At 47.9% G+C, this 71,895-nt stretch overlaps 3 protein-coding genes across 3 annotated transcripts; 2 read left to right on the top strand and 1 right to left on the bottom strand.

Moving 5' to 3' along the window:
• Window positions 1-42,533: 42,533 nt before the first annotated feature.
• On the top strand, window positions 42,534-45,701 carry LOC125529362 (putative F-box protein At1g32420). The gene is made up of 2 exons (XM_048693774.2): window positions 42,534-43,020; window positions 44,183-45,701. The coding sequence occupies exon 2, from the start codon at window positions 44,218-44,220 to the stop codon at window positions 45,409-45,411; it is 1,194 nt and encodes a 397-aa protein (XP_048549731.1). The 5' UTR covers window positions 42,534-43,020; window positions 44,183-44,217; the 3' UTR covers window positions 45,412-45,701.
• A 920-nt stretch (window positions 45,702-46,621) lies between these two features.
• On the bottom strand, window positions 46,622-48,281 carry LOC147964579 (uncharacterized). The gene has a single exon (XM_087527222.1). It carries the CDS (start codon window positions 48,178-48,180, stop codon window positions 46,858-46,860), a length of 1,323 nt encoding a protein of 440 aa, XP_087383348.1. The 5' UTR covers window positions 48,181-48,281; the 3' UTR covers window positions 46,622-46,857.
• A 3,413-nt stretch (window positions 48,282-51,694) lies between these two features.
• LOC147964578 (uncharacterized) lies at window positions 51,695-67,322 on the top strand. Its single transcript, XM_087530042.1, has 5 exons — window positions 51,695-51,829; window positions 51,905-51,972; window positions 63,403-63,514; window positions 63,592-63,832; window positions 66,949-67,322. Exons 1-5 carry the CDS (start codon window positions 51,695-51,697, stop codon window positions 67,320-67,322), a joined length of 930 nt encoding a protein of 309 aa, XP_087386168.1.
• The last annotated feature ends 4,573 nt before the right edge of the window (window positions 67,323-71,895 follow it).

Below are 71,895 nucleotides of genomic sequence, written 5' to 3'. Positions count from 1 at the left end.
GGTTGCTGATACATCTCCAACGTATCTATAATTTATGAAGTGTTCATGCCATGTTTACAATAGTTTTATATGATTTTGCTATGATTTGATTAGAACTAACCTGGACTGACGTTGTTTTCAGCAAAACTATCATGGTGTTGTTTTTGTGCAGAAATAGAAGTTCTCGGAATGCGATGAAAATCAACGGAGGATTTTTCTGGAAAATATAAAAAATACTGGAACAAAAATCTACCGGAGGGAAGTCCCGTGGGCCCCATGAGGGTGGTGGCACGCCCACCCCCCCTGGGCGCGCCCCTGTGCCTCGTGGACTACCCATGGGGCCCCATGACTTGTTCTCGACGCTAACCTCTCCTATAAATACCCAAACCTCCAGAAATTAACCTAGATTGGAAGTTCCGCCACTGCAAGCCTCTATAGCCACGAGAAATCAATCTAGGCCCTCTCTGGCACCCTGCCGGAGGGGGCCATCATCACCAAAGGCTATGGAGAGGATCCCGGAGGGGCCATCATCACCATGAAGGCCAAGATCCAGAGGGAGAACCTCTCCCCGTCTAGGGGGCATGGAGGAGGAAGCACAAGGGGGAGAACCTCTCCTCCTCTCTCTCGGTGGCACCAGAGTGCCATTGGGAGGGGAATCATCGCCGCGGTGATCGTCTTCATCAACATCACCATCCTCATCTCTTCTACGCGGTTCACTCTCCCGCACCCCGTTGTAATCCCTACTTGAACACGGTGCTTTATGCCACATATTTTGATCCAATGATGTGTTGACATCCTATGATGTTTTGAGTAGATATCCTTTGTCTTTGGGTTGACTGATGATCTAGATTGGTATGAGTTGTATGTTTTATTTTGGTGCTGTCCTATTGTGCCCTCTGTGTCGCGCAAGCGTGAGGGATTCCCGCTGTAGGGTGTTGCAATATGTTCATGATTCGCTTATAGTGGGTTGCTTGAGTGACAGAAGCATAAACCCGAGTAAGGGGGTTGTTTCATATGGGATAAAGGGGACTTAATGCTTTAATGATATGGTTGGGTTTTGCCTTAATGATCTTTAGTAGTTGCGGATGCTTGCTAGAGTTCCAATCATAAGTGCATATGATCCAAGAAGAGAAAGTATGTTAGCTTATGACTCTCCCTCATATGAAATTGCAATGACGACTATCGGTCTTGTTAACAATTTCCTAAGACAATTCCGCACACCGATCCATCATTATTCCACACTCGCTATTTATAATATTTACTAATATATTCTAAATTTATGATAACAACACCTACTTTTATATTTTATCTCTCCGATACCATGCAATGTTATCCTCTTCATACCCACAACGTAGTTTTATTTCTCGTTTCTAGTTGGAAGCAAACGTTCGGTGTAAGTAGAGTCGTATCAGTGGTAGATAGGACTTGAGAGAATATTGATCTTACCTTTAGCTCCTTGTGGGTTCGACACTCCATACTTATCACTTCCACCATTGGGAATTGCTACGATGATTCCTCGCACTTGGGGATTATCAGCTCTGCGCTCTCATTATCATGGTTTGGCAATAAACTTTCTATACGGTATATTATGAACCTATCGTTTGCCAGCTCTCCTTACATCTGGGGCCCCCAACGGGGAGCTTATTTTTTGTGTAGTTGTGCCAGATTATATTAATCTACTCACCATATTACAGCACACATGGGCTCTCTCATCAGAATCCAGTGATAGCACACAAGGGTTGACAGGGAGTCTCTATTATATTACAATATCCTCTGCATTACAAAGATAATCTCACTACTATTTGTGTTTTCATGCTTTACAGATATTGTACGTAATCACAATGAATATAAGAATGCGCACATCAGAAGAATATTGCAGAACAGTTCAATGGGTAACAAACTTGGTATCAAGGGACTGAGGTCCATTGTGGATGCAATGAAACCCACATGTTCCCGACCTATAGATTCGTATTCAGAATATGATCCTAATGACTATTCTGAGCTCAAGGAGTCAAAGGCAGATGGCCTATCATGTTCACCCAATAAGGTGCCTGTTCTAATTTGGCAATGTTTTATTGGTTGCACATATCTTGCATAAGGTGTCTTGCATTTCTTTTGCTTCGTTGCACTGCCATCTGCTTAGTTTACTCATGATATATGTGAAGATGCCATGCCCATCCATTATCAACACCTATTCCATTTGTCGTCATACCATGTTTTTCCATTCAAATGTTGTTCTTGTGTTTCAGACATCCAAAAGGAAAAGGGTGATTGCAGAAACTGAAGGAGTACAAGCAAAGTCCTTGAAAAATGTGGTGCTACCAAAGAAATTACATAGCACCCGACATATATTGGCGATCGAACCAGCGCCATAAAACCTAGGATATCGCAACTATGCTAGTCGCTGCTTTGCTCTTGTGAGTACCTATTGTCATATCGTTGTCCTTACATTCATACCTGGTGGATTATGTGACATCATTGTGCATTATAGCTTGCTTATCCATTGTTAGCTCCAAATTATCAGATCTATATTAATGCTTAAATTAATGTAGAATAAACCCAATGCCTATGAAGAAATTTAGTTCTGCATTGTTCTTGTAAGTATTTGTTGTCCTTCATCACTGTACTTATATTTGTCAGCTAGTTCTTCATGTACACTTTGCAGCTTATTTTCCCTTGTCCTCCATTTTTCTACACATTAGATCTACATTTACTCTTGCCAAAATATTGAATAAAACCAATGTTACTGAAGAATTTTAGCTCCGCATTGCTCTTGTCAGTGCCTTCCGCCTGTTTGTTGTATTCACATTTGTACTCTGCATCTTAAGTTAAATAATCGCCATTTGTTCCTATAGTTTCACATCTATATTTACTCTTGACAAAATGTAGAGTAAAGGCAATACTCTTGAAGAAGAGTGTGCGGTAAACTTCTTGAATTGCCCCCCCCCATCAATATGGACAAGGCCTTTATAGAGCCTATCTTCACTACTAATGTAAGTTTTTCCTCCTCGAGCCTTCAAACTTTGCTGTTTATATTTGGATAGCAATGAGTGCAAATTATGTTTATTTTTGTCGTCTGCATCAAATTGCTTGTTCAAAGTTTATAAAGTAGAAGTACATAAACATAAGTTTGTCCTTCTCAATTTCATTCTTTAGTTGTACAATCTAGTTCCTTATTCGTACCATGTAAATTAAACTATATAGCAAGTTATCTTCTTTAGCACTATGTGTATGCTTGTGTTCTTGATTTGCAATCCAGTGGTGTGGTGAGACTACCAACAACAACACAATGTCATATCCTGCTATGTCTCAACTATGAACAATGCCATATTATATTAATGTTATTTAAATCGTGTCTCTTTATTTACCAATCTGAAATGGTATAAATTGACAGTGCACTCACCATTCATGCTTATACGTTGTTTAGAACTACATCTATGATTGCGTTCTTGATCTGTAATCCAGTGGTCTGGTGAAGCTGGCCGCTCCTGCACAATGCCATTTCCTGCCATCTTAACTATGAACAATGCCTATTATATTAATGCTATTTTAAACCGTGTCTCTTTATTTCTGACAAAGAAATGAGATGAATTGACAGTGCTGATGCTTATACGTGCAAAACCTGTTATCTACCTACTTGTTTCTCTTTCAGGGTGACAACACTGCTGCTAGGAAGAACTGCCACAATGATAGTGAGACGAACCCATTGTTTGTCCCTCTAACACATATTCCAGAGGAGAAGGCAACACATATTGAGGGTAGGCATACAACCACAAAGTCACATCTTGATGTAGTGTCAAACTTACTCAGTGACACAAGCTCGATGAAGTCCCCGCCTAGATCTGTTCAACTTCTTCAGTCTGAAATTCAAGCAGAAATACATGCTTCCGCTCAAATACGACTGGAACTCCAATCTCTATCCAAGATTAACCGTAAGTACAGGACGTTTATTGATGCTATGCAGCTTAAGTTGGTGGACATGATGAAAGGGCATTTCCCTACTTTATGTTTTGGATGATGATGACAACCCTTTGTTGGTCTAATCCCGTGCTAAATGTTTCAGGTTCTTGACGCTTAGGTCTACATCAGAAAGCTACTCTCTCTTGTAGGAAAAGATCGAAGACGTGTCCCCTATGCTTTTTTATCTCTTTGGTCGTAGGGAACCCGTACTATCAAGAGGGAATCCTCATTAGAAAGAACTGGGGGAATCTTTTCACGTACACCTTCTTCACCCCTCCTTTGTCTTTCTCAGGTGTGTGAGAGAGAGAGTTTTCCTTGTCTCTCTTCCCTTATCTATTCCTGCTCACTGTTTCTGCCCAGCGGTTGTACTGCTCCCTGGAGTGGTTGTACCGCTGGGTCTTGTCGCTCATCAGCTTTGCTCGAGCGGTTATACCGCCACCATGCTCTGCAACAGCTAGGGCGGTGGTTCTGGCCATGCACCGTTCAAGTACCGCTCGAGCTTCTGTTTTGATGCGGTTCTTGGGTGGTAGTGGCCCGGTTGGTCCGGTCGTTCCTCGATGACCGGTACCACCGGTGATCTGAGCGGTTCTTCCGCTCGGAACTTAGCCGCCCAAGAGCTCAAGGCCATGCGGTTGTTCCGGCCAGGCACCGCCCAAGTACCGGTCAAGCTCCTATTTTGATGCGGTGGTTGTGTGGTGGCTAGGCGGTTAGTCCGGTTATTTTTCTTAGCCGGTACTACCGCCTGCAGGTCCGGTTGTACCGCTTGGTAGGGTTCTGCAGATACACCGTGAGTCCCGGTTGTACCGCTGCAGTGCAATAAACGCAGTAACGGCTGGAATTTAGGGTTGCTATATAAGGGAGCTTCTCCCACCTACCACTCTTACCTCTTTGCTCTCTTACTCCACCATTAATGCACTTCAAGCTCTCTTGCCCGATCTCTCTCCCTAGCCACTCAAACTTGTTGATTTGCTAGGGATTGAAGGAGGAGACCTAGATCTACACTTCCACCAAAGGATATTTGCTTCCCCCATACTTTCTTGTGTGGATTTTGTTACTCTTGGGTGTTTGAGCACCCTAGACGGTTGAGGTCACCTCGGAGCCATATTCCATTGTGGTGAAGCTTCGTGGTTTCGTTGGGAGCCTCCAATTAAGTTGTGGAGAGAGCCCCAACCTTGTTTGTAAAGGTTCGGTCGCCGCCTTCAAGGGCACCAATAGTGGAATCACGGCATCTCGCATTGTGTGAGGGCGTGAGGAGAATACGGTGGCCTTAGTGGCTTCTTGGGGAGCTTTGTGCCTCCATACCGCTCTAACGGAGACGTACTTCCCCTCAAAAGGAAGGAACTTCGGTAACACATCCTCGTCTTCACCGGCTCCACTTTTGGTCTTCTCGTCCCTTTACTTTTGCAAGCTTACTTGTGTTACTTTCCTTGCTTGCTTGTGTGCTTGTATGTGTTGCATCATATAGGTTGCTCACCTAGTTGCACATCTAGACAACCTACTTTGATGCAAAGTTTAATTTGGTAAAGAGAAGTTAAAAATTGATACCGTAGACGGTGTGGAGGAACACTCCGGTGTGAATCCGACCTCGTCTACGGGCGATGGAGGAACCTCGGTCTCTCGTGATGAGTTCCATGTGGCCTTGGAGACATTGAAAACCTCCATGATGACCGAGGTTAAAAGCATGTTTACTAAATTCCTTGAGGGGCTTAAACTATCCACCGCACTGTTGAAAGTGGGTGATCCCACCGACAAGGTGACGGATGCTATCTCCGACAAGGGGGAAGCTAGTAGTGAAAAGGCTCCTTCTTCTAGTGGTAAAAATGGCACCGGCATCTTTGCTCATGTGGAACCACCACTTGTTTATGGTGGACCGGTTCCTTCCACGCATTTGAATCATGCCGGTCCTCCCCCTGAGATTGTGAAAAATGAGGACTTTGATTCTTGGGTTTACCGCTTTAAACGTCATTTAAATCATGTGAACACTAATCTTTGGAGAATCATTAAAGAAGGTTTCCACCCGCATGATCCAAGCAACTTCACTCCTCGAGAAGCCGCGGGTAACCAATTCAATGAGAATGCTCTCTTCATCATTCCAGATGCAATTCCACCCGAAGATCTACCTCATCTTCGGCCCTTCGCCTTGGCCAAAGACGCATGGCTTTGTGTTGTCTCGCTCTACCAGGGAAGCGCAAGCGTTCAACGCTCCAACTATGAAGTGGTGCAAGATGAGGCCGATGAGTTTGCAATGAAAGAAGATGAAGAACCTCATGAGCTTTATCGGAGAGTAACCAAACTCGCGGTCTCGCTCTGAGATCACGGGAGCAAGGACACGGATGACAATTGGATCAAGCGCAAATTCCTCAAGGCAATGATGCCCTACCACAAGGCCATGTCCTCCGTCATTCGTCAGAGGCCGGACTTCCACACTTTGACCTCAAGCGAAGTGTTGGATGAGTTTGTGGCCATGAACATTTTGGACAAGACCGCCGACAATGCGGTGCTTCATTCTCAAAGGGCAAAGAAGCCCAACCTTGCATTGAAGGCCAAGCTCTGCGTTGAAGAAGAAGAATAAGAGGAAGAAGAGGAGAGCAACCCCGAAGATACAAAGTATGCATATCACGAACACATGGCAATCACTTCAAGGCAATTTTGGAGCAAGAAAAACTCAAGGCCAAACTTTAACAAGAACAACTCAAGCGGCACGAAGAGCAAGCAACGTGTAAGGACTTGCTACAATTGTGGCAACGTGAGTCATTTTGTTGCGGAGTGCCCGTATGAGAAGAGGGAAGACAATGGTCGCAAGCTCATCCGAAAGGACAAGGCCAAGTTGTTCCCCAACAAGAGCAACTTCACCAAGAAGACTCCTCCCAAGGCATTGGTGGTACAAGAAGAGTACAATGAGGATGATGACGATGATGAAGATGATGAGTCGGTTGCCATGGCCTCCGTTGCCATTGCGACGACTCCACGGGTGTCTCTCTTCGACTCACCCAATGAGAGCATCACCGCCAAGTGCCTCATGGCTAAAGCCACCAACAAGGTAACCCCCAACATCAAAACTACCATCATTAATCATCCTTCTTCGACGGATAGCATTGATGAACATGAGGGAGCTAATGTGGAGGTGAATGAGTTTGAGGCCTTTATGGGCAAACTTAAGGGTAAATACAAGAAGCACTTTGTTGCTCTCTTGGAACAACTTGGTGAAGCCAATGACATGATCGAGGCTCACGAAGATACCATCACTAAGATGGAAGGGCATAGTCGTGACTATGCCGATGAGATTTCGGATCTTTCCAATGATCTTGAGGAAGAGCATGGTCTTCGTTTGGCTCTTGAGGAGTCACACAATGTTGATCATGCTAAGTTAAAGAAAGATTATGATCGTGTTCTCATTGTTTCTCATGTGCTAAACTCCGAGAAGGCCGAACTTGAGGTTGATCTTGCTAGACTCAAAGAGGAGTTTGATCTACTTGACAAGGCTCACAAGATCTTGAAGGGTACTCATGCTAGCCTCAAAGAGTCTCATGATCAACTTCAAGTAAAGCTAACCAAGGAAAAAGTCACTTTTCCTCGTATGATGCTAATTGATAATGCAAATGCTACTAACCCGTGTTGTGACCATGTGCATCTTGTTGAGAAGAACGCTAAGCTAAAGGTGGAACTTGAGAGAGGTCTTGCGACTTGCATACAAGACAAGAAGAACCTCAACGACCTCTTGATCAACCAAAAGGGAGTCGTGGCCAAGGAAGGGATTGGGTACGTGCCCGAGTCCAAGAACAAGAAGAAGAATGACAAGACCAAACGACCCCCTCCTCTCATGCAAACCTTTGTGAAGGAGGGAGAGAGTGCTTCCAAGGAGAAGAAGAACAATGCAAAGGGTGGCGGTGTTAAAAAGGGCAATGCCACTCCTCCCATCAAAGCCGGCGACTTTAATCCTTCTTATATGTTATGTCGTGCTAGTGATGGGCATGTCTATGCCAAATTCGTTGGTTCTCCTCATGAGTACATTGAATGGTCTATTTGGGTTCCAAAGACCCTTGTTACTAACATCAAAGGACCCATTTCAAAATGGTACCTAAAACCAAGCATTGATCTCTTGTAGGTGTTTGCTTCCGGTGGGGGATCATGGTTGCTCGATAGCGGAGCTACAAATCATATGACCGAAAGCAAGGACTTGGTGGTGGACATGCACAAGATTCCATCTATGCCCACCAATGTCGAGTGGGGTGACGCCTCATCTTCTAAGGTATTGGGACTTGGCAAGGTAGTCATCTCTCATGATCTCACGATCGAGAAGGTCATGCTTGTTGAGTCCCTTGCATACAATTTACTTTCTGTTTGTCAACTTGCAATCATGGGCTTTGCCACTTTCTTTGATATTGATATCGTGGCCCTCTTGTGGAGCAAGACTCTTAAAGTAGCCTTTGTTGGGCATGTCGAGAACGGTCTATATGTGATTAACTTTTCGGAGTGACCCACTACGACCGCGACATGCCTAATGGCTAAAGTTGATGTGGGATGGCTTTGGCATCGCCATTTAGCCCATGTCAATATGAGATCCTTGCAAAGTCTTCTCAAGGGGGACCATGTCCGTGGACTAACGAATGTTAGCTTTTCTAAAGATCGTGCTTGTAGTGCTTGTATCAAAGGAAAGCTACATGAGAAGGCTCACCCTCCCACGACTATCATTTACTCAAAGAGGCCTTTGGAGCTCCTTCACTTGGATCTTTTTGGGCCTCCATCCTTTGATAGTCTTGGGGGTAGGAAGTATTGCTTGGTGATTGCGGATGACTACTCAAGATACACTTGGGTGTATTTCTTCAAGAGGAAGAGCGAGACCCAACAAACCGTCATTGACTTTGCAAATGAAGCACAACGTCAACACAATGCAAAGATCTTGACAATAAGAAGTGACAACGGCACCGAGTTCAAGAACTACACCTTGGATGAGTTTCTTAGTGATGAGGGAATCAAGCATCAATATTCCGCACCTTACACCCCTCAACAAAATGGTGTTGCGGAGAGGAAGAACCGGACGTTGATGGATGCGGCAAGGACCATGATGGCGGAGTTCAAGTCTCCATACAACTTTTGGGCCGAAGCCATCAACACCGTGTGCCATGCGTCCAATCGGCTCTACCTCCTCAAGGGCTTGAACAAGACTCCATATGATATTCTCACCGGTAACAAGCCCAACCTCAAGTACTTCTGGGTGTTCGGGTGTAAGTGTTTCATTCTCAAGAAAGGTGTTCGGTTGTCTAAATTTGAGGCTAGAGCTTATGAGGGCATATTTGTTGGTTATGCTACAAACTCTCATGCTTACCGTGTCCTCAATAAATCCACGGGACTTATTGAGGAGACGTGTAACGTAGAGTTTGATGAGAATAACGGCTCCCAAGTGGAGCAAAGTGGCACTTGTGATGTAGGTGATGAAATTCCTCCTCAAGCCATAAGAAGAATGGGTGTTGGTTTTATCCTACCCATTGAGGAACCCCTTGTGGCCGAAGGAGAAGGACAATGCTCCACTCAAGTGGAGCCATCATCAACCCAAGGCCCACACGCTTCCGAAGAACAACATGAAAGCCCTCATCCTCAAGAACAAGACCAAGGGCAAGATCATGCTCAAGACGGTGTTGACACACCTTGTGATGCCCAAGGTCAAGTTCTCTCCTCCGAGCAAGTTCAAGAGCGAGAACAAGCTCAAGATGATGCTCAAGATGATCAAGTGACCACTCCTCATCTCACCCCCGAGGAGGAATTGGAGCGTCGTGCCGCCAAGGTTGCTTCCAAGCTCTCCACCAAGGATCATCTCATGACGAATGTGCTTGGAAGCTTAAGAAAGGGGGTAGGCACTCGTAGACAATTAGCAAATTATTGTGAACATCACGTGTTTGTCTCTTGTGTCGAACCCCACAAGGTCTATGAGGCGCTCGAAGATCCGGATTGGCTCAATGCCATGCATGAAGAACTCAACAACTTCGAGTGTAACAAAGTGTGGAGATTGGTGCCAAGACCGACGGGGAACCACAATGTCATTGGAACCAAGTGTATATTTAAGAACAAGCAAGATGCCCATGGGGTTATCATTCTCAACAAGGCCCGTTTGGTAGCACAAGGCTACTCCCAAGTCGAGGGTATCGACTACGGTGAAACCTTTGCTCCCGTTGCTCGTCCTGAATCCATTCGCATGTTGATTGCATATGCTTCTCATCATAACTTTAAGTTACAACAAATGGATGTGAAGAGTGCTTTTATTAATGGTCCTATTAATGAATTGGTTTATGTCAAGCAACCCCCCGGGTTCGAGGATCCCTACTTTCCCGATCATGTGTATCAACTCGATAAGGCACTCTATGGCCTTAAACAAGCCCCACGTGCGTGGTATGACCACCTTACCGAGTTGTTACAAGACCGTGGTTTTGAAGTTGGGCTAATCGACCCCACTCTTTTTACTAAGAAGGTCAAAGGGGAGTTGTTTGTGTGCCAATTATATGTTGATGATATTATCTTTGGTTCCCCTAACAAAGCATTCAATGAGGAATTTGCCGCTCTCATGACCTCAAAGTTTGAGATGTCGTCCATGGGAGAGTCGAAGTTCTTTCTAGGGTTCGAAGTGAAGCAAAGAAGAGAAGGAACCTTCATCAACCAAGCCAAATACACTCAAGACATGCTCAAGAGATTCAAGCTAAGTGATGTCAAGCCGGCTTCCACTCCAATGCCCACCAAGTGCCAACTTGACATAGATCCCAATGGTAAAGCGGTGGATCAAAAGGTATATCGCTCCATGATAGGCTCCTTGCTTTACCTTTGTGCATCTAGACCGGATATCATGTTGAGTGTGGGAATTTGTGCGCAGTTTCAAGCCGCACCTAAGGAAAGTCACTATGTGGCGGTCAAACGAATCTTTCGATATTTGGCTCATACCCCAAACTTTGGCTTATGGTACCCAAGAGGAGCAAACTTCAAGCTTGTAGGGTATTCGGATTCCGATTGGGCGGGAGACAAAGTGGATAGGAAGTCCACTTCCGGAGGGTGCCAATTCCTTGGTTGCTCTTTGGTAAGTTGGTCTTCCAAAAAGCAAAGTTGTGTGTCTCTCTCGTCCACCGAAGCGGAATATGTTGCGGCCGGTAGTTGTTGTGCACAACTCTTATGGATGAGGCAAACTTTAAATTATGGTGTCATTTGTGACAAAGTGCCTCTTTGGTGTGACAATGAAAGTACCATCAAGATCTCTCTCAAACCGGTGCAACACTTCAAGACGAAGCATATTGAGATCCGGCATCACTTCATTCGGGATCACATTAGGCGAGGAGAGATCGAGCTCAACTATGTCAAAACTCATGATAACCTTGCAGATATTTTCATGAAGCCCTTGGATGAAGCAAGATTTCGCGAGTTAAGGCATGAGCTAAATATCATTGATTCGAGCAATGCTACTTGAACCCTTGCACACCCCACCATACTCAACTTGTTATCTCGTTTAGATGCAGGCATGGACATAGGGGGAGTGTTGTTCTCTTGATGAACTCTCCCTCCCCCCATTATGCATAAATTGAACAACTCTTTCACATTAGCCATTTGTGATGGTAATTGTGCTTCAAAGACGAGTTTTGGTCATGGGCCCAAGGATAATTCTTCGCGGTGCCATACCAATTGACTCATACATAGGGGGCTACGGCCTCTGCCCCCCTTGTTCGTGTTGTGCCTTGTGTTAGTTCTTATTGTTCGTGCCTTAGTTTGTTTTCTTAGGTGCTAGGTGTTGGGGTCTCATTGCACACTCTTGTCCTTGGCTTTGGTGATGGCGTCCGGGCGGTACAACCGGAGTCATAGGCGGTTCAACTGCTGGTGCTCTTCAAGCGGTCTCCCAGCGGTGGCTGAGTGGTTCCACCACTCAACCACTGGGGTGCCCGTCTGACCGGTTCTACCGGCTGTTTACGGCGGTACTACCGCTGTCTCTTGGCGCCGAAAGTACCATCTATAACCAGGCAGCGGTACAACCACTCCCTTGAGCGGTACAACCGCCGTGCGGCTTTGGGTCTATATATATCCCTCGGGGCTGGTGGGGGTTTCTTTTCTTCCTTCCTCAGCCCTTCCCATCTTGTGCCCTAGCCGCCGGCCGCCATTGCCTCTGCCCCGAAGTGCTTCTCGCGCTTCGGATCCATGGGGTCTCCGTGGATCCTCTCCAAGGAGGCCTCCTCCTTCCCGATCTCTTCCCATGGATGCCGGTAATGCCCCTTGTCCTTCGTTCTTCGTTCTAGGGTTTGTTCCCTTTGCTCTAGGGCATTACTTGACATTCCGCATTTATCGATTAAACTATTGGGTGGAAGAGATCACTTTTTGCCTCCTGCTTAGATTGCACGTCTTTGAAAGTAGAATATGGCTAGTATGATTCATATTTCGCGGTTCAATCTAGTCTCTACCCGTAGTACCACTGTCCAGCGGTTCTACCTCCTCTACGGGTGGTACAACCGCTGGAGCGGTACTACCGGTAGGAGAACCGGTTCAACCGGGTTATCTGCACCATGTAGCCATGTTTCATTTTCTAAAGTTTGTGCAATATATCTTTTCTGTATGTGCAATCCTCTCATCTTTGTTGGGTCTCTTGTGTTCTCCTTGTGTGTGTGTCCATGTGGCTCTAGTTCTCGCTCTGCTCCTCGCAAGACCAAGAAGAGGGCACGACAGACCTTGCGTCCGGTTGTGTCTGATGACGAAGAAGAGGTTGTGATTCCCACCAAGCCCACTCGCCGTGAAAAGTCTGCCGCTGCAAAGCAACGTGTGGTACTGCCGTTGCATCGCTGGAAAGCCAAAGATTGGGAAGCCTACCGCTCAAAGAATCCTTATGAGGTTCCCATTGCTCCTCGTTGGACCACCGTTCAGTTCCGGAATGAGATGCAAGTACGAATTGTACATGAACTCTTTGAACACAAGAAGAACAGGTATGCCAAGCAGTGGACCATCGATCTTGACCATTGGAGGAGCAACTTGGAGTATTTTGGTGAGGCATTGGCTCTCTGCGAGGAATTTGATCTTGTCAAGCTCATGTCAGTCAACTGTGACTTTGATGTTCAACTCATCCATCAGTTCTATGCCACGGTTCACTTCGGAGAAGATGACGCACGCACTCTCACTTTCATGTGTCGTGATGAGCTCTTTCAAGTTCCCTGGAGGGCTTTCTGCAATGCTATTGGGTATGATGAAACCGGTCTGGAAGGAAGGGGTGGCATTCGTCCTCATGACCATCCTGAGTCCATGCCCAAGGAGAAGCTTGCCCCTCTATACATTCGGGGGCATGGGATTATTGGAGAATACAAGGACTTGGAGAAGGTCTATGACATCATGCACCGAGTGTTCCGTAATGTACTCTTGCCCAAGGTGGGCAACCAAGATGAGATTCATGGCTATCTAGTTGACTTGATGGTTGCTATGAAGACCATGGTGGGGACTGGTGCAACATTTGATGTGTCAAATTGGCTGTGGCATGAAATGTACAACATGGTCATCTACCGTAAGGTCCCAATCTACGCTCCATTTTTCATGTGCTTTCTGAACTCTGTGTGGGTTGTTAGTCGTACTGGAGAGCTCCTCACTTCTCCAGACAATCTCACTGTTCATGAGGTCAAGCTTCTTAAGAAGAAGAAGCACGCCGAGCCCCGCTTCCCTGCCGATGCTCCTGAGGATGTCTATGCCACTTCTGACAATGAGGACTTTGAGATGGAGCCAGGGGCCCAGCCCTCTTGGGTGGCCAAGCTCACTGCCAAGGTGAAGAAGACCTTTTGTCTCCAGACTGACATCCAGAAGAAGATGTATGAGGCACATGTCAATGAGAAGCTTTCACGGCGTCGCCAAATTGCAATGATGAAGCACCTCAATATGTCGGTTCAGAGTGGCTCTGAGAAGAGCATCACCCCAGAGGAGCGTTGGATTTCAACCCACAGCACCTGGACTGATGATGAGGCCCCTCCCCAGCCATCCACCTCTTTTGCTGCTGCGGACAATGCCATGGAGGAATCCGTCACGACGATGATGACGACTTTGCTGATGAGGATCCAGATGCGACCGAGGAGTCAGAGGAGGACTACTGAGCTTTGGGATGCTAGCTTCGCTCTTTTCCTTTTTGGTGTCTTGATGCCAAAGGGGGAGAGGGTTCTATAGGTCTCGGGATTTGCATGGGTTGGGGTTGCTCGTTTCCTCGTATTTCTCTTGTAGTGTTGAACTTTGTTCGTGGTTTCTTGTTGTGTGTGAGACTTTTGCTACTCTTTTTATTGTTATCAGTTCGTCGGTTATTATTATTGTTATTATTGCTATCTATCCGTTATGTTATCTCTCATATTATGTGCTTAGAGTGGTGAGTCCATAAAATCTAGGGGGAGTCTAGCCCTGAAAGTGTGCACATGCTTTCTAACAGCTTGTTCTTATTGGGGCACACATCTAGGGGGAGTTCTGACTAGATTTCATAGACTTCTCTCTTGCAAATCTTGTTGTTGTCATCATCCACCAAAAAGGGGGAGATTGAAAGGGCATTTCCCTACTTTATGTTTTGGATGATGATGACAACCCTTTGTTGGTCTAATCCTATGCTAAATGTTTCAGGTTCTTGACGCTTAGGTCTACATCGGAAAGCTACTCTCTCTTGTAGGAAAAGATCGAAGACGTGTCCTCTATGCTTTTTTATCTCTTTGGTCGTAGGGAACCCGTACTATCAAGAGGGAATCCTCATTAGAAAGAATTGGGGGAATCTTTTCACGCACACCTTCTTCACCCCTCCTTTGTCTTTCTCAGGTGTGTGTGACAGAGAGAGAGTTTTACTTGTCTCTCTTCCCTTATCTATTCCTGCTCACTGTTTCTGCCCAGCGGTTGTACCGCTCCCTGGAGCGGTTGTACCGCTGGGTCTTGTCGCTCATCAGCTTTGCTCGAGCGGTTGTACCGCTGCCTCCGGGCGGTGGTACCGCCACCATGCTCTACAACAGCTAGGGCGGTGGTTCCGGCCATGCACCGTTCAAGTACCGCTCGAGATTCTGTTTTGATGCGGTTCTTGGGCGGTAGTGGCCCGGTTGGTCCGGTCGTTCCTCGATGACCGGTATCATCGGTGGTCCGAGCGGTTCTTCCGCTCGGAACTTAGCCGCCCAAGAGCTCAAGGCCATGCGGTTGTTCCGGCCAGGCACCGCCCAAGTACCGGTCAAGCTCCTGTTTTGATGCGGTGGTTGTGCGGTGGCTAGGCGGTTAGTCCGGTTATTTTTCTTAGCCGGTACTACCGCCTGCAGGTCCGGTTGTACCGCTTGGTAGGGTTCTGCAGATACACCGTGAGTCCCGGTTGTACCGCTGCAGTGCAATAAACGCGGTAACGGCTGGAATTTAGGGTTGCTATATAAGGGAGCTTCTCCCACCTACCACTCTTACCTCTTTGCTCTCTTACTCCACCATTAATGCACTTCAAGCTCTCTTGCCCGATCTCTCTCCCTAGCCACTCAAACTTGTTGATTTGCTAGGGATTGAAGGAGGAGACCTAGATCTACACTTCCACCAAAGGATATTTGCTTCCCCCATACTTTCTTGTGTGGATTTTGTTACTCTTGGGTGTTTGAGCACCCTAGATGGTTGAGGTCACCTCGGAGCCATATTCCATTGTGGTGAAGCTTCGTGCCCCATTGCTTGATCGTTTTTAGCGGCCGAGTTGTGTCTAGAAAAATGTTTTGAGTCATTTAGGAATTATATATCAGAGTGTTTAGGAATTCTTTTTACTTCCCAGTCTCCTCATCGCTCTGGTAAGGCATCCTGACGTAGAGTTTTGACTCTTCTCTTCTCAAATTTCACTAAAAAAAAATTTTAGGATCACGCGAGTATCTTGGAATCGTTCCGGTGGCTTATGATGAGAATACTGTCTTGGTGCCTCCTGTCAGGGGTTTAGTGGAAGTGTCCCGGGGAGTTGAGCTCTGAGGTGTTGTCATCATAATTTTATCGTTGCAATTCTAGAATACTTGAGATATGTTCGCCGACATCGAAAATCTCTTTTATGCAGTTCGTTGGTGAGATAACCTCGACGCCACCCAGTACTGGGGCGGGAGTTCGGGAGTATCGCCATAACTTGTATAACGGATGCTTTTCGAAGGTTGAGGTAGATGGTTTCCGAAGTTTTCTTGGTTATGTGTTGAAGGATGGATACAGCTGGATGTAGGATTTGCTAGTTTGGGTGACATATTATGCTTCCCCTGTATCGCCAACACCTGATTGCATAACCGGAAAGGTTCGGGAGTTTCATAGGTGGGAATTCTAGTAGCTCTAGTTCTTCTTCCACGGATATTGGTTTGAGATTGGGATTTCTTACCGATTATTCGTTCTTGATCCGTACCTTGTTGATTTATTTCTCTACCTTAATTCTACATGGCTTCTCAATTTATGGATATGTGACCATTTCAAGAGGAATGCATTCGTTCATTTTGTTCGGATGTGAAGACTATATGTTGCAATTTTCATTCCATTGGATTCAGCTTCATATTTATCTGTCAATGTGCTAATGGTGGTCAACCTCTTCAGGATGGCTCCTCCAACGCGCACGACTCCGAATCCTGATCCGCCACCACCCCCACCTCCTCCAGAGGCATGGCAAGCTGTGATGGCCGCAACCAATGCAAACACACAACTGATCATGCAAATTCTTCAAGAGCGCAATCAAGGCAATCAAGGGAATCAAGGCAGCAATCAGAGTCACTTTGCTACACTCAACCAATTCCTTGCTAACGGGCCAAAGACTTTCAGCAATTGTGTTGAGGCAACCGATGCTGACGATTGGCTTGTGGATCTGTGTAAGCATTTCGAGTGCAGTAACGTCAGGCCTGAGGACTTTGTTAAGTTCGCTTCCTTCCAACTCAAAGATCAAGCTGCAGAATGGTTCCAGCAGTACAAGGACTCCAGAGGTGGACGTGTTATCACTTGGGATGATTTCCGTCGAGATTTCCGAGCTCATCATATTCCGTAGAGCGTGGTTGAAAGCAAGCGTGAGGAATTCCGCAATCTGGAGCAAGGCTCTTTGTCTGTCTATGACTACAACAAGTTGTTCCAGAAGCTCGCCCGCTTTGCCAAGCAGGACTTGCCTAATGAGAAGAACTACCCCACTCATGATCTCGAGTTGGCGGCAGTTGTGCATGCTCTGTTGACTTGGAGACATCTTCTTTTGGGAAGAAAAGTGGATATTTTCACTGATCACAAGAGTCTCAAGTACATCTTCACTCAGCCTAATCTCAACCTCAGGCAAACTCGATGGGTCGAAATGATTCAAGAGTATAATCCGAGTATTGAGTATACTCCAGGCAAGGCCAATATGATTGCTGACGCTTTGAGCAGGAAGGCTTACTGCAACAGTCTGATTATCAAGCCTTATCAACCCGAGCTTTGTGAAGCTTTCCGCAAGCTTAATCTGCAAGTTGTTCCTCAAGGTTTCCTCGCCAACCTTCAAGTCTCTCCTACCTTAGAAGACCAGATTCGCCAAGCCCAGCTTCTTGATGCTATGGTGAAAAAGGTGAAGATTGGGATTGCCAAGAGTCAGTCCAAGTACAAGTGCTACCGCCTTGATGACAAGGACACTCTCTTCTTCGAGGATCGTATTGTTGTGCCCAAAGGTGACCTCCGTAAAGTGATCATGAACGAGGCTCACAATTCTCTCCTCTCCATCCACCCTGGGAGTACGAAGATGTATCAGGACCTCAAGCAAGCTTATTGGTGGACTCGAATGAAGCGCGAGATCGCTCAATTCGTGTATGAATGTGATGTCTGCAGAAGAGTGAAGGCAGAACACCAAAGGCCAGCAGGTCTCCTCCAACCTCTTTCCATTCCAGAATGGAAGTTTGACCACATTGAAATGGACTTCGTGACTGGGTTTCCAAAGTCCAAGCGTGGCAATGATGCTATATTCGTTGTCATCGACAAACTCACCAAAGTGGCTCATTTTCTGCCTATCAAAGAGTCGATCACTGCAGCTCAATTGGCGGAACTCTATACCTCTCGCATTGTCTCTCTGCACGGTATTCCTCAAGTGATATCTTCAGACCGTGGCAGCATCTTTACCTCCAAGTTTTGGGATTCTTTTCAGAAGGCCATGGGCACTAACATCCGCTTCAGCACTGCTTTCCATCCTCAAACAAGCGGTCAAGTCAAGCGTGTCAACCAGATTCTTGAAGATATGCTCAGAGCTTGTGTGATCTCCTTCAGTATGAAGTGGGAGGATTGTCTTCCTTATGCTGAATTCTCCTACAACAATAGTTTTCAAGCAAGTTCGGGCAAGGCCCCATTTGAAATTCTGTATGGCAGGAAGTGCCGTACCCCTCTCAACTGGTCTGAAACCGGTGAACGTCAGCTTTTGGGTAATGACTTAATCACAGAAGCGGAAGAAATGTGCAAAGTCATTCGTGATAACCTCAAAGCAGCCCAATCCCGCCAGAAGAGCTACTATGATAGTAAGCACCGTGATTTGGCTTTCGAGATCGGAGATCATGTTTACCTCCGTGTCTCTCCTATGAAAGGTACTCGTTGCTTCGGTATCAAATGGAAGCTTGCCCCCAGATACGTGGGACCTTTCAAGATTGTCAGCAAGAGAGGCGACCTCGCCTATCAACTCGAGCTTCCTTCAAACTTTGCAAATGTTCATGATGTGTTCCATGTCTCTCAGCTTCGAAAGTGCTTCAAGACTCCTGACCGCACCGTCAACTTCGAGGATATTGAGCTCCAAGAAAATCTCTCGTATCGTGAGCACCCAGTTGCTATTCTTGAAGAGACTGAACGCAAGACTCGCAACAAGTCAATCAAATTCCTCAAAGTCAAGTGGTCGCACCATTCCGATCGTGAAGCTACCTGGGAACGCGAGGATCACCTCCGTTCTGAGTACCCGGCGTTCTTTCAGTCCTAGATCTCGGGACGAGATCCTTTCGTAGTGGTGGAGTGTTGTAACACCCCGGATATAACTTTCCCAATTTGTACTCCAACTCTTGCCGTTTCCGGCATTGAGTTATATTTATTTCTCGGGTTCGGGTCTTTGTCTCCGTGTGTTGTTTTCGTTGTCATGCATCTCATATCATGTCATCATGTGCATTTCATTTACATACGTGTTCATCTCATGCATTCGAGCTTTTTCCCCGTTGTCTGTTTTGCGTTCCGGCGCTTCGTTCTCCTCCGGTGGTCATTTCTAGCTTTCTTTCATGTGTGGGGATTAAACATTTCCGAATTGGACCGAGACTTATCATGCGGCCTTGGTTTACTACCGGTAGACCGCCTGTCAAGTTTCGTGTCATTTGGACTTCGTTTGATACTCCAACGGTTAACCGAGGGACCGAAAAGGCCTCGTGTGTGTTGCAGCCCAACACCCCTCCAATTTGGCCCAAAACCCACCAAACTCTGCTCCATCTCCTAGAGCGTTCGATCACGATCGCGTGGCCGAAAACCGCACCTCATTTGGACTCTCCTAGCTCCACTTATGCCTATAAATAGCCCCCCCCCCCCCCCCCCGTTTTCGGATCTCTCTCCTCTTCCCGAAACCCTAAAAGGAAAAAATCAGATCTCCAGCCGTCGGACATGTCCGGGGCCTAGCCGGACACGTCCGCCGCGCCCCCTTTCCTATCCGCCACCGCCACGTGGCAGCGCCGCCTACCGCCGCCGCTCGCCGCCGCCTCGCCCGGCTGCCTCCGCCGCCTCGCCGGCGAGCGCCGCCCTTGCCGCCTCGGCCTCGGCCGCCCCGCGCGCCACCGCGACGCCCCTCGCCGCCACCCGGCCGGCGCCGCCTCTCCGCCGCCCGGCCCCCTCTCCTCCGGCCTCCTCACTGCTCCGGCGAGCTCCCTCCTACTCCAGCCACCGCGGCCATTGCCGGCCGTCGAACCTCGAGACGCGTGCCTGCTACAGTAAACATCTCAGATCTGAGATCTGAAAACCCTAGCCGGTTGACTTTTTCCCCTCTCCCTCTAATTTTTTTGCATCTTTGACCTGCCGTAACTTTGCATCCGTAGCTCCGTTTTGGACATACAGTATATCAAAATGTTCGTCTCAATGAGTACATCATTTCATTCCATTGCATCATTTTCATTTGAGTTCATCTTGATGCCCTAAATGCTGTTAGAAGGAGGCTTCGTGAGTTAATTGTCAGATCTGCTAGTTCATCTTAGACTTTTGTCATTTTTGCCATGATTATTGTGTGCATGCTATGCCTGTGAGTCCTTCATATGTTTTGTTAAGGATTTTGTCTTCTTTCCATAGGTGCAACCCATGCATTTTTGTGATGTGTGTGGTGACTTGTGCAAGCTTGCAAAGTGAGACACCCGGTAAATCTGTTTTCTGGGACTTAGTAGTTTTCACTAAGTCTGGGATTATTTAGTTCATGATGCCATATGTTCAGCTTGTTTCCTAGTGATCCGTGCCTCTTTTGAGGATGATCACTAAAGGAGTTTTGTTAATCTTGTTATTCTCTATCCACCCATGTCTTTTTTGCAATTATGGAGCAACCTAGCTTGAGTCAATCGAGCTCTACTTTTGCTTCGTAGTGAATCTGGGCAGATCGTCAACTCGTTTGCGATTTTGCCGATGCTATTGTAGTTGATCCGTGCATGCTATGCCATTGTTCTTGCCATGTATAGCTAGCATTTTGTGCCTTATTAATGGATGTATGCTTGCCTTGCCATGACTTTCACCGTAGTGAGTGCATCGAGCTCGTTTACATGCCTCCGTGAGTTATATTTCAGCATGTCTCAGTTTTCACCAAGTCTGAAAACTGATTGTGTTTTAGCTATGTTCGTGGGCTTGTTAGTATATTTTGTGAACCCTTTTGGCCCCAGGTCACTTTGGGTCTTTTGTTAAGCTTGTTGAGTAGGTCCATGCCATGTTCTTACTTGTCTTAATCAGGTCATGTATCATATTGTTTTGCTGCTCCGAAGAGGGCTTCGTGATCTGAAATTTCAGACAAGTGTTAATTTCACTAAGTCTGGAATCTGTTTTGCATTTGCGTTTTTGACATGCTTGTTTGAACCTCATAATGGATGAATTGGCCGTAGCTCAGTGCTAGTCTTTTGTTAAGAATCTTGTGTTCATCCCTGCCATGTATTTTGTTGTCATGTTTGGTGGCTGTAGCATGTTCATTTCATTGCATTTAGATGCCTACTTGCTGTAAATCGCAGACTGGTGTCATTTTTGAAACGCTTGCCATTTCCAAACCGTAACTCCGATTCCGACGTTCTTTATATCGTTTTCAAGAGATTTCATCCCATCTTTCCAGTGGCACCCTTGGAATTCCAAGTTGAGGCCAGGTTCATGCATTTCCTGTCATGTCGTGCATTTTGCATCCCGCATCGCATCCCGCATAGCATATCATCTTTGCATCGTGTTGATTGAGTTTGCACGTGGTTTGTAAGTGCATCTAGTGCCATCCCTAGTTGGTTTTGGAGTATTGACGACAAACCTAGTTGAGGTACTAATGTGTTTGTGAGAATTGCAGGATAACACAGGTAGAAGTCCCTCATTGATTCGGTTTTACTACCAGAGATGACCCCTAAAAATGTATGAAGACATTGAAGCCAAAGGTGGTATATGAAGATATTCACATTGAAGACTATGAAAAATGAAGACACGTTATGAAGCCTATGGAGCTCGAAGACTTAGATCTTTCGTAGTTCTTTTTCTTTTGTGTTGAGTCATAGGAACCACCGTACTGTTAAGTAGGGTCCAGGAGAACCAGTCAGAATGACTGAAGTGATGCCTAAACCAAAAACCTATGTCTTCGAGTGAAGACAATGAGAGCGAATCTTGTCCAGAGCCGAACAAGTCAGCTTTGCTTGTAGCCCAAGTAAAGTTGCCATGAGAGTTTAAAATCTAACCGTTGAGACACGTGTCAGTTCCTTAGTGACCCAGGGTCATTTCGGACAAATCAGGTCGGGTTGCCAAGTGGCTATAAATAGCCCACCTCCTACAACCATAAACGGTTGGCTGCTCAGATTTCAGTGCACGGCTTTTGTCGTTTGAGAGCAACCCACCTCGAAGCCTTTGAGAGAAAATTCCTAGCGAGGAGAAAAGCCCTAACCACCCAGAGCCAGAGAACATTGGGCATCACTTAAGTCTTCTTGTCTGTGTGATCTGAAGACTTATTACACTTGAGGACTGTGAATCCTCCAGACGGTTAGGCGTCGCGTTCAGAGCATCCAAGAGACATTGTGGATTGCCAGTGAACGAAGTCTGTGAAGGTTTGGGAGTCTACCTTGAAGACTTACCAGAGTGATTGCGCGAGGACTAAGTGACCTTAGCTCAAGGAGAATACGGTGAGGACTTGGTGTCCTGAGCTGCGTGTTCAGGACTGGGTGTCCGGGACTGTGTGTCCTAAGGTTTAAATACCTAGCCGCTCCAACCAGACGTACAGTTGTCACAGCAACTGGAACTGGTCCAACACATCATTGTCTTCAACGAGCCACTGGTTTCATCTTCACTTCCTTTTACTTACTGTTACTCATTGCGAAGCCAGTGCATGCTTGCTATACCTTTTGTCTTCCCAACGTAACTGTATGATTTGTTTGGCTTCATAACTTCTTCCTACCTGATCCTTATTACACTGCAGCTACTTGTCATTGTGCTTTCCCTCTATTGAATACTTGACCATGGCTTGCCTAGTGTAATCTAACTTCCGCTGCATAGTGATAGGCTTATCTCTACTGTTTGTCTTCATAACTTCCACGTTTTGAAGACTTCCATAAAAATCGCCTATTCACCCCCCCTCTAGTCGATATAACGCACTTTCAATTGGTATCAAAGCAAGGTGCTCCCTTGTTCTGTGTGATTCGGTTTAACCACCTGGAGTTTTAGCTATGTCGGCTGCAGGGATAATCAAAGTCTCCGTTGCGTGCCCCGTCTTCGATGGAACTGAATATCCCTACTGGAAGAATAAGATGCGCATGCATCTTGAAGCCATTGACGTCGACCTATGGTATGTCGTCGAGAACGGCGTTCCCAAGGCTGGAGAAGGTGTCACTGCTGCTGATGTCAAGAAGTTCACTCAACTGGACTCTATTGCCAAAAATATCATCTGTGGTCATCTGACAAAAGGACAGTATGGCCGTGTGAGTGCCTTGAAGACATCCAAGCTGGTCTGGGACTGGCTCTCCAAGGTCAATGAAGGCATCTCAACCCAGAGAGATCAGAGAATCAGTGTTCTTCGCAACCTCTTCAACCGCTTCAAGAGAAATGACAATGAGAATGTCCAGCACACATTTGACCGGCTCATTGACATCACAAATGAACTTCAAGCCCTCGGCGCCACTGAGATCACCAAACATGAAATCGTCAAAACGCTGCTGAGATCACTTGATAGTTCGTTTGACATCCTAGCCCTGATGATTCAAGAACGTCCTGATTTCAAGACACTCGATCCGTCTGACATACTTGAGAGGCTCAACACACATGAGTTCCAGCTTTCTGAGAAAAAAGATATCTACGGTCCAAATTATGGGCGAACTCGTGCCTTGAAGGCAAAAGTTGTTTCCTCATCTGAAGAAGAATCTGACAGCAGTTCTGATGATCCTGAAGACATTGGAAGGGAACTTGCAATGCTAGTGAAGAAGTTCCAAAAATTCACCAAGAAGAAAGGCTTCAGAAAATCTTCACGATCAAGCTCAAGGAATGATGAAGCTTCTGCTCATGACTACAAGAAGAAAACATGTCACAAGTGCAAGAAAACTGGACACTTCATCTCTGAGTGTCCACAGTGGGACAATGAGAACAGAAGGAAGAAGAAGAGCAAGGAATATGATTCTGACGATAAGAAGAAGAAGAAATACTCAAAGTCTTCTTCCAAGTCTTCCTCAAAGTCTTCATCACACAAGAAGAGCTCATCTGGCAAGGCACGTGCGTTTGTTGGCAAGGAAATGGATTCAGAGGAGGAGTCCAGTTCTGAGGAGGCAGAGGTGGAATCTGAGGAGGAGTCTGATTCTGGCATTGCGAGTCTGGCTACAGCATACGTCGCCAAGTCCATCTTCAACACTGAAGACAATGACTTCATCACCGACACTTATGCAAATGAAAAAAACGACTCCACTCCTACCTACTGCTTCATGGCACGCGGTGCCAAGGGAAAGGTCTCCAGCAGAAAAACAAAATCTGCTGACGCTATTGCTGGGGACCTTACAAATCTTGTAGGGCGCAAGATAAAATGCCTGAATGGCATCATTATGTACTTCGTTCCTGAATCGCATGCTACTCTCCCTATTAGTCCTAATCTGGATCTAAGTTTTCATAACCCACTGGTTCGTCAAATGTTTTTGCTTCACAATTCTCTTCGTGAAGCCTATCCCTCTAACTGCACTGTAGGGTATGACACCAGCGTCTTCAAAGTCTTCAGAATGGATTATTGACAGTGGGTGTACAAATCACATGACTGGCAAAAGAAGCCTTCTTATGGACTCAACCTTACGTCCATCCGACAAAAGCCACATCACATTTGCTGACACTGGTAAAAGTAAGGTATTGGGTCTAGGTAGAGTTGCAATCTCAAAGGATCAACACATGGATAAAGTCATGCTTGTTGAATCCCTTGGCTTCAACTTAATGTCTGTCTCAATGCTTTGCGATTTGAACATGATCGTAATGTTTGGAAAATATCGTTGCCTAGTACTAATGGAATCTGACAAGTCTCTAGTGTTTGAAGGGTATCGAAAAGATGATCTGTACGTGGTAGATTTCTCAGCAGGGCCACAACTTGCAGTATGTCTTCTTGCAAAAGCTTCAGAATGCTGGCTTTGGCATCGGAGGCTTGGGCATGCTGGCATGAGGAACCTCCACACCCTTGCGAAGAAGAAGCATGTCATAGGCATCGAGGGCGTCAAGTTCAAGAAAGATCACTTATGCAGTGCCTGTGAAGCAGGGAAGATGACAAGGGCAAAACATCCTTCGAAGACAATCATGACTACTACTCAACCCTTCGAACTGCTTCACATGGATCTTTTCGGTCTCACTCACTACTCAACTTTTACTACTACTGCTTGCCTCTATGGCTTCGTCATTGTTGATGATTACTCTAGATATACTTGGGTGCACATAATCCTTTACAAGACTGAAGTGCAGGATGTCTTCAGACGCTTCGCGAATCGTGCTATGAATAATTTTGGCGCCAAGATAAAACACATCAGAAGTGACAATGGCACTGAATTCAAGAACACTGGCCTTGATACATATCTTGATACCTTGGGCATCACACATGAATTCTCAGCTCCGTACACGCCATAGCAGAATGGCATCGTCGAACGCAAGAATAGAACGCTCATTGAGATGGCCAGAACAATGCTAGATGAATACAAGACTCCAAGAAAATTCTGGACTGAAGCCATTGACACTGCATGCCATACAATCAATCGTGTTTATCTTCACAAGATTCTGAACAAGACATCTTATGAACTCCTAACTGGCAAGAAGCCAAATGTCAGTTACTTCAGAGTATTTGGCGCAAGGTGCTGGATCAAGGACCCACACCACACCTCAAAGTTTGCACCAAAAGCACATGAGGGCTTTATGCTTGGATATGGAAAGGATTCGCACTCCTACAGAGTCTTCAATCTCTTTCATTACAAAGTGGTTGAAACAGTGGATGTGCGGTTCGATGAGACAAATGGTTCACAAAGAGAGCAACTGCCAAATGTGCTAGATGAGATTCCAGCTAATGAATCAATCAAGCTAATGGGAACTGGAAAGATTATACCTTCTGAAGCTCATCCTAAAGAAGAACTTATCATCTCAGCACCTGATCAACATGAAGACAATGCTCAGCCTGAAGACATTCCTCCCAACAACAACACAGATCAGCAAGAGCAAAGTCTTCGCCCTGTACATCCTCGTGTTGCCAATGAAGTGCAGATTGACAGAATAATTGACAGCATCAATGCACCTGGTCCACTCACTCGTTCAAGGGCAACTCAGCTAACAAATTTCTGTGGGCACTTCGCATTCGTCTCAATATCAGAACCCAAGAAAGTTGAAGAAGCCTTCATGGAACCTGAATGGATTCAAGCTATGCAAGAAGAGCTTCAACAGTTTGAGCTGAATAATGTATGGGAACTGGTTAAGCGTCCTGATCCACGGAAGCACAACATAATAGGCACCAAATGGATATACTGCAACAAACAAGATGAGCATGGACAAGTTGTCAGAAACAAAGCTCGTCTCGTTGCTCAAGGATATACTCAAGTGGAAGGCATTGACTTCGATGAAACATTTGCTCCCGTGGCTAGGCTTGAAGCCATACGCATTCTGCTGGCCTATGCAAATCATCATAACATACTTCTATATCAAATGGATGTGAAAAGTGCCTTTCTCAATGGCAAGATTGAAGAAGAAGTGTATGTTTCACAACCGCCTGGCTTTGAAAATCCAAAACATCCTAACATGGTATACAAGCTCAACAAGGCACTGTATGGCCTCAAACAAGCCCCTAGGGCCTGGTATGACACACTCAAATACTTCCTGAAGAGCAAAGGCTTCATACCTGGTTCCCTGGATCCCACTCTTTTCACTAAGACATATGATGGTGAACTGTTTGTGTGCCAAATATATGTGGATGACATTATCTTCGACTGCACCAATCAGAAGTATAGTGAAGAGTTTGGATATATGATGCAAGAGCAATATCAGATGTCCATGATGGGGGAGCTGAAGTTCTTCCTTGGTCTTCAAATACGACAACAACGCAATGGCATCTTCATATCTCAAGAGAAGTATCTCAAAGATTGCCTGAAGAAGTTCGGTATGCAAGACTGCAAAGGCTTCACAACACCAATGCCAGCCAAACATCATCTAGGTCCTGACGACAATGGTAAAGAGTTCGATCAAAAGGTATACCGCTCCATGATTGGTTCTTTGCTTTATTTATGTGCGTCTAGGCCAGATATTATGCTTAGTGTTTGCATGTGTGCTCGATTTCAAGCGGCACCAAAGGAGTTGCATCACTTAGCTGTGAAGCGAATTCTTCGATATTTGGCTCACACCCCAACTCTAGGATTATGGTATCCAAAGGGCTCAGAGTTTGATTTGGTTGGATTTTTGGATGCTGATTATGCTGGTGACAAAGTTGATCGCAAGTCTACATCAGGCACATGTCACTTTCTGGGACGATCACTTGTATGTTGGTCTTTAAAGAAGCAGAACTGTGTATCTCTCTCCACTGCTGAATCTGAATACATTGCTGCTAGATCTTGCTGCGCTCAGCTTCTGTGGATGAAGCAAACACTCAAGGATTATGGCATTCATCTGAAGCAAGTACCACTTTACTGCGACAACGAAAGTGCCATCAAGATTGCCAACAACCCAGTTCAGCACTCGAAGACAAAGCACATTGAAATTCGTCATCACTTTCTTAGAGATCATGTTGTGAAGGAAGACATTGATATCATACACGTCAACACTGAAGAACAATTGGCAGATATCTTCACCAAGCCCTTGGATGAGAAGAGATTTTGCAAGTTACGGTGTGAGCTAAATATCCTGGAATCCTCAAATGTCCTGTGATCAGGCACACATCCTAACCCTTATGCATATTGATGACTTAGATGTGCAACACACGAAGTAAAGTATATCTTCAATCAATGAAGACATACATTCTAAGTGTGAATACATTAATGTGGAATTTGACTTCGGAGCGCCACGATAATTGTGCGCCGTGTATGGGTCTAATACTTCCTATACGGTGGGTAACGCCACCACCAAACGTTCTATTTTGAAGTGTTTCACTCATGGCGTTACCTTGCAATGTCTTCACATTTGGTTTGGCTTCGAACTCAACATGTCTTCATGATTATCTTCACTACGTTGATTATATAGATGTATACATACTAGTGTTCTGTCCTCTACAGCATTCACTTATAGCTATGTCTTCTTGGTTGAATCTTTTTGAACTAAGTGAATGTGATCGGACCCCAAACTTCTCTATGCTTTCGATCTCAAACTCTATCTCTCCAGGTCATATGCATTCTATTGAAACTGTCGAATGTCTTCTCTACGTCCTTGTCAGCAGAAGACACAAAGACAACACTTAAGTCCATTTTCAATGCTCATTTATCCACGTGAAATCCAGAGAAGTAGGAACGACCGCCCGACAATCCAGGCATGCGTGGGACGTGGAACAAACCCCAAACTTCCGCAAAACAGGCCACGCGTTCCTCAGATGCGAATCGCCAGGGGCACCTGTGTATAGCACAGTGCCGCCCTTGTGCCTATAAATTCACACTTACCGCGGTCATTATCTCTTTCTTCCACCCTCGCACGAACCCTAGCGCCACCGCTAGCTCTCGACGACGCCGGACGACGAAGCGCTTCGCTGCCGCAACCTCTCCGACGCCATCCTCACGCCGACCACGGACATCGTTCTCTCCGCCGTCGCCGTAGGTGTCTTCCGTCGCCAAGTTAGGGCACGGAGGACTGAACTGCTCGGCATCATCTCCCACTTCCGTCTAGCAGTTCCAAGTGTGGTAAATAAAACTTCTTTTTACAGCCCCTTTTGATCTCATGGTTCTGTCACTTTCTACCATAAGAAGTTTATCTTCACACAAGTTAGATCTCTTAATCTGCATCTCATAACATGCCTAGTATATTCACTTGTGCTTCATGAAGTAGTTAGATTCCTCACTTGTACTGATCTGTGGGTTCGTACAAATCTGGAACCAACTTCTTATCTATGAGTGAATGTCTTCGCACGATGAGGTCAATGTCTTCTAAACTGATTAATCTTCAAAACCTTCTGAGAATGCATATGACCTCTTCCCCTTCCCTCGCACCTTAATGCTGTCACAGGTACATGTCCGTGGGAGAATCCTTCGGTTCTCATAGTCTGCATTCATTTGCAGAATTCCTACAGCATCACATAAATTCTCCTAAAGCCAGTTCCTGTTGGTCCAGCAAAAGAAAGCCTTTGAAGCCTTTGAAAGTTTTGAAGCCTTTCAAGTTAAAGTATATGGCTTCAGAAGCAGTAGCAAGGAAAGGGGGCAGACAGCGACGTGAAGGAACTTCCAAAGATCTGCCTGAAGACCTGGCAGAAATGTATAAAACAGATCCTGAAGAGAATTATGGGCAGCGCAAGACCCGAATCCAATGGATTCGACGCTATTGGGCTGAACAATGGTTCAAATACCGCTTCACTACCCAAGAGTATGCTGAGAAAAGTGCCATCAAAAGACCGTGGGGAGACGTCCTATACAAGAACCTTGTACCCAGGTCCAGAGATGAAGCTATTGCCCAAAGCTTCTATCCATGCATGGTTCGTGGGCCACAGCCTGATGATGCACATCCGTCGTCACTACTCTGGTGTCGTGACGACAATCTATTCAAGCGCAACTTCCAGTTTGCCCAACAATCAGCGAAGCAGAACAAGAAGAAGTTGGGGTTAGACTTCAACCCTGGTCCCTCAGCACCAAGGGCAGATGGCACACGCTACGCAGAACCCAATATCATCGGTCCATATGCCAATCTTGAGGGCCTCATCACCCGCATCTTAGTCCAAGGGACTGCCGTGAATGACCCTCCAGCTGACTCTGAGTCTGATGAAGCCCCTGCTGTACCGAAGCCAAAGCAGTCGAAGAAGCCAAAAGCTTCAAATCCAGCCCCTTCATCAAAAATCTCAAGGGCGAAGCCATTGGCAACTGCACCTCCTGAAGACAGTGTGCAGTCTGAAGACGTATCCCGCGTCTCCAAGCCCCAGAAGGCCAAGGTGCCTCAGCCACACACCGGCAAAGAGCTCACAGCTGCTGCCATTCTGCGCAGTGAAGCCATTGATCTGTCAAGTGATGAAGATCTTGGAGATGACGCTCTAGAGCAGCTCATCAAGAGCAAAGAGGAAGATGAAATCTTCAACAATTTGCCTCTTTTTGATGTCGCCATCATCCACAACTTCATCGACGAATGGTTTGCCACACCAGACATCAGCTTCAAAGATCTGCAGCTGCCCGTTGGCCTCAGCGTCGCCTTCCAAGGCGCTATTGCTTCAGAACTTGCAATTGCCCAGCGCATTGTTGAACTGAAGCAAAAAAATTGATCATGAAAAGGCTCAGTTCAAGAAGCATGTGGCCAAGCTCAGTGTGCAAGAAGTGAAGAGCTTCAAGATCATGATGCACGAGCTCAAGGAAAACTTTCTGAAGAAGCATGCAGAAGCTCAAGGTTCATGTGAGCGGATGAAGTCTCTGGCTGAGAGATGTGTGCAAGCCTACAATGAGGCTGAGAAGCGCAAGGCACTCGGGCATCCTGGCATCGACCCCAAGATGGCCGCAAAGAAAAAGAAGAACGCTGTTCCAGCTGAACCAGAGGCATCAAGGCGGGAAGCAGTTCCGCTTGTCTTCCTAACTGCAACGACTGGCTCGAAGCCAAAGAGCCGGTCAACAGCTTTAGAGCTCAAGAAGACAAGAACTGCTGAGGCTGAAGCCCGGAAGCGGAAAAGCTCTGAAGCCTCTCCTACTGCCCCCAGCAAGATGAAAAGAAAGACCAAGAAATCTCGGGCTGCTCCCACAGAGCCCTTGATAGTTGAACCTATTTCTATGGTTCACCCGAACGCAGAACGACAACTGACAGTTTATGAGCCTGCTTCCACAAAGGCTCCTGAAGCTGAAGATATACCAGCAGTCGACCCCATCGCTGCTGAAGACATTGGTCATCAGGACAATGTACAAGATGATGTGGCCCTTCCTCAGTATGAACATAGCGAACTCATCAGCATTGGTCATCCTCTGACGCCAATTGCACAAGATTCATCATGGGCGGATCGCCCTCAAGAGGAAGAAGACCTTGAGGCCCAGCCCACTCCAACCCACAGGCGTCGTCTGCGTTCCGCAGGCTTCGCAGAGGTCCAAGGCCTCAAGTCTATGCTGAAGACATTCCGGCTGCATCAGCCGAAGAAAATGAAGAAGCGCCACAAGATCCTACTCCCCTGCTACATCATGAAGCAGTTCTCCAGGAGAACGTGCCTAAATCTGACCCTCCAGCTAGTCGGATGGAGGTTGAAAATGTTGAGGTTGCCACAACCAACACTGAAGCCAATGTGGAGCCCTCCCCACCAAAAGCTTCAGCAGACAGCGAAGCTACTGATCCAGACACTTCTGTTCCTGAGTCTGCTGCAGGTCCTCAATTTGATTACCATGTTGAGCACAGGCCCCATGTCCAGAAGCCAGTCCCAAGGCTGCCAAGGTTCCCAGGTCCTGCATCAGCACCTGGCTCCTTTGACATCAATAGCTTCAAGGCAGACAATACGTTCTTCAACAGCTCCAAGAACCCCTATTCAAGGGAAAGGATTTCATCAGATAGGTTCTGGAGCTATCCTCAGCACAGCTACTATTCATGCATCCTATACAACCAAGGTCGCATCTTCCCGCACAAGCGCCTTGATGCTGAAGCCATTGCTGGTCTGCCCTGTCTAGAGGAAGCTTTGGATTGCTTTAAGCAAGTGGGTCTGCTGCAGTTTGTCACTGATGAAGAGCACTAGAATGAAGAGCTTCTGCTTCAGTTCTATGCCACCCTCCACATTAAAGGATACAACAGAGATCCAAGACTTGGGTCCTGGAGTGGATGACCGGCAATGTCCATCATGAAGCCAATGCATTTGATATCATTGAGCTCACCGGCCTGCCCACTCCTGGCGAATTCTTCGAGGAAGGCTGTCAACTACATGCTGAAGCTATTGAGAGCATATTCCAGAGGCCTGAACCAAATATGAGTCAGATGCTCTCAATGATGAAGCCATTGCCCCATGATGCACCCTATGCAACTGAGTCCTTCGTTGAAGACCTTGAGTACCTGCCCAGGACCATATATCACATCATCCGGCGGACTCTCTGGCCCATTAAGGGACACTCTCCACATGCCAAGATTGAGGGTGCAATGAAGACTCTCATATTCTATATCCTTCATGGCAAATGCTTCAACGCACAGGATTTCTTCATACGCCAACTTGCAGCGTCAGGCTCAGATTTATTTGGTTTGAAATTCTATGCTCCTTGGGTGATGAGGCTGATCAAACTGCACTCTGCGATCTCGTATCAGCCCTCAGCCCGAAACCATCGGATCTTCTTGCCAGATGTGGATACCTCTGCTGAAGCTATATATCCTGAGCCTGCCAAGCAACCTTTAAGTCTTCAGAATGCAGAACACCAGAGCTTCACTCAGAACGATGAAGGTGTTGAAGCCATCTCCAGGGTGTATCCTTTGGCTGGCACTACACGTGCGCCACACCCTGCTTCAACTGAAGCCACTGATAGTGCAACTGCTTCAAGACCCAAGAAGCGCGTTTGTGTTCTCAATGACTGAGAGCTTCTGGTGGCCCTTCATCAAAAACAAGATAGGCATCACGACTGGCTAAAGCGTCAGATGAAAAGCCTCTTGGTGGATGTTAATCGTCTTCGAAATCTTGCCACCAAGAATGCCTTCGTCACTCATGAAACCTGTCGTCGTACATGGAAAGGGCTATCAATGATGTGTACTGAAGCTGAACTTGAAGAGGATGGCTTCACTGAGCGATTCAAGTTTGACACCACACCTCCTAGAAGGGCTGTGATGCGCAACACACCATCACTTGAAGACTCTGAGTTTTCTTCATCTGCTGCCACAGTCACTGCCAGAATCATTGATGAAGAAGACGATGCTACATCACCGCCACCTGCTTCAGCACCTCCAAGCTCTTCTGCACCGCCAAACACCTCCAACGACCCTGCTGCTCCCGGGAACGAGTAGACACTCTATGTCTTCAAACCTTTTTGGTCCTTGCTGACAAAAGGGGGAGAAGCATATGGGTTGATAGTCTTCAAGCGGGTCCATATGGGCGAGTGCTTTATGTTTTGCTATATTTTGCTTCGTGCTTACAACTCTCGTTTTTTTTGCTTCATTTGGAGTTGTAACACTAAAACTAGATGGTCGTCTGCTACTTGTTTGCCACCCTGTTTGCGAAGATAAATTCCGTATGTGCGACGATAAATTTCGCACTTATCTCATTTTGCAGACGTCCATTTTCCATTATGCATGTCATTATCTTCATATATCTACACATGCATAGTGGATTGTCATCATAAGCTGTAGTGGATCTCCACAAGTACAACCTGCCATGTGTATTTGCATTCAAAAGCAAATTAACTTGTATGCACATCTTCAGGGGGAGCCCTTGCAACTTATGAAGATAATTCCTTATCCTTTACAATTTCACAGACTATATTCCCCGTTGAAAACTTCAACTAGTTTGTCATCAATCACCAAAAAGGGGGAGATTGTAAGTGCATCTAGTGCCACCCCTAGTTGGTTTTGGAGTATTGACGACAAACCTAGTTGAGGGACTAATGTGTTTGTGAGAATTGCAGGATAACACAGGTAGAAGTCCCTCATTGATTCGGTTTTACTACCAGAGATGACCCCTAAAAATGTATGAAGACATTGAAGCCAAAGGTGGTATATGAAGATATTCACATTGAAGACTATGACAAATGAAGACACGTTATGAAGCCTATGGAGCTCGAAGACTTAGATCTTTCGTAGTTCTTTTTCTTTTGTGTTGAGTCATAGGAACCACCGTACTGTTAAGTGGGGTCCAGGAGAACCAGTCAGAATGACTGAAGTGATGCCTAAACCAAAAACCTATGTCTTCGAGTGAAGACAATGAGAGCGAATCTTGTCCAGAGCCGGACAAGTCAGCTTTGCTTGTAGCCCAAGTAAAGTTGCCATGAGAGTTTAAAATCTAACCGTTGAGACACGTGTCAGTTCCTTAGTGACCCAGGGTCATTTCGGACAAATCAGGTCGGGTTGCCAAGTGGCTATAAATAGCCCACCTCCTACAACCATAAACGGTTGGCTGCTCAGATTTCAGTGCACGGCTTTTGTCGTTTGAGAGCAACCCACCTCGAAGCCTTTAAGAGAAAATTCCTAGCGAGGAGAAAAGCCCTAACCACCCAGAGCCAGAGAACATTGGGCATCACTTAAGTCTTCTTGTCTGTGTGATCTGAAGACTTATTACACTTGAGGACTGTGAATCCTCCAGACGGTTAGGCGTCGCGTTCAGAGCATCCAAGAGACATTGTGGATTGCCAGTGAACGAAGTCTGTGAAGGTTTGGGAGTCTACCTTGAAGACTTACCAGAGTGATTGGGCGAGGACTAAGTGACCTTAGCTCAAGGAGAATACGGTGAGGACTTGGTGTCCTGAGCTGCGTGTTCAGGACTGGGTGTCCGGGACTGTGTGTCCTAAGGTTTAAATACCTAGCCGCTCCAACTAGACGTACAGTTGTCACAGCAACTGGAACTGGTCCAACACATCATTGTCTTCAACGAGCCACTGGTTTCATCTTCACTTCCTTTTACTTACTGTTACTCATTGCGAAGCCAGTGCATGCTTGCTATACCTTTTGTCTTCCCAACGTAACTGTATGATTTGTTTGGCTTCATAACTTCTTCCTACCTGATCCTTATTACACTGCAGCTACTTGTCATTGTGCTTTCCCTCTATTGAATACTTGACCATGGCTTGCCTAGTGTAATCTAACTTCCGCTGCATAGTGATAGGCTTATCTCTACTGTTTGTCTTCATAACTTCCACGTTTTGAAGACTTCCATAAAAATCGCCTATTCACCCCCCCCCCTCTAGTCGATATATCGCACTTTCATGGTTGATTGTATCCTTGTTGCTTGTTTGTCTTGTTTGGGTAGAGCCGGGAGACGAGTTCGCTTCCGAGGAGCCCGTTGAGTTTGCTTGCGAGGATCCAGTCAACTCTGACAATTGTGCAGGCAAGATGATCATACCCTCGAAATCACTACTATCTTTGCTATGCTAGTTTGCTCGCTCTTTTGCTTGCCAATGCTACGATGCCTACCTTTTGCTTGTCAGCCTCCCAATTGCCATGTTGAAACTCTAACCCACCATGTCCTAGCAAACCGTTGTTTGGCTATGTTACCGCTTTGCTCAGCCCCTCTTATAGCGTTGCTAGTTGCAGGTAAAGATTGGAGCTGTTCCTTGTCGGGACATTTATTTACTTGTTGGGATATCACTATATTGCTATATTATCTTAATGATCTATATACTTGGTGAAGGGTGGAAGGCTCGGCCTCTCGCCTAGTGTTTTGTTCCACTCTTGCCGCCCTAGTTTCCGTCATATCGGTGTTATGTTCCCGGATTTTGCGTTCCTTACGCGGTTGGGTTATAATGGGAACCCCTTGATAGTTCGCCTTGATTAAGGCTTTTCCAGCAATGCCCAACCTTGGTTTTACCACTCGCCACCTAGCCTCTTTTTCCCTTGGGTTACCGGAGCCCAAGGGTCATCTTATTTTAACCCCCCCCCCCCGGGCCAGTGCTCCCTCTGAGTGTTGGTCCGAACCGGGCAGCCTGCGGGGCCACCTCGGGGAAACTTGAGGGCTGGTTTTACTCGTAGCTTGACCTATCTGAGTGTTCCCTGAGAACGAGATATGTGCAGCTCCTATCAGGATTTTTCGGCACATTCGGGCGGTGTTGCTGGTCTTGTTTTAACCTGTCGAAGTGTCTTGAGTTACCGAGATATCGAGTCTGATCGGAACGTCTTGGGAGGAGGTCTATTCCTTCGTTGACCGTGAGAGCTTGTCATGGGCTAATTTGGGACTCCCCTGCAGGGATTGAACTTTCGAAAGCCGTGCCCGCGGTTATGGGCAGATGGGAATTTGTTAATGTCCGGTTGTAGATAACTTGAACCTTAATTAATTAAAATGAATCAACTGAGTGTGTTGCCGTGATGGCCTCTTCTCGGCGAAGTCCGGGAAGTGGACACGGTGTTGGTGTTATGCTTGCGCATGTTGTTCCTTTAGACTCTCGCTCGTGTTTTGCCTCCTCTTCTCGCTCTCTTTTGCGTATAAGTTAGCCACCATATATGCTAGTCGCTTGCTGCAGCTCCACATATATTTGCCTTACCCCTTCCTATAAGCTTAAATAGTCTTGATCGCGAGGGTGCGAGATTGCTGAGTCCCTGTGGCTCACAAATACTATAACTCCAGATGCAGGTCCAGGTGATTCCGCTCCAGGTGACGAGTATGAGCTCAAGTGGGAGTTCGACGAAGACTCTCAACGATACTACGTTTCCTTTCCCGATGATCAGTAGTGGTGCCCAGTTGGGGGTGATTGGGACCGTTGTCGCATGTTGGGTTCTCTTTATTTTGGCGCTGTAGTCGGGCCATGAGTGTGTTGGATGATGTAATGTTATTTATGTTCTTGATTGACGTGGCGAGTGTAAGCCAACTATGTTCCCCCCTTTATTATTTACATTACATGGGATGTTGTGAAGATTTCCTAACTTGTGACATATGCCTTCAATGCGATTATGTCTCTAAGTCGTGCCTCGACACGTGGGAGCTATAGTCGCATCAAGGGTGTTACAAGTTGGTAAGTTGGGAGCCTCCAATTAAGTTGTGGAGAGAGCCCCAACCTTGTTTGTAAAGGTTCAGTCGTCGCCTTCAAGGGCACCAATAGTGGAATCACGGCATCTCGCATTGTGTGAGGGCGTGAGGAGAATACGGTGGCCTTAGTGGCTTCTTGGGGAGCATTGTGCCTCCACACCGCTCTAACGGAGACGTACTTACCCTCAAAAGGAAGGAACTTCGGTAACACATCCTCGTCTTCACCGGCTCCACTTTTGGTCTCCTCGTCCCTTTACTTTTGCAAGCTTACTTGTGTTACTTTCCTTGCTTGCTTGTGTGCTTGTATGTGTTGCATCATATAGGTTGCTCACCTAGTTGCACATCTAGACAACCTACTTTGATGCAAAGTTTAATTTGGTAAAGAAAAGTTAAAAATTGTTAGTTGCCTATTCACCCCCCCCCCTCTAGTCAACCTTATCGATCCTTTCACATGAGCGCCAAAGAAGCGCAGTCTTGCCAGGCTGCTAAGCTGCTTGCGCCGCAGCTCCTGGGCCAGGCTAACCTTTCTTGAACTGTGTTGAAGTGCTGCCGGTTCTGTCTATTATTTTGTTCGCCTGTTAACTTCCACTGGTGGCGACCTGCCCAGTTTATGTAATCTGCTGTCTGGTTGCCCTTTATTATCACTGGCGCCGAACTTTGACGCCGAGGGGATGTCATATGTTGTAATTTCTTTGTTGTATAGTCTAGGTTTATTCTTGGTCGGTATGCTTTAATTTAGGCCGAAAGGTTCGGTGGATCTCAGTGTTGTCGGTCTTCAGGCCGGCCCGTTACTCATATGGGCCAAAACCTGGGCCTATAATCATCTTGGGCCATTAGCAGGTCTAAACCTATAGTTGTTTCCCGCCTTTAACAGACCGAGTAAAGTTCTGTCCAGCTGGGCCAGAGAATACCATGGGCTTTTAACAGGCTAAAACCTAGATTCGGATAGCATTGAGGCAAAAACATCACTGGCCAATACAGGCCGAAATTGCCTAAGGCCCATGTTTGGCCCAAATAGGACGAGCAGTTAACAGGCCAAAATATATCTCGGGCCTATTTGGCCCAATAAAATTATGGGCTTTAAGCAAGCCGGTATCTACGCGGGCCATAGGCCTAAAAGTGTCACGGGCCATTATCAGATGGGCTGTAAGCAGGCCGGATTCAACGCGGGCTGTAATTAGGCCCAACTGTTACACGGGCCATTAACAGGACAATAGGCCAGTTGGGCTGAAATTTATCCATGAAGACTACGGGCCGTTAAGAGGCCTAAAGTTACTTCGGACAAGAACTAGCCCAGTTTCTGCATGGCCCGTTAAATGGCCTAAAGTTAAACCGGGCCGACAACGTCCCAGATGCACCATGGGCCGCTAACAGGCCGAAACTATTATCAGGCCGAACTGGTAAACGGGCATTTAACAGGCTGAAATACAAACATGTCTTAGTATGGGCCCAAAAGAACAGTGGCCTATTAACGGGCCTGATCCGATATGGGCTGTAATTTGGCCCGAAATGCGGCAGGCTGTGAAAGGTTCTGATCTGGTATGGGCCTCAATTTGACCCAAAACATGGCAGGCTGTTAACGGGCTAGCCCACTAGTGTCTGAAAAAACATGGTGGGCCTTTAGCTGGGTCGTCCTTTTCACCAGAATGGGCCTCTGTTGGGCTGTGCCACGTGTCGACGTATCATAGGCGCCTCCTGTCCAATGAGTGGATGACATTTGTCCGAACGTTGAGCCAACACGTGTTTCCTCCGGCTAATGAGAATTTTACATGTGGAAATCCCCATTGGTCCCGGCTGTTAACGGGTTATCGGATCCAAAACCAGACCCGATAACTTAATGGTGACCCATTACGGTCGATGCCACGTGTTGGTCACCCTTGACGAAAGCACTCTATGACGCGCGATTTATCGTCATGGAAGTGGACACTTCCGTGATGATAATTTTGGTAATGTCATGGAACACTTCTATGACAGCACAGGTATGACTATCTTGATTATGTCATAAAATTGTCATGGATGTACATGCATGACAGAAAACATGACCTACTGTGACAAACACGCATCATCACGGAAGTGTCTTTTTTTGTAGTGTGTACCACGAGCTTTGCTATTATAGTTGGATCTTATGATGTTTCTCCCCCTCTACCTTCTTGTAATGGATTGAGTTTTCCCTTTGAAATTATCTTATCGGATTGAGTCTTTAAGGATTTGAGAACACTTGATGTATGTCTTGCATGTGCTTATCTGTGGTGACAATGGTATATTCACGTGATCTACTTGATGTATGTTTTGGTGATCAACTTGCGGGTTCTGTGACCATGCGAACTTATGCATAGGGGTTGGCACACGTTTTCGTCTTGACTCTCCGGTAGAAACTTTGGGGCACTCTTTGAAGTTCTTTTGTGTTGGTTTGAATAGATGAATCTGAGATTGTGTGATGCATATCGTATAATCAAACCCGCGGATACTTGTGGTGACATTGGAGTATCTAGGTGACATTAGGGTTTTGGTTGATGTGTGTCTTAAGGTTTTATTTTAGTACGAACTCTATGGATGTTTGTGACACTTATAGGAATAGCCCAATAGATCGATCAGAAAGAATAACTTTGAGGTGGTTTCGTACCCTACAATAATCTCTTCGATTGTTCTCCGCTATTAGTGACTTAGGAGTGACTCTTTGTTGCACGTTGAGGGATTGTTATATGATCTATTTATGTTATCATTGTTGAGATAACTTGCACTAGTGAAAGATTGAACCTTATGCCTTGTTTCAAAGCATTGCAATACCGTTTTCGCTCACTTTTACCACTTGCTACCTTGCTGTTTTTATATTATCATATTACAAAAATCCATATCTACCATCTGTATTACACTTGTATCACCATCTCTTCGCCGAACTAGTGCACCTATACAATTTACCATTGTATTGGATGTGTTGGGAACACAAGAGACTCTTTGTTATTTGGTTGCAGGGTTGTTTGAGAGAGACCATCTTCATCCTACACCTCCCACGGATTGATAAACCTTAGGTCATCCACTTGTGGGAAATTTACTACTGTCCTACAAAACTTTGCACTTGGAGGCCCAACAACGTCTACAAGGATAAAGTTGCGTAGTAGACATCAAGCTCTGCATTTAGTGTTGATATTTTGAAAGTCATGATTGTTTGTTGGGATGCGTGAGTATTGATGTTTTTATGTCAAATTATAGACTATTGCTTTGAATCACTCGTGTCTTAATATTCATGCCATGACTAGACATATGATCAAGTTTATGCTAGGTAGCATTCCACATCAAAAATTATCCTTTTTATCATTTACCTACTCGAGGAGAAGCAGGAATTAAGCTTGGGGATGCTGCTGATACGTCTCCGTCGTATCTATAATTTTTTATTGTTTCATGCCAATATTATACAACTTTTATACACTTTTGGCAACATTTTATATGATTTATTTGGACTAACATATTGGTCCAGTGCCTAGTGCCAGTTCTTGTTTGTTGCGTTTTTCCGCAGAAAATCCATATCAAACGAATTCCAAACGCAATAAAAAAAATACAGAGAATTATTTTGGAATATATGTGATTTTTTAAACTTGGAATCAATGCAAACAAAGGCCCACAATGCCCAAGAGACACCATGGCGTGCCCCAGGCTCCAGGCGTATGGTGGTGCGTTGTGCTCACCTCGTACGTGTGTTGGGGCTCTACTTCGGCTGCAAGGAAGCTTATATCCGAAAAAATCGTGTTAAAATTTCAGTGCAATCGGAGTTACGGATCTCCCGGAATATAAGAAACGGTTTTGGCCAGATCTGGGGAACGAAAAACAGGAGAACAAAGAGGAAGATCCAATCTCGGAGGGGCTCCCGCTCCTCCGCCGCCATGGAGGCCATGGACCAGAGGGGAACTCTCCTCCCATCTAAGGGGGAGGCCAAGGAAGAAGAAGAAGAAGGAGGAGGAGGAGGGGGCTCTCTCCCCCTCTCTCCCGGTGGCGCCGGAGTGCCGCCGGGGCAAGGATCATGACGACGATCTACATCAAAAACCTTGCTGCCGTCAACACCAACTTTCTCCCCCTCTATGCAGCGGTGTAACACCTCTTCTCCCCGCTGTAATATCTACTTAAACATGGTGCTCAACTCCATATATTATTTCCTAATGATATTTGGCTATCCTATGATGTTTGAGTAGATCCGTTTTGTCCTGTGGGTTAATCGTGATCTTGGTTGGTATGATTGTATATTTTATTTATGGTGTTGTCCTACGGTGCCCTCCGTCTCGCGCAAACGCGAGGGGTCCCCGCTGTAGGGTGTTGCAATACATACATGATTTGCTTATGGTGGGTTGCGAGAGTGACAGAAGCTTAAACCCGAGGAGGTGGATTGTTGCGTATGAGATAAAGAGGACTTGCTACTTAATGTTATGATTTGTTTCACGACCTTAATGATCTTTAGTAGTTGCGGATGCTTGCTAGGGATCCAATCATAAGTGCATATGATCCAAGTAGATAAATTATGTTAGCTCATGCCTCTCCCTCATATAGAATTGCAAGAATGATTACCGGTACTTGTTATCGATTGCTTAGGGACAAATGACTTTCTTGTTGACAAAAGCTATCCACTTTTATTACCTTGCAATTTATTCGTAGTTTTATTCTCGCAAAGTACTCGTAGTTTTATTCTTGTATTATAGTTTCATACTTGTTTTAGGTAAAGCAAACGTCAAGTGTGCGTAGAGTTGTATCGGTGGTCGGTATAACTTGAGGAAATATTTGGTCTACCTTTAGCTCCTCATTGGGTTCGACACTCTTATTTATTGAAGAAGGCTACAAGAGATCCCCTATACTTGTGGGTTATCATACTACAAACACGAATGGCGACATACAGAATAGGCACAAATGAATCTTACCATTCACCTCAATCTCCCATGCTTAAGGGGAATTACTCACTCATCGAAAGAGAGTAACCAATCATCATAGATAATAATTCCATGAAAATCGTATCAATAATACCATGAAGATCCATAATAAGATAAATGATTCAACAAGTCTTAATCTCCAGATGAGTATCAATAGAGTTATACACCCTTATCTTACAACTTGGAATTCCTCTTGCAACAATGATGATGAGATGAAAATGAATATGAAGATGGAAGAACAAAACAAGAAGGATCTCTGACGGTTCTTCTTCTTCGGATCTCTTCTCTCTCTGTTCTGAATAGAGTGGCGGCGGCTAGGTATGTAAGATGTCGTGTGCCCTTCACAAAAGTTGTTGCCATAGACGAGAGGGAGCTAACGATGCCTGGTACGAGCACTTGCACTCTATTGTAGCTAGTGCAAATCTTTCCAACATGGAAGTTGCTCCCAATGACTTGATTTCGTATAATTCCCCTTGGTCTCCTTTCATAAATGATTTTTCCTGCCAAACAGTGAAAAACAAGTTTTCTTCTCTCTGGAAGAATTAGTGTTAGAAATAACCGAGAAATAACGAAAATGCAATGAAAACCGAGTCAAAACTCTTTGTAAAAAGCCACAAATTCTCGAGCCATCACTATGATGGGTGAGTAAAAGACTCTAAACTTTTGGGCCGAAGCCTTCAACGCATATGACTAGTTAATGTTGGGACATGTATACCAATAACGCTATAACCGACAAGAAAACGTAATTACTACGTTATATCTCTCTTGTTTGCATACAATCAAAGCTACTCCTACCAGCTGTCACTAAGTGAGAGAGAGATAAAGAGGAAGTTGTACCAATTCGCCGACAATAATGAGTAGAGATCATTGTATAAATCGAATATGTATTATTATCAAACAATTTACTATGAATTTGATGAATTTGATGTAGCCATCTCGATGCATGAACCTTCAATACAAATATTAGCGTGGGGAGCATAGGAGAGCCAAATTCCCCTCCTAGTTTACATTGTAATCCTCTAATCGACAAAATAACCACTTCATTTTTGTAAATCACTTTTGTCGGCATATATACAAAGCTCCTCTGACTAGCTGTCATACAAAGAGAAATATGTACCGATTCGCTGGCAGTAACTGCTTAGGTCTAATAATCAAATACATATAGCGAAGTATTTGATGATATGTATTACAACCAAACAATTTATCAAATTTAATGTAATCATCGCAATGCAAAAGCCTTCAATATAAATATCGGTGCGTGGAGCACCCCAAAGCCAAGCATTCCCCTCCTAGATTTCCAACAAGGATGTGGAAATTATAAATAGGCCACCTTGTTTATAGTTTTCTCCCAGAGTCACCATTAGCCTTTTCTCCTATTTTCATATTTTTGCCCTCCTGCCGTTCCGATTTTGCCTCCAGAGCCCCGACTCACGGCCACCGTCGTGAACAGCACCGGCGCTCCGCCGGCGTCGGCGTTTCCTGGGGGCGACGCCGGCGCGACCCGACGCCGGCGGCACCTACCCCGCGCTTCTCCGCCGCAGCTCAACCAATTCCTCTCTAGATTAGGGTTTCTTCCTAACTAAATCTGGCAATTACACCGCCGCTCTACATTTTCCAATCCATTCCTCGTACCGCCGACCAAGCCTGATCGCGACCCGCAGCTCCTCTGCCTCCTACGCCGCAGTGGTGTTCCGTCGGCTGGCTCTGCATCGTCTCCCCGAGGATCTCCATTTCTAGTGTTCAACCTGATCACTCCCTACGTAGATCCGCCCGGCCTAAAGATTTCGTTTCTTCGTTGTGGTAAGCCCTGTCCCTACCCGAGTTCGAGCTATTTCTTTTAGTTCGGGATTCTTCCAAGTTCTTTGTATCCGCATGTTACTGGATCTGTTGCGAATTTGTTGTTTTGCTGATGTTCTTAGTTTAGTCCATCCAATGGATGGAGTTCTAGCTCCTAACCGGACCTTATCCGAGCCACGAGTTCTTGTTACTACGGAAATGATGTTTGGCTCGTAGGCGTAGTCATGTCGTCGCCGGAATTGAACACTTACGTTAGTGGGGTTTGCACGAACACAACAGTTAGACACAGAGTACGTTCAAGATCACAGCAAAGCAGTGAAGATAAAGTAGATGGAAATTGCATAGACGTTTTCTTTCGTCTGGTTCTGTGACTCCCTACGAATCATGCGTGTCAACAATTATATCGCTGTTAAAACATGCTGGTTCCTTCCTGTTTCATACGTAGATGGAAGTAATCTTGGATGGAACCTTGTGCCGTTCTGTTCTGCAGGCTACCTTAAATGTGTTCTGCTGCTGCAGGGTATCAGGAAAAGTTTTACTAACTTATTACTGACCTTGATTGACGTGGAACATTGAGTAAATAGAAAATTTATCAGGTTTAGCTAGACCACTTGTTGTATTGGCAACCGAAGCTAGATCACTATGGTCAAGCTACCAATACCAGAATTAGCACATGGAGCTGCAACTGAGCTCCCTCTTGATTGGGGCACTCTTCCATCAGTATAGCACTATAGCTTCGCATGTTCGTTCTGTTTGACCCCCTTATGTTAGGAAGACAATATTTTAATACCCATGAGAAATTTCTCGAGTCTCAAATTTTATAGATTCATTATGGCATTTAAATTCTTGAAATGTTAACCACATGATATAAATATATCATGATCAAAGTCTTGGGTTTCAGTTTTACATTTGGTAAGTGATTGTCATTTCGTGTGACCTTTTAAATACAGTTTCGAAGAAGTCATTCGCTCTTGATAGTGACTCTGGCTTCATGTAGAAACACTAGCACAATTATTTTCAGCTCAGATGCTATTGAACTAATGGTCAAGTGGACAAATACTGTTTGTTTTATGATATATCATACTTCTTGTTCCAGCATAATTCAAATCCAACCCCTTTTTTGCTTTTTGTTGTTTTCCTTGTCGCTAACTATGCTTTTCTGCAGTTGTACTGCTCACAGTTGTAATTTGCAAGCTAGCCATGGAAGACAACAATGATGAGCATAATGTATCTCTTCCTCAGGATATCCAGCACACCATTCTTGCTTCACTACCTGCTAGGGTTGTTCTCAAGTTTCGAACAGTATGTAGATTCTGGCGAGACTGCATTCAAGAGCCCAATTTTGTCGATCGTCACCTCAACAATGCTCTCCGCTCCCACCGGTCCATTGCTTGCTTCACCTCGGTTGATGAGGGTCTTGTCTGCATGTACACATTTGATCCCACCACACTGAACTGCAAAAGCATGGATCTCGTGTTGTCGAGTAGGTTTCAGATGTCAGACCCATGCCATGGCTTGGTGTGCGCCTATGATTTAAAAGGTGCTGTTGAGGTGTTGAATCCAACAACAAGGATACATTTGAGGCTGCCAGTTTCAGAGCTACAGTCACTTGCTTCAGAATATTTTCTTGGACCTGTGCCTTCAACAAAGGAGTACAAGGTGCTCTGTATCCACCACTGGGTGCGGTTCTTGACATTTGAAGTATGCACTGTTGGCACACAGTCATGGAGGGCAGTGCGCGAATCTGCAGGCCTCCTGAAGACAACAAAGGCGGTCATTGTTAATGATGTCATGCATTGGCTACTTCTTGATGAGATATCCTCCAATTTTACTCGGAACATCTTGTCGTTCAACCTGACAGATGAGATGTTCTCAGAAACTGCTGTCCCAGATGCTGTAAAAGACCGTGAATTGCACCTGTTCGAGGGGGGAGGAAAGCTTCATTTGCTGGCAATGCCCGGTGAGGGATCAGCACCTAAAACCTCAGAGATTTGGGTGGCGAACTCGACCTGTGCAGTCTGGGACCACATGTGCAACGTCGCTTTTGTGCTACCTTTGGGCATGAGGCCACTTTTCCTGCACAACAATAAGCTCTTCTATTGCAACCAAAGAAGATTCTACTATGTTGATCTTCAGGATGGGAGTGGTTCCTATCTCAACATGCCTTTTGGCGAGTGCATCATATCGGCTGGGATTTTCGTGGAGAGCCTTGCTCTACATTCTGTGACTGGCCTGGTGGACTCCAGAGCAATGCTACAAAGTCCCCATGATGCTAGATCATTTCCAACAGGGCGTGGACCATCTGCTCGTGGCGCTGGATCGTCCTCAGCAAGCCCTCGACGATCTTTCAAGAAGGCAAAGAGCAATATAAACATGCAGTGGAGGTTGGCATAGATCTCGCAAACGCCTGACATCATATCCATGAATAGTTCTCTGCTATGTACAATCCAATAAAGTTTACTGGTGTTTGTTTGTGTAGAGATGAAGAAATAGACCATGGGGGTGTGGGTCTGGGACAGGGTAGAACATAAGAAGCAAATAAGAAAGTGTCTCTGTTAGCAGTTTGTTCATTTTTATCGTATGGGGATTTATGTGCTGTACTGGAAAATAAAATGAAAACTCTGAACCTGATATACTGTATACTTGTTCTGGTTTGCTGTAATGAACTGTATTCCTGCGTTGCATTTTTGAAAATTATGATGCCAAGACTAATAATTCAAACCGCTGTCTCCGGTTGTTGCATTTATGAGGATCTATGCGCTGTGCTGAAAAATGAAGACTCTGAGAGCATCTCTAGCAGACCCCTTCTAAGGGGTTTACGGTTTCCCTCTTATAAGGGGCGAATTTGGCTGCGGTAGAACAGAAACTGCATACTAAACTTTGAAAAGAAAGGTTTCACATGAGAGATGAACAAAAAACAGTAGTAGATAGAAGTTGATCATCGATACATAGGGTAGATTCGTCGAAGCATCAGACTAGCCTTAACTGCCCAAAATGGGGCTCATCGGAGCCCTCCGGACGCCACGGCATGGTGGCAATCACTCCTCCTCGTCGGAGGTGAGGTCGATGAACATGGAATCTTGTGCGTTGGCTTCATGGTGCCACGCCTCCATCTTCTCATCAAACTCCCACGTCCTGGTGAGGGACGTTGGCGGCTCAAGGCCGCGGTTGGTGTACTGGCGGAAGGAGCGCTTCCGCGCCTCGGCGGCGGCGACGCATCACTTGCAATCCTTGTCATTGTCATCATTACCTTGCGCTCCACATCCCACGCCACATGAGGCAGAGTGGTGACGGATTTGTCGCCAGAGTCGCGGATAGGGGTGGCCGTCGGCGAGAAATGCGAGTGCATAGGGGTGGATTGCGGCCGTGGGAAAAGGGGCTGCCACCTGTATACCGCCCGCGGGACGGTAGATATACCGTCCAGAGGGGCGATTTTGTGGGCCACTGTAAACCGTTTACAGGCCGCGATGACTATATGGGGTCTATTCTGGCTCAAAAAATAGCTCAAACCCGTATAGTCGCGGAAATACAAGGATCGGGGCGATTATAAAGGGTCTACTGGAGAGATGCTCTGAACCTATTATATACTATACACTTGTTTCGGTTTGCTGTACGAACTGTACTCCTGCACTGTATTTCTGAATTTTCTTATACCAAGACCAATACAAACTGTCGCCTCCAGGTTTTTTTTTTTGGAGGGGAATCGCCTCCAGTTTTTTGAGGATTAATACTGTCGCCTCCCGTTACATTCGTGTCATTCCAGCAAAAAAAAATTACATTCGTGTCACACCAGTACATACAAATGCTGCGGAACTTCCCGAAAGTATTTGGCGACGCGACTCAAACAGTTGGCAAGCTCAGCAACGGCGGGAAGCCGAAGTACGGCCACCAGCCGTCGCTGACACCGCCGGAGCACCGCGCCCGGCAGACTCTCTCCAGCTCGAGGCGCCCGACGTCGATCTTAAACAGCTCGACGTCCCGGCTGTCGTGGCTCGACGACATGAACGGTCGCGGCGAGTCTTGGTTGACTTCAATGATCAAGCACCCGTTGGCCGCGCCGCGGATGCAGAACGGACGGCCGTGCGCCGTCGACCATGGCAGCGGGATCGTCTTCTCGAGCCGCCACGACTTCGCCGCGCCGTCGACTTCGTGAGGGATCGTGTAGTAGTTGAGGCTGGCGTTGCCGTTGGCGTGGTAGAAGTCGTGCGCGAACACGCCGACTTCGCCGTCCGCGCCCTCCACGACGACGACGTTCTCCTCCCAGAACCTGGCCGGCGCCGGGATCTCCTGGACGGAGAGCTCCATGGCGCCGATGTCGAGCACCAGCCAGCGGTTGGTGAGGCAGTCCGCCCAGTAGAAGCGGCCGTGCGCGTAGTGCCGCCGGTTCCAGACCGCGTGCACCGGGCAGGAGAAGGGCGACCGGTGGCGCCTCCAGACGAAGCAGTCCGGCGACGGGAGCGCGCGCCACCGCCCGTCCCGCGACGAGAAGGCGAGCGCCACGACCTTCCTCGGGCACCGCGCCATCCAGATCACCACGAACGAGGGCTCCTCCTCGTCCCTGCCCCCCTCGGCGTCGGCCGGCGCGAGGAAGGGCTCGCACCAGCGCCGGCCGCCGAGGACGCCGAGCGGGTTGTCGGCGCTGGCGGCGAGGTCCTCCGGGATGGGCGGGAGCAGGACGTAGCGGCGGGACACGGGGTCGCAGACGGCGAGATCCGTGACGATGTCGCTGTCGAAGGTGGAGCAGCAGGACGCCCGGTCGAGGAGGAAGCGCCCGTCGCGGTAGTCCCGGACGAGCCAACCGGGGCGCTCGGCGCCGGTGGCGGCGTCGGGCGGCGCCGGGACGAACGCGAAGGAGAAGTCCGCGGCTCCGGCGACGTCGCGCGCGGCCGCCGCGGCCGGGTGGGGCGGGTCGGAGGGGTGAAAAGCGCCCCCCGAATCGCCGGGCGCGGGGACCGAGGAAAAGACCCCGAGGAAGGGAGCCGCCGCGTCCGGGTGGAGCGCGCGGTGGCGACGGAGGAAGCGCGGGGAGGAGACGAGGAGGCGGAAGGAGGCGCAGGCCGCGGCGGCGCGCACGAGGGAGGAGGGGCACGGCAGGCGGAGCAGGATCTCGTCCACGACGTCGTCGGGCGCCTCACGGAACGACGCCGCGGCGACGACGGCCATGGGCGGGCTGGGAGCTCGGCGGAGGTAGCAGCTGCGATGCCACTGCGTGCGCGTGCTGGTGTGTGGGCGTGTGTGTCGCTCTCGAGGCGCGAGGGGCGCGCGCGCACCGCGCAATAGTTTAACCCAGAGAGGTTCCGTGGGCCCGGCTCGCTTGCACGTGGGCCCGTCGGAGGTGATGGGCTGACAGGCAATCACAAAAGGTTACTTATTTGTTCGTATGTCTCAAAAAAAAACTTATTTATTCGTGGAGGTGAACATGTGTGTACGGCGCAACGGGCCACATATCCCTGTTGTTTTTCCCTCAAAGAAAAAACATATGCCTGTCGTTTGCACTGTGTCCACGTCGTCGCCGGCTTCTTCACTGCTCCTCCACTCCACGGTGCGTATGCCACGGATAAGAGCGTGACACGCCGTCCACAGTGCCGGCGTTTGATCCCGTCAAGAACCAAAACGGTGATAGTTTGATGCGGTTACCAGGGAGCAGAAGCAGCGTGAAACTTGAAAGTAGAGCTACGAATTTACGCGTGGTTTGCAGCAGGCAAAATGCTCCGCCCACCGATTTGTAGTTTTGTACCTCACGCATACGAAATCCAACCACTTGCGTGGTGCGGAGTTGAGCGTATGGAGGTCTCATAACGTGCGGCCGCAAGCAACTGCTAGCTGGCCGTGCCTAACGAGGGTTTGGAACAGAGATAAACGGTTGGTGCATTGAATGTAAGGAGGCCTGCATGTGACCGAAGGCAGAAATCACATATTTGACCTGAAGTCAAAATCAAATCACAAACTAACCTGCTTTCGAAAAAATTTCACTTTGCTGACCCTTTCGTGTGGCGCTCGACAGCTAGGCGCCGCACACTACTATGCAACGCCTCTGCCTTAGGCGTCGCACCTCCTGGCAGCGTGGCAGCCCTGGTCCAGTTGCGGCCCCACAGACAACACTGCAGCGTCTAAGGTTTGGACGCCACACTTGTAATGTGCAGCGCCTAGCGCTTAGGCGCTGCACAGTGACTTAAAGCGCATCAGCCCAGCCCGACCAGGCAGTTCTTCCCCCTCTCCGCTCTCTGTCCAGAGAGCAGCGGCGGCGCCCCCATCGAATCCCCTCCCCTCCCCCCACATCCCTCTCAGATCTGAAGATTTGATCTGTGGATTCGATCTCCAATCCATCCTACTAGGTAAACTCCTCCGTTCCTTTTCTTTTCCTCCGTAAATTTGTTGCCATTTTAGAGATTTGTCCAAGATTTGATGGAACCCTTGATTTGCTTGATTTGCTTGATTTAGGATGTGTAGTCATAGTGGTAGTACCGTAGTGTTGTTGCTTAGTTCACAATATATGGTTCTTGTTAGTGAAACCCTAGATTGCTTAGTTTTTTTAGATATATATGAGATGCCTATTTTTATAGATAACTATGAGATGTTGAGTTTTGTAGACATATATGAGATGTTTGTTTAGATATATATTAGATGTTGAGTTTATTTGAAATATTAGATGTTGAGTTTATTTGAACACATATGACATATTCATTGTGTGAGAAGGAGATGTTGAGATTCTTGTAATTGAACGCATATTAGATGTTTAGTGTATACCGATATTTGAGATGAAGATGAACTCATATATGTTTATTGTTTGAACTTTGTAAGGATAGTTTGGCTTCTCGACGATGTCTACGACACGAAACACCGGGCCTACATGATGCGCGAGAAGGAGATGGTAATAACGAGTAATCTAAATATTTTGCAAATTTGCCTTAAGTTGAAATTTACATGCCCTAAGATTTGTCATTACTTGTTTTTTGCAGAAGCTTGAACCTTTGAAGATTCGGTATCACGGGGTCTCTGGTCCTGCCATGCCTTACGATGAGCGGTACACACCGTACATCAAGCAGGCAGGACTACTCCCGTGGATTCAGTTGGTCAGCCGGTCCACGCCGAATCTGAACGCTCCACTGGTGTCCGCTCTTGCTGATCGGTGGAGGCCGGAGACGCATAGTTTCCATCTTCGGACTGGGGAGATGACCGTGACGCTCAAGGATGTCTCGTTGATCACCGGTCTTGCTATCGACGGGATGCCTCTCTGTATGAGCACCGATTCTGATGGGTAGCGCGAGCAGATGATTGCTCTTATCGGTATGGCTCCTACCGAGGCTGAGGCTGATATAGAGGAGGGAGAAGAGAAGAAGAAGAGGGAAAGGAAAGCAGCCGGAGCTGCTTTCACGTGGATTCAAACTCACTTTGCGACGTGCCCTCCGGATGCCACTGATGATGTGATCCAGACACATGCTCGTGTCTACATGTGGTATGTTGTGTCGAGGACTTTGTTTCCTAACTCCACTGGCAAGAACGCTCCATGGATGTGGCTGAAGGCGTTGACCGTCTTCATAGAAAATGGAGCTGGGGTTCAGCGATTCTTGCCTACTTGTACCGACTGGTAGTTGGTCTGTTTTGTGATCAACTCATTTCTTCATTAGCAATGCAAGCTTGTTGTCAAGTTAACATTGTTTTTCTTTCATATGCAGCTGGACGATGCGTGTTGCAGGATCACAGGTAGTGCAGGCATTGGTGGTAATATGCTTCTACTTTCTGTATGGAGCTGGGAGCGTCTGCCTATTGGACGCCCGAAGAGCGTCAGGTTTAATCCTTGGTATGAAGATGAAGATGACGAATTACGGCGCCCCACTTGGGCTTACAAGTGGGATGTGGTTTCCGAGATGACGAACGATGTCAATCTCATGTACCAGAAGTACGTTGCCGAGTTGGACACGATTATGCCTGAGCAGGTAACGAGGTCATTACTTCAGTCATTTCTCATGTTTGCCTGAAAAAATTCACCAATTTTGCATTGTTTCCCTATTTCATAGGTGGAATGGCAGCCATATGGCTCCGATGACAGACTTGGGTACACCCCGGAGTTTACCATCAACCCGATGTGCTTGCGGGATAGGGATCTCTGGCGTATGCGGTGCCCATTGATATGCAACTGGGCTGTTGAGTTTCATTTGCCACATCGCGTGTGTCGTCAGTTTGGTCTGTTCCAGCCTCACCCGCCGGGATGGGTGGATACGGACAAAGCACTTCATAGGTAAGAGAGCATGAACCGTATTACTAAGAATCGTCACTCCTTGATTTTGCTAATGTTTGGTTTTGTACCATGCAGGTTGGACAGGAGAAGGCAGCGGAAGATAAAGGACTGGGACAAGCATCATGCTTCGTATGTTACCCGCTTCCAGCTTTGTGTGGAGGAAGCTCGTAGCAGTGCACGCCCCAAGCTTCATGAGCATAGTCCACTTGCTTTTGATAACTACATACAATGGCTTCTTGAAAATACTCGAGTTGAGATATGCCCGCCGGCATATAATGAGGATGTTCTTGAAGAACCCATAAACTTTGAGGATCTATCAAAGGGGAAGTACAACAGAGATGTCAGGGTAGGGCACGGAGTCCCTGCTGTTCCGGTGATTAACTATGTGGTAAAGTGTTCCTTCTTTACTTTCCCATTGGCCGTATTACACATGTTTGAATGGCTAACGTGTTCATTCTTTCTCATCCACAGCGCACCGAGATCAAGAAAGCAGCTGATGAGAGCCAGTCTATTCTGGAGGAAACACCGGTTGAAAAAGGCAATGATGATGGTTCACTACGAGCATTTCTCAAGGTACATATCGCATTCACTATGAGAGCCAGTCTATGTTGCAGAGTCTGATATCGTATACACTTGTTCATGTTACAGCGTCAGGCCAAGAAGTTAAGGCGGTTATCGAATCTTCTCGGTTGCCGCGATCCCGAATTTGATGAACCATCTGATGAAGCCATGTACCTAGGGTAGGGGCACGGACCTGTCCAAGGAGCCCTACCCTAGGACATCCCTAGGAGAAGTCACCTTTCAATCGACTTGAAGGTATCCCACTCGACGGATTCAAGACACTCGACCAGAAAGCTATCACTCGACCAGAAAGCTATCACTCGACCAGAAAGCCAACCACTCGACCGCCAGGAGACCTATAGTCACTCCGCAGGCAAACGGTCAGCTGTTAAGTAGTCTTTATGGTCATTATAGCACTTTATTAGGGGCGTTACCAGTAACGCCCGACCTTAAATGTACCTGAAAACCCTGCATTACTGAGGGCAGGAGGGGGCCGGCGAACTCTATATAAGCCACCCCCCTCCTCAGGATGAAGGGTTCGCACCCCTGTTATTCACACGCCAGTAATCCAGTCGACCGCCTCCGGGCATCGAGACGTAGGGCTGTTACTTCCTCCGCGAAGGGCCTGAACTTGTACATCTTGGTGTGTTTACAACTTCCCAATAGCTGAGATCTAGCCTCTCCATACATACCCCCCTACATCACTGTCAGAGTTAGAACCACGACAGTTGGCACCCACCGTGGGGCCGGAATCTTAGCACCTGATTGGAGAAGTTGCGATTTTTCCGATCCCTTTGATCATGGTTTCGTGCGGAGTTTTGGTGGAGGGCCGCGAGATCCGCCTCGGCGCGCTCACGTTCATCGCCGACGACTCCGCCTGGCTTCAGGAGGCGCCACTCGACATCGACGCGCTCCCCGTCCGCGGTGCGACGCATTTCCGCGCATGCGTTCGTGGCGTCCTCCTGCAGCAGCCGTCGACTCAGTATCGATCGGCCCCCGTATCGTCTCCCCGCTCTGTCTCCCACCGGCGCAAGCGCTTCGGTCGGTCGAGACTTCAGAGGTGGGTGAGGCATGCCGTGGCTCGCTAGTCGGCCGCCCCGCAAGTTGCGGCAATCGAGCCCAACGAATCCCTCTGCGGCCTGTTCGACTAGCTCCGCGGAGATCGCATCCGAGTGCGACAGCAGGGACCCAGCGGCTGAGATCCTGGCGGTCGATGGAACGCACAGTCCTCCCGGTTTCCCTCGCGCTGATGGAGGTGCGGGTGGGGGCGACCCATCGCATCACCACGATGAGTATCTCCCCGAACCTCTCACGTCATTACAGCAAGAGGAGCTTCGCCGCCGGAACACGGACGCACTCCGTACTCCTATCGTCGGAGAGTCCCCCGAGGCCCGGGCCTTGGAGGACACGCGCTTGGCTAATTTGGCCGAGCGCACTCGACTGGAGAATCTCCAGCGAGCACTCGACGAGCAAGCGCGTCAGCGGGCTCCCGAGTCTAGTCGACGCCAGCTCTTCCCGCCGACGCAGGTATACCGAACCCCAGTTCAGAATTTGGCCGCCGCGGCCCGTATAGCAGAATCGATTCAGCCCTCCCAGTCGGAGGCTGGCAGGGGCTTGTTACAGATCAGAGCATTGCTCCGGGCGGCGGGAAACCAGAATTCCGCTGTTTCTCAGTCGCGGAATAGGATCCACAGTCGATCCGTTGCAACAGATACAGTCTAGTCGGCTCACAGCCCGCGGTCGCCCCCGAGGCGTGAGGGACGTGGCGACCGACATGATCAGTACAGAAGGAATGAGCAGTATGATCACCGATCCGATCGTGATGATCGACGTCGAGTGCCAACCCCTCACCCGAGGAGTGGGTCATATGCGCCTCGACATCGAGATGACAGGCGCCCTCATAGCGTTGGGCAGAGGATTCCCGTTGACCCCAGGGACCCAGGCTTTGACGCGAGATCTGTCCTCGTTCAAGGCTTGGTTGACAAGAACAGGGCTCATCGGGAAGGCCAGAACAGAGATGCGCCCGCCAGCAGCAGAATACGTGTTTCAGGGCCAGAGTGTTTCAGTCGAGCCATCAGGGCCGCGGTGGTTCCTCCCAACTTTCGGTTGGCGACTGGAGTCAGCAAGTTCACCGGTGAGTCTAAGCCTGACACTTGGCTCGAAGATTACCGAGTGGCTGTACAGATTGGCGGTGGCAATGATGAGGTGGCTATGAAGCATTTGCCTCTCCTGTTAGAGGGCTCGGCCAGAGCGTGGCTGAATCAGTTAGCACCCAGCAGCATCTACACTTGGGAGGATCTCTCTCGAGTGTTTGTCACAACCTTTGAGGGAACATGCAAGCGCCCCGCAGGCCTTACAGAATTGCGGTCTTGCGTGCAGAAGCCGAGTGAAACTCTGAGCGATTACATTCAGAGGTGGATCACTTTGCATCACACAGTTGAGAACGTACCAGATCACCAAGCAGTTTGTGCCTTTAAAGAAGGCGTCAAGAACAGAGAGTTGAACCTGAAGTTCGGTCGGACCGGAGAAATGTCCCTGAATCGGATGATGGAAATTGCCACCAAATACGCTAACGGAGAAGATGAAGATCGACTCCGGAGTGGCAAGCAGAAAGCAGTCGCCCAGGAAACCGGAGGCAATTCCAGTCGGAAGCAGAAGCGGAAGGCCGAGCCAGCCGCCCCTGGGGAGGCCCTGGCCGCAACCCAGGGAAATTTCAAGGGAAAACCCAATGGCCCCTGGAAGCCCAAGAAAGTCAAGGATCAAGATGGAAATGATGTTTTGGATCTGCCATGTCACATCCACACCAAGAAAGATGAAGAGGGTAATTTCATTTACCCAAAGCATACCACTCGACAGTGCCGGCTCCTGATCCAGCAGTTTCAGGGCAAACAGCCCAAAGATAAGGAAAAAGAGTCGGACAGAGTCGAGGACAAGGAAGATAGCAACGACGGATACCCCCAAATCAATTCCACCCTGATGATTTTTGCTGATGTCGAAAGCAAAAGTCGACTGAAAGTCATTAACCGTGAGGTGAATATGGTTGCTCCGGCGACACCCAGTTATCTAAAGCGGTCTTAGACTGCCATCACATTTGACCAGTCCGATCACCCTACGCACATTGCCACCCCTGGGAGGCAAGCTTTGGTGGTTGACCCAGTTGTCGAAGGCACTCGACTGACCAAAGTCCTGATGGATGGTGGCAGTGGCCTGAACATATTGTATGCTGAAACATTGAAAGGGATGGGCATTCCGATGTCCAGGCTCAGTTCCAGCAACATGAGCTTCCATGGAGTCATTCCTGGAAAGAAAGCCGAGTCACTCGGCCAGATTGCTCTCGACGTAGTTTTCGGTGATTCAAAGAATTACCACAGGGAAAAGTTGACATTTGAGATTGTGGACTTCCAAAGTGCTTATCATGCTATTCTGGGCCGGCCAGCTTATGCACCATGGCTCGACCATGCTATGTGTATCTCAAGTTGAAGATGCCCGGCCCCAGAGGTGTGATCACCGTTACCGGCAATCGGAAGAAAGCAGAAGAGTGTTTTCAGAAAGGATCGAAGATTGCTGATGCTCAGATGGCAGTTGTTGAGCTACAAGAGTACCAGAAGACTGCTGATCCGAGTGAATTGCTACGAGCCAAGAAGCCTGCTTCAGAATCTGCTTTTCAGTCGTCCGGTGAAACTAAGCCAGCTCACATTCACCCGACCGACCCGGACGCTGCTCCGACTCACATCTCGACGACGCTCGACTCCAAATAGGAAGAAGCGCTCATCCAGTTCCTCGTGAGAACTAGGACGTCTTCGCATGGAAGCCTTCTGACATGCCTGGAGTTCCCAGGGGGCTGGCTGAGCACCGTCTACGAGTCGACCCGAAGTTCAAGCCTGTGAAAGAACATCTTCGACGGTCTGCCGTCCAGAAGAGGAAAGCTATTGGCGAGGAGGTGGCTCGGCTCTTAGCAGCGGAGTTCATCCGAGAGATTTACCACTCCGAGTGGCTCGCCAATGTAGTCATGGTCCCCAAAAAGGACAAGTCACTTCGCATGTGCATTGACTTTAAACACATCAATCGGGCCTGCCCGAAAGATCATTTCCCTCTCCCCCGCATCGACCAGATAGTGGACTCGACCGCGGGGTGTGAGCGTTTGTCTTTTCTAGATGCTTATTCAGGGTACCATCAGATCCGTCTGTATGGACCCGCCGAGATCAAAACGGCTTTGATCACCCCATTTGGGTGCTTCTGTTATGTCACCATGCCCTTCGGCCTCAAGAACGCTGGAGCCACGTTCATGAGGATGATTCAGAAGTGTTTACTCACTCAGATCAGTCGAAACATAGAAGCATACATGGATGATATTATGGTTAAGTCACGGAAAGGTTCCGACCTACTGACTGACCTTGCCGAAACCTTTGCTAACCTCAGGGGATACGATATCAAGCTCAATCCATCAAAGTGCACATTCAGAGTTCCAGGTGGAAAGTTACTCGGTTTTCTCGTTTCCGAACGAGGAATCGACGCCAATCCCGAGAAAGTTGGCACCATACTCCGGATGAAGCGCCCTGTGCGTGTACACGATGTCCAGAAACTTACAGGTTGCTTGGCCGCTCTAAGTCGATTCATTTCTCGTCTCGGTGAAAAGGCGTTGCCTCTTTACCGACTGATGAAGAAGTCTGACAAGTTCGAGTGGACTCCAGAAGCTGACGCAGCGTTTGCAGAGCTCAAAGCTCTGCTCTCCACCCAGCCGGTGCTTGCTGCCCCAATCAGTAAAGAGCCTCTGCTGCTGTACATTGCGGCCACGGGACAAGTTGTCAGTACAGTACTCACGGTCGAGCGGGAAGAAGAAGGAAAGGCCTTCAGAGTTCAGCGCCCAGTATATTATGTGTCTGAAGTTTTGACCCCTTCGAAGCAAAGATATCCCCATTACCAGAAGCTTGTATATGCGATCTACATGACCACGAAGAAGGTTGCACACTACTTATCTGACCATTCCATTACAGTCGTCACCGACGCTCCACTGTCAGAGATCTTGCACAACAGAGATGCAACTGGTCGAGTGGCTAAGTGGGCGATTGAACTCCTCCCCCTAGATATCAAGTTTGAAGCAAAGAAGGCTATCAAGTCCCAAGCAATTGCAGATTTCGTCGCCGAGTGGATTGAACAGCAACTCCCAACTCAAGTTCACTCGGAGCACTGGACCATGTTCTTCGATGGATCTAGGATGCTGAACGGTTCCGGTGCTGGGGTAGTATTGGTCTCCCCCCGAGGAGATTAGCTCAGATACGTTCTCCAGATTCACTTCGATTCCTCCACAAATGAAGCAGAACAAGCCCGGCAAGACGCAGTCGACCTCCTAGAAGAAGAAAGAGAGATGGCCATGATCAGATCGACCATTTATCAGCAAGACTTGCATCGATTCCACGCCAGGAATGTCAAGAGTCGAGCCTTCCAAGAAGGGGATTTGGTCCTCCGAGTGGATCAGCAGAAACCACACAAGCTTGCTCCTACTTGGGAAGGCCCCTTCATCATCACCAGAGTCCTCCACAATGGAGCGTATCACCTCTACAATGTTGATCGCCAGATCGACGAGCCACGAGCTTGGAATGCGGAACTACTCCGCCCCTTTTACACTTGAGTTCTCCCTTGGACGGGATGTAATAAGAAAAAAATTTCCCGCAGTTCATTTTTATCAAAGACAAGAGCGTTCCAATAATTGCTGTCACTTTTGTTTGCGTGCGAAATCCCTCAGTGGGTGACTTAGCTGCGAATCCGTTTCGCCTAAGTTCGAAAAATCCTATCGAGTGGAGAGCCAGACTCCCACTCGGGGGCTTAGCTGCAGCCCAGTGCTTGCCTAAGTGTTTAAAATCCTACCGAGTGGAGAGCAAACCTCCCACTCGGGGGCTTAGCTGCAGTCCAGCACTCGCCTAAGTTCTCTCACTTAGAGACTTAGCTGCAGTCCGGCACTCGCCTAAGTTTGAAAAAAATCCTACCGAGTGGAGAGCGATCCTCCCACTCGGGGGCTTAGCTGCAGTCCAGCACTCGCCTAAGTTCTCTCACTTAGAGACTCAACTGCAGTCCGACACTCGCCTAAGTTTGAAAAAAATCCTACCGAGTGGAGAGCAATCCTCCCACTCGGGGGCTTAGCTGCAGTCCAGTACTCGCCTAAGTTCTCCCACTTAGAGACTTAGCTGCAGTCAGGCACTCGCCTAAGTTTGAAAAAATCCTACCGAGTGGAGAGCAATCCTCCCACTCGGGGGGTTAGCTGCAGTCCAGTACTCGCCTAAATTCTCCCACTTAGAGACTTAGCTGCAGTCAGGCACTCGCCTAAGTTTGAAAAAATCCTACCGAGTGGAGAGCAATCCTCCCACTCGGGGGCTTAGCTGCAGTCCAGTACTCGCCTAAGCTCTCCCACTTAGAGACTTAGCTGCAGTCAGGCACTCGCCTAAGTTTGAAAAAATCCTACCGAGTGGAGAGAAATCCTCCCACTCGGGGGCTTAGCTGCAGTCCAGTACTCGCCTAAGTTCTCCCACTTAGAGACTTAGCTGCAGTCAGGCACTCGCCTAAGTTTGAAAAAATCCTACCGAGTAAGAGCAAACCTCCCACTCGGGGGCTTAGCTGCAGACCAGCGCTTGCCTAAGTACAGGACACAACCCAATCCGCAAGGACGACGAGGTGCAAATCGACTGCTACCTTCTCCTTCGGAGCTGCACCACAAATACAAAAGTTATTTCGAGTGAAGATCGAGTTCCACTCGACGGATCATCCATGAAGATATTCAACGATAAATCCAATTCAGGTAAGACCTAAAAGTCCCAGACCTCAGGCCAAAGTAATCGAGCCCTCAGCTCGACGGAGTTTAACGGTTAAAAAATCCACTCGGCATTCCGAGGCAAATTTAAAGTGGAGCTTAAAAGTTTTTCACTCCTCAGGTGGAGGACTGGAAGGGGCGACGAACTCGTCCAAGTCGATCCCATCTGCAATACGGGTGGCAGCAGCGATGAAAGTCTCCATGAAATCTTGAAAGTTGTGCTTCCTGGTATTGGCAACTTGGATGGCGGCCAGCTTCTCTTCTCGCGCCTCCTTGCAATGGACGCGGACCAGAGACAGAGCCACATCAGTGCCACACTGAGCAGAAGACTTCTTCCACTCCTGCACTCGGTCAGGGATTCCGTTAAGTCGAGTCATCAGAGACTCGAGATCGTTTTGGAGCGTAGCCTCTGGCCAAAGTGCCGGGTCGATCCGTGACATGGCAACCTTCAGTCGAGCCAAGTAGTCCACGACACCGTCAATGCGAGATTCCAGTCAGAGCAGATTCATGGCAGCTTCATCTTTCACGGGAGAGTTGATTGGATCCAAACTTGTTTCGATCCGCCCAGTATCCTCTTCAAAGTTCTGGCAAAGCTCTGCATACACGATCCAAGGATAAGTCAATTTTCATAGACTGAGTCGACACAAAAAAAACCCAGTCGGAACTGAATGTGCACCTTCAAGCTTGATGTACAACTTTTTGGCGAGGCTCCTCAAGTAGCTCTCCAGGTCGTCCCTCCTACGAGCGATGCCTTCCATCTTCTCATTCAGGGTGAGGTTCTCCTTCTTCCAACGTGAACACTCCCTGTTGGCTTCATTCAGAGCGGTCTTCAGCTTGGTATTCTCTTCTTCTAAGTGGTCGACCGAAGCCAGCTTCTGTACGGCCAGAGCGGTCTTGTCATCAGCCTCCTTACGGGCAGCAGCCAAGTCCTGATCCTTCTTCGCCAGAGCCTCGTTCAGTTTTTCTGCGAAGAAATGATGATTGAATCGGAAATAGCAGAAGGATACTCAAGCCTAAAAACTAACCAGTCGACAAAGTCGTCTTACCTGCGGCGCCGTCTCTGACCTTCTGCAGCTCTGTTCTGGCCAGCTCCAGATCAAGGTTCAGTTGAATCTTCTGCTTCTCCAACTCAGTATAGCGAGCTACAAGTTCGCAGGATTTCTGTAAAAGAAAAATCAGTCGACAGACGTCCAAGGTAAGTTGCTTCCGAGTAACTAAGAGACAATGACGACGTTTCTAAGACCACAGCCGAATCAAAAACATTCGACAGTAGTCTCGGGGACTACACCCAGTGGGTGCACTCAGTGTGCCCCCCACTGGTTCGACCAAAAAAAAAGATCTTCGGGGAAAAACCGAGTGAAGAAATACAGCTACAGCAACACAATGTAAAGACTACAGTCGACTGCCAGCAGTCCATCGTAGTCTCGGGGACTACACCCAGTGGGTGCACTTAGCATGCCCCCACTCGTCCAAGAATTGGCAGACACACCCAGTGGGTGTACAAATACAAATACAAAAGATCTTCGGAAAAGAGACTCTTCAAACAGCATATCATAACAGACCAAGTGTTGAGTCGACTGACCTGGACGTTGCTCTGAAGAGCCGAACTCGCGTCATAGGCTGCTTGGCTGGCCTCCCGAGCCATCTTCACTTGCTCCATCATGATCCCCGCCTGGCGTATAGCCTCCTTTGCAGCAGCCGCTTGGTCCTTAGGGACGGGGTACGCAGCAAAAAGCGAAGGTGGATCCGCAGTCGACGCCGAAGGCCACACGCTCGTCAGAGGAATGGCGAAAGTCACAGAAGCCCGAGTGGTGTCACCACCATCCCGAGCCATGGCCTCAGACGCCGGAACAGGTTGGGTGGTCTTGTCAGCCGTCGACCTCTTGTTCCTCCTCATTCTCAGCGGTTCGTTGTCGTCGTCATCCGGGAGGTCGATAACATGAGGAGGGGCTACAAAGGAAACGTTCAATCGACCAGGGTTGCAATAAATGTTTAGTCGACTCAAAGCGGAACGTCAGTAATCGTACCAGGGTTGGAGGTAACAGCATCCTCCATCTCTTGGTCGTCGTCCTTGGCGGAGATCTCAGAAGTAGCAGCACTGCAAGCCTCGAAAGTCAGTTGGTTGGCTCAATGGATCGACCAAGGATCCGTCCACGGTCGACAAAGGATAACAAGTTTTATTATTACCCAGAAATGGTGGGGACGGCCATCTTCATCTTGGGCAGAGCCTTGGGCGGCTTGGACGGCGCTGCGCGCGGGTGCTTGGGAGCCTTTCCAGTCAGCGTAGGAGAAGAGGTCGAGGGCGTTTCGACGACTGCCCAACAAGAGCAGTCGCACTACCACGCTCCCGCGCTGGATCGTGTGTGAGCTTGGATCGCCCCTCCGGGCGGGGGGGTTCAACCTCCTCCTCCTCCTCTTCGCTGGAGTCGACGTCGTCGCCTCCCTCTCCTTCACCGTCGGACTCCCACTCGCCTTGATCGTCCCCGCTCTCACCTCCGCTCGCCTCCCCTTCCTCAGTTGGCCCCTGTGCCCCATTGGGCGTCGAGTACATCTCAGTAGTCGCCTAAAAAATAACAGACAAGACAAAGGTCAATCAACCAACTCAAAGAAGACCAATGAAGAAAAACAAGACCTCAGTCAGGAGCATAGAGACATACCTGGTCCACGTCGTACGAGTTGTCGAGTGGAATTACCCTCCTGGCTCCTCAGGGGTTGTCCTTGTTTCCTGTGATGCTCGACAGCCACCCCTCCAGCATCTCATCAGTGACCTCCTCCGGGTGGATCCGAGTGGTGTCGTCAAGACCCGAGTATAGCCACATCGGGTGGTCACGAGCCTGGAGCGGTTGGATGCGCCTCTGGAGGAAGACCTCCAGCAAATCCATGCCCGTCACGCCCTCACGGACAAGCTCAACCACTCGACCGGCCAGCACTTTGACTTGAGCCCTTTCCTCCGGCGCCACTTTTAGAGAAGCAGGTTTTTCAGCTCGGGCGAGGGAGAAAGGAGGAAGACCAGTCGACTGTCCTGGGGTCGCCTGGTCCTGACAGTAGAACCAGGTCGCCTGCCAGCCACGGACCGACTCCGTGAAAGTAATGGATGGAAAACAGCTCTTCCCCCTCGTCTGGATCGCCAAGCCCCCGCACAACTGGATCACCCGCGTCCTCTCGTCACTCGACTTGGCCTTCTTGACCGATTGAGAACGGCAGGTAAAGATGTGCTTGAAAAGTCCCCAATGAGGGCGGCAACCCAAGAAAGCCTCACACATGGAAATGAAAGCGACAAGGTATACAATGGAGTTGGGAGTAAAGTGGTGGAGCTACGCTCCTAAGAAGTTCAAGAAGCTCCGGAAAAAAGGATGGGGCGGCAGAGAAAACCCTCGGTCGATGTGGGTGGCTAGGAGCACGCACTCACCATCGCGGGGTTGAGGTTCGATCTCTCTCCCCGGAAGACGCGCAGCCTCGTGGGGAATGACTCCCCCCTCAACCATGTCGTCGAGATCCTCTTGCCGGATCACTGATGGCATCCAATCGCCCTGGATCCAGCCCTTGGGCAGAGCGGACCTTGAGGAGGATCCGCCCCGAGCAGATCTTTTCCCCTTCCCCTGCGCCGCCGCCTTCTTCACGCGCTCCAGAGCGGAGGTCTTGCCCTTCATCATCGTCGCCGGCGAAGTCTCGCACGGGCCTGCTACGCTGGGGCGAGAACAGAGGTGGCGGAAGGACTTGCGAAGGGAGAGAGGAAGAAGAAAGGAGGAGAAGAGAGCGCACTGCTTGGAAACCCCGAGCCGGCGATTTATAAGGGGCCGCTCCCGAGTGGCTGACTGGTAGGCCCAAACTATCCAGTCAAATCCCGCAGCGGACGCGCGCGCAGTACGTGGCGAAAAAGGTGATGCGGGGATCGAGGAGCTTCCTCTTTATCGCTTCCGATTACTGTGGCCGCTCCCGTCCCGCGCGCTTCCCAAAATCCGAAATCCCACGACATCCGCGGGCTGCAGAACAACTTGTCAAGACGGAAGACCCCGCCCGCGCCGACGCTCGTTATGTCACAAATAAAGAAATTCATTCGACGAAAGGCCTGGAATGGATCAAGGCGACTGAAAAAGGTTGGCAACGTCATCCGTGACGATTGACCCAAAACGAGGCGCTCACGTAGCCCAAAGAACTAGTCGGAAAGATCTCCAACTCTTTCCCCACTCTAACCTCGATCCATTCGGGGGCTAATGATGAAGCCATGTACCTAGGGTAGGGGCACGAACCTGTCCAAGGAGCCCTACCCTAGGACATCCCTAGGAGAAGTCACCTTTCAATCGACTTGAAGGTATCCCACTCGACGGATTCAAGACACTCGACCAGAAAGCTATCACTCGACCAGAAAGCTATCACTCGACCAGAAAGCCAACCACTCGACCGCCAGGAGACCTATAGTCACTCCGCAGGCAAACGGTCAGCTGTTAAGTAGTCTTTATGGTCATTATAGCACTTTATTAGGGGCGTTACCAGTAACGCCCGACCTTAAATGTACCTGAAAACCCTGCATTACTGAGGGCAGGAGGGGGCCGGCGAACTCTATATAAGCCACCCCCCTCCTCAGGATGAAGGGTTCGCACCCCTGTTATTCACACGCCAGTAATCCAGTCGACCGCCTCCGGGCACCGAGACGTAGGGCTGTTACTTCCTCCGCGAAGGGCCTGAACTCGTACATCTTGGTGTGTTTACAACTTCCCAATAGCTAAGATCTAGCCTCTCCATACATACCCCCCTACATCACTGTCAGAGTTAGAACCACGACACCATCTGCCTCTAGGTCTGGTACACCATTAGACCCCTCATCTCACCATCAGAGGGACGATGTGAGTTCCTCATATGCTTATCTGGATGATGAGGGTGCGGTCACCCAAGAGGTATGACTAATCCTTTAGATGTGATTCTCACTTGATTACGACGTTGGTCTTCACCATATTGTTTGATTGTGTGATAGGGCGATGAGCTTGATGATGACATGACTTTGGCGGACGCTCAACTTCGGTCCCCATATGTGTTCAAGCCTAAGCAGCCCAGACGCCGGTACACGCCCAACGACTTTGACAACAGGGGCAACCCAAAGGTGGTCGTAGGGACCTCGCGGATGGCTAGCTTGGATCATGAGGCGGAGGCGGAGGAGGAAGTGCAGGAAGAGGAGGCTCGTCCACCCAGGAAGAAGAAGATTGCCTGCAGGCGTGGCACGAGGAACACACGCGGAAGGCATTAGTGCTTGTGTTTGTTAGTGCTCTTGTAGCCGTTTCATTAGGTTGATGAACTTGTGACGTTATGTTATATGTTGGTGAACTATTACTAGTGTGGTATTTGTGTTTGCAAACTAGTAGTAATGTTGAATTGTCCTAAATGATGTGATGTTCAAGTTATTAGTTGTCTTTGTTCAGTATGTGCAGTTTACAGTAATTTTACGATGTTAAAGCAAGTTATGTGAGTGCTGCATGAGGCCAAAATGGCATCTGTTTCTGTAGTTTTGCAGTTAACAGCACTGCAGCGCCCAACACTTGGGCGCTGCACTGCACTATGCAGCGCCCAACGCTTAGGCGCCGCACCATACAGTGCAGCGCCCGTCTCGTAGGTGCTGCTCAACTGGCCATGGCTATCCAGAGAGCCACAGAAGGCTTGCAGCACTGACCATCCACGAAAAATACCAAGTCAGAGTGCAGCGCCCAACTGCAAGGCGCTGCACTGTACTGTGTGACGCCTATCCCTTGGGCGCTGCACTGTACTGGAAAAACCGAGTTTACATCACGTTCATTTCACCAGAACATCATAATACTTACAATGACTACAGCATCACATCAATTTGAACAAACAAAAATTTTATGCCGATGAGTTCATAACTTAAGACAATTCAAACATTACTACGACATGGTTCACGACACATTCATTACAAATGACAAATGGCAGCTTGCCCTAGAAGATAGTTCACCAACATCTCACATGCCCTTACAAGTTCACGACACATTCATTAGAAGATAGTTGACGACGAGTGCACCGAAGCGAAGTCCCTACTGAGTAGAGCGAGGCCATTTCCCCTTCTTGTCACGTGCCGAGTCCTCCTCTTGTGCCTCGCGAGCCTTTGCAAGCTTTCTTGCCCTCTCCTCCTCACGAGCAAGTTTCTCTTGGCGTGCCCTCTCCTCCTCTCGTTTCTTCTGCTCCATCCTCTCCTTCTGACGACGCTCTTCCTCCAAGCCTCTTAGAAACGATTCTTCGAACCGCCGTTGCTGCCTAAGACAATCTTGGTATTGGTCCTTTTTGACATCTTATGACACTTCAAGATCTATCCATGTGAAGTACTTGCATAGAGGAGGCGGTGACTACATACAACATTTTTGTTAATGTTGACACACATTGGAGAGTAACATTTTACTTATCGAGCTTACCGGTGGTTGGTCATAGGCGTTAGTTGGAAGTGCACGATCATAAGCATAGTTCGGGCATACAAAATATCTCCGCCCTTCCGTCCATGATTTCTTTCGGTCGGTGGACACCTTCACCTTGCAAACATCTCCACACCAACATGGCGGGATATTGAAATCTTTCTCCTTCACCTTGTCCAAAGATGCGTCCTCCCACTTGTTCGACATGTCTTCTTGGTTAGCACACGGTGGCCTCGTCATGGAACCGGATGAAGCCATGCCTACAAAACCGAGAATTCTTGGTTAACCCTAACCCCCACTTAACAATAACCACAACCCTAATCATAGCATAACCCTAACACCAACATCAAAAACACATAACCCTAACCCTAACATACTATGAAAGCCTAACCATACCAAATTAGCAAAGAAACATAACATGATTCAACACAAATTTCCAAATCCAAGCCAAAACTAGGGTTTCCCCAAAGTAGCAAGATTTGAGCAAATGTGACAATTCCTATGGATGAAAACGAGGGGATCGGAGGAGAATACCTTAATGGAGGGGTTGGCTTCGAAATCAACGGTCAAGGACTCCGGATCTGAGAAGGATTTGAGAGGGGGAGAGAGGAGGGCAGAGGGGAGGCACTGAGCTTTGGGTTTGTGTGGGGGTGGGGGTGTGTGGGGTGGGGATGGGTGGGAGGGGGTGAGTGCATCCTAATAGATGTCCAGATGTGCAGCGCCTAAGGCCACGACGCCACACTACACAGTGCAGCGCCTTGACCTTAGGCTCTGCACACCTGGACATGCCAGTCCAGAGAGCAACAGAGCCGTTCCAGTAGCTTTTGCACCCGCAAAATTGCTAAGTCAGCGTGCAGCGCCTAAGGCCAAGGCGCTGCACTGTACTGTGCAGCGCCTAAAGTCAGGGCGTTGCACAGTATAGTGCGGCGCCTGTCCCTTAGGCGCTGCACACCGACTTAGCAATTTTTCGGGTGCAAAAGCTACTGGAACGGTTCTGTTGCTCTCTGGAATGGCATGTCCAGGTGTGCAGCGCCCAAGGGCAAGGCGCTGCACAGCTGGACATGCTAGTCCAGAGAGCAACATAACCGTTCCAGTAGCTTGTGCACCCCAAAATTTGCTAAGTCCGCGTGCAACGCCTAACTGAAAGGTGCTGCACTGTACTGTGCAGCGCCTCTCCCTTAGGCGCTGCGCACTGACTTAGCAATTTTTCGGGTGCAAAAGCTACTGGAATGGTTATGTTGCTATCTGGACTGGCATGTCCAGCTATGCAACACCTAAGGGCAAGGCGCTGCACTGTGTAGTGTGGCGCCGTTGCCTTAGGCGTTGCACTGTCAGCTGTTTTCAAATTCCAAGTGCTTTTTATGTTTTGTGATTCACATAGATGGCACATATATCATATCCAAATCACATGTAGTAGTCCAAAACACAGAAAGAAGACATAGCACATATAGTACTCCAATTCACATAGTCATACACACATAGCAAGAGAGTAGTTCAATCACATAGTCATACACAAACATTGAGCCAAAACACATAGTCATTTACGTCTCATAGCACATAGTAGCACACAATTTGGTTCATAAGAAGGTCACGGTCCTTGTCCCTTCTTCTTCTTCTTCCTCTCTTCTTCTTCTTCTTCTTCTTCTTCTTCTTCTTCTTCTTCTTCTTCTTCTTCTTCTTCTTCTTCTTCTTCTTCTTCTTCTTCTTCTTCTTCTTCTTCTTCTCCTTCTTCTTATTGTCCCTCCTCCCACCACCAAGGGATCTCACCTTCCCCCTCCGTGTCCTCCACCCCCTTCATTGTTTTCATACCTATGAAAATGGCAATATAATAGTTAGTCACACAATGCAAAATGACAACACAAGCATTGAGCCAAAAGAACAAGATCATAGTAAGTCACATACGACAATGGTCCATTAAGCCAAGAGAACATTCCTCCACTACGGCCGCCGCCAAGGCCAAGATCACCACCACGGCCTCTACCACCACCACGGCCGCTACCACCACCACGGCCTAGACCACCACCACGGGCTCTACCGCCACCACGGCCTAGACCACCACCACGGCCTAGGCCTTCACCACGGCCTAGGCCTTCAACACGGCCAAGACCGTCACCACGACCTAGGCCTTCACCATGGCCAAGACCATCACCACGACCTAGTCCTTCACCACGGCCAAGACCATCCCCACGGCCTAGGCCATCACCACGGCCAAGACCATCACCACGACCTCTACCACCACCGCGACCTCTACCACCACCACCACGGCCAAGACCATCACCACAGCCTCTTCTAAGACCTAGTTGACTCCCTCTTTGTTGCCTAGTTCCTCGTTGGCTTGTTTGACTTGGTTGGCTACTCCTTGGTTGACTTGGTTGGCTATCATTTGCTTGGCTTGTGCTTGCATCATTTTTCTTTGATCTTTTTCTTGGTTTGGGACAAGTTCTTGTGTTGTGTCCCCGATGACTGCAGTCCCCACAACGGGATTGCTCATGAGGCTCTTGGAATTGACCGGTGCCGTATTCTCCACCGCCACCACGGCCCCATCCGTCCATGTCACCTCTAAGACGCTTTGTCTTACGTCTTCCCTGTCTAACGACCTTCAATTCCGGGTCCGGCCATAGTTGAACTCCATGATACTCCGGCCATTGTGATTGGTCCAAGTATGGCTGAAACCGGGGAGCCCATGTATTCTTTACCGTCATGATTGAGAACTCGGACTCCCTCACGGTAAGAGGGTGATTGACGTCCACATTCCTAACACGGGATGCGTTTAACAAGTGTGAGCATGGGAGATGAAGCAACGATGGCCTCATGCAGCTGCAATCACACCGTGTTAGGGAGACCTTGAAAGCGCAGCCTCCGTGTTGGTGGCCATCGTTTGTGGTTCCTCCAGGCTCTTTCACCTCATACTTCCACTCGTTGTCGTCATATAGTACAGCTTCTTGGGAGTCTGCCTTTCGTGATTGAAAGTCCAACCATTCTTCAACCTTTGGTGGGAAATAGTACTTGTGCTTATCCTTGTTCTCACCAGCAATCTGCTTATCCGTCTCCATTGAGTACTTTAAAATGTATCCATTCATCTTGTCAAATGTGTATTGAACTATTGCCGTCACGGGTAATGCACGTACACCCTTGAGCACCTTATTGAAGCATTCTGCCATATTGCTTGTCATTTGACCATACCTCCGGCCATCTTCATCGAAAGCACGTGCCCACATATTCCTTTTGAAAATGTTCCTATTGAGAAATTCAAGACCACCGGGGTCAAGTTTCTTGTGTCTGAGCAATGCATTGAACAATGTGGCAAACCGCTTGTTGGTGAAAGCGAGACAACAATCTTGAAGATCATCGGCCAACTCCTTGATACCACATGCCCTATAGAAGTTTGCACAGAAGTGCCTCATGCACCATCGATGGTGCAACTTTGTATGTCCGGGAATGTCAACCACCACCACATTTAGAATTCCTGGATGGCGATCCAATATGACACAAATTTCCCTTTCAGCCGGTAATACCCTTGTTCTCAATTGACGCAAGAACCACTGCTAGTTATCATTGTTCTCCACCTCAACCAAAGCGAAAGCCAAAGGCAACACCCGGTTATTGGCATCACTTGCTATTGCAACCAACAAAGTGCCCTTGTATTGTCCGGTCAAGAACGTGCCATCAATGGCGATGACGGGCCGACAATGCTCAAATGCCCTCACGCATTGCTCAAAGGCCCAACTCGGACGGTCCTCCCGTTATGAATCAATGTTTGGTGCCCATGAGGCTCAACCACGTGAACCATGCCTGGGTTTGTGGCGGCCATAGCTAACAACAACCTAGGGAGTCGGTTGTATGCTTCCTCTCAATTGCCATACAACATCTTGAATGTGGCTTGCTTCGCCTTCCATGCCTTGCCGTACTTCACCTTGTAATGAAAGATGGCTTTCACAAGGTCAATGACACTCTTGATGCTCATTATTGGAAGTGTGGATATTTGGTTGGATAACCTGTAAGCAATGAACTCGGACGTGAGTTGTCTGTGTTGTTGGTAGACAAGATTGCCATCCGCATTCTTGTGCCGGCACATGTGAGTTGGTAGACAACTCACTATGCGCCAAGTTGGACCTCCTTTCCATGGCCTTGCACGCACAATCCATGGACATCTTGGCACTTCACATTTGACCGTGTAACGCACATTGACGTCCGAGTTGGCCACTTTATGTGGACGGTAATGTGTAACCGAGTAGTTGTCGAGCCACATCTTCAATTCCAAGAAGGATTGAAACTCACAACCGGGATATATCCCGTTCTTGCCGTCTTCCAAATCATGGTGAGAACTTGGCCTGGCTCCAAGAGATATGCATTTGCCACCATCCACAACGGCTTCATCCGCGAGACTAAGATCCTTGAACAATGGTGTCTTGTGATCCCGCCCGAATACCTTCTTGAATGCTTGGGCCTCCTTCGGCGTGAACCCCTCCTCATCAACTTCTTCATTGGGACCATCGTCATCCGAGTCCGATGCATATGCATGGGAAAAAGGGATGGATTGGTCCATTGTCTCTTGCACATGATATTGGTCGAGATCACCCACATTGTTGTCATGGAGATCAACTTCGTTGTCATCCTCCTCGTATTCATCATTCTCCTCTTCAAAATCTTCATTTTGGTTGTTTGGAGTCGGGCTCAATGTTGGCCAATCTTGTTGCGTGAAATGAGGTTCACTCATTTGATCTTGGTTAATGGGTGGGGGAGTGCTAGCAACCAACGGGAGGGGTTCCGGTTCAAGTCCAAATTCAAAGTAGACTCAACCTTATTGGAGGCAAATAACTCAAGAGCCTTGTCTAGAGATTCGGCAACCGTCTCCTTGTATGCAACCCAACGTTGCTCAGAGTTCACACGCATTGTCTTCCAACGGATGTGCATTCCAAAACCAACATTATGCCTTCCCTCGAACTCAACAACTTCACTTGGGTCCATCCAATTCAAATCCTTCCTCACTTGTTCCAAGAGCTCTGCATAGCTAGGACTACTCTCAAACACCATTTCAAGCTCATCCGGGTCCGTCTCAACATTGCCTTTCAAAAAGGCCTCTTTATCCACATGATGAATATAAACACATGTTCTCCCCATCCCTATAATAATCAAAAACACACATATATCAAGTAAGTACTTAACAAAAATATTTGCACAAAATGCATATGCCCTAACATATATATGAATTAATAACTATAACCCCCACATAACAATTACCACAACCCTAAACATAGCATAACCCTAACACCAACATCAAACACACATAACCCTAACCCTAGCATACTATGAAAGCCTAACCATACCAAATTAGCAAAGAAACATAATATGATTCAACACAAATTTCCAAAACCAAGCCAAAACTAGGGTTTCCCCAAACTAGCTAGATTTGAGCAAATGTGACAATTCCTATGGATGAAAACGAGGGGATCAGAGGAGATTACCTTAAGGGAGGGGTTGGCTTCGAAATCCATGGTCAAATACTCCGGATTTGCAAGATTTCAGAAGGATTTGAGAGGGGGGAAGAGGGGAAGAGAGGAGGGGCGCAAGGCTAAGGGTTTGGGTGGGGTGGGGGTGTGTGGGGTGGGGGTGGGAGGGGAGAGAGGGTGGGGCCAGCCTAAGTGGCACACAGACTGTGCAGCGCCTAAGCGCTAGGCGCTACACATTACAAGTGTGGCGCCTAAGGCTTAGGCGCTACAGTGTTGTCTGTGGGGCCGCAACTGGACAAGGGCTGACACGCTGGCAGGAGGTGCGACGCCTAAGGCAGAGGTGCTGCATAGTAGTATGCGGCGCCTAGCTGTCGGGCGCCACACGAAAGGGTCAGCAGAGTGAAATTTTTTCGGAAGCAGGTTAGTTTGTGATTTGATTTCGCCTTTAGGTCAAATATGTGATTTCTGCCGTGGCCGAAGGTCTTCTCCAATGCGTATCATCAAGGAGGCGTTTGATAAACTATATGTACTCCCTCTTAAACTGATATAAAAGCGTTTAAATTACTAAAATAATGATCTAAACACTTTTATATTAGTTTACAGGAGTATCATTTTTGGCCTCTCACTATTTGTGACTCAATTGGGATATAATGAATACATGCTAAGAATCATGTTTGTGTACATAGGCCGTGTTTGGTAGCTCGCATCGTTTTTTGCCCATTTACATACTTGTCCGAATTGAACCTGGTTGAGCATATGCGGGCAAAAAAATAACACATGTATGTCTCTGCATCGTAGCGACGTCTCTACGCACCTCGTTTGGTTACTCGCATTGTATGTGCTCACACGAGTGCATGTTGTTTAGTTACATACGAGCATAGAGTTGCACTCACCTTGTATCCTACTTGGTAAGCTTACCAATACTACTACGCCTTACATGTGCTCACACCGAGCACACGAACGCCACAACACTGCTATGACGTTGAGCTTACCAATACTACTACACCTTACACACGTTCATGCCGAGCACACCAACGCCACAACATTGCTATGACGATGAACTGGACGAAGATGATGAAGTTCTTCAGCCCTAACAGACGATCCACCTTGCCAACCTCAACCTTGTTGCATGAATGCTCTCGCACATACTTGGAGTAAGCATCTTCTGCCGCCTGTCTAGTCTTAAACCCTCGGTGGTTGTTGTCGCCGTACCCTGAAACTTGTTTGTTGCAAGCTTCCCATGAACTGTAAACCCCTGGAACCCTACCTTCGAACACCACATACCACTTGCCCTGGCAGTGCAAACGGGCAATAAGCTCAAGCAACAAGCATTGGAACACACATGGATAGTAGGAACTAGCAGTACAACATGGACAGATTGAACTAGTAGTAACACATGCACACATGGATGATCTA

Source organism: Triticum urartu, chromosome 6A (genome assembly GCF_056163025.1).
Source record: "Triticum urartu cultivar PI428250 chromosome 6A, HENAU_Tu73, whole genome shotgun sequence".
NCBI classification, from domain to species: domain Eukaryota; kingdom Viridiplantae; phylum Streptophyta; class Magnoliopsida; order Poales; family Poaceae; genus Triticum; species Triticum urartu.
The sequence above is the reverse complement of the archived record's forward strand: the minus strand, read 5'-3'. Positions and strand labels throughout refer to the sequence as shown.

Coding starts and splice junctions, on each gene's coding strand:
- LOC125529362 (XM_048693774.2), top strand. CDS start 44,218: ATGGAAGACAACAATGATGAGCATAATGTATCTCTTCCTCAGGATATC.
- LOC147964579 (XM_087527222.1), bottom strand. CDS start 48,180: ATGGCCGTCGTCGCCGCGGCGTCGTTCCGTGAGGCGCCCGACGACGTC.
- LOC147964578 (XM_087530042.1), top strand. CDS start 51,695: ATGGCTAACGTGTTCATTCTTTCTCATCCACAGCGCACCGAGATCAAG. Junction 51,830..51,904: donor CACTACGAGCATTTCTCAAG/GTACATATCGCA, acceptor TTCATGTTACAG/CGTCAGGCCAAGAAGTTAAG. Junction 63,833..66,948: donor GAAGATTGCCTGCAGGCGTG/GCACGAGGAACA, acceptor TGGTCCATTAAG/CCAAGAGAACATTCCTCCAC.